Source organism: Camelus ferus, chromosome 6 (genome assembly GCF_009834535.1).
Source record: "Camelus ferus isolate YT-003-E chromosome 6, BCGSAC_Cfer_1.0, whole genome shotgun sequence".
Lineage (NCBI taxonomy): Eukaryota > Metazoa > Chordata > Mammalia > Artiodactyla > Camelidae > Camelus > Camelus ferus.
This window is the reverse complement of record NC_045701.1, coordinates 81,841,915-81,913,773: the sequence shown is the minus strand read 5'-3', so window position 1 is coordinate 81,913,773 and position 71,859 is coordinate 81,841,915. Positions and strand designations below refer to the sequence as shown.

Here is a 71,859-nt window from a genome sequence, read left to right as displayed (position 1 = left end):
GGTGTTGGTCCTATTAAGCGTTCGGACATCTGAACCCTCCCCCTGGTCCTGCACCCACAAAACTGCACCTCTGCTCAAAACTGTAGGGCACAGGCCAGGATGCCAGAGAGTTCAGGTGGGAGTACTGGTAGGGCCCCACAGCTTCCCTGGGTGTGAGAGTACTCATCCTCGCCCTTTACTGGTACAGGCTAGCGGATGCCAGGCCTAGAGCAGACACACAGTTTTCTCAAGATCACTCAGAGAGACTGTACAGAGTTCAAACCAGAGCCAAGACAGTTGGGGAGGGAGAGAGAGGAGGCAGGCAGGCAGGCAGGCAGAGAAGAGGCGGCGATGTGCCAGCATTGAATGCCACGTTGACCTGCCATGAGCCAGCTTGCTGTGATTTATGCGCCACCAACCCTGGGGTGGCAGAAGAGCTGCAATCCTTTCTGACATCTCAGGACTGAACTCAAATCCCAGCAACAGCTTTTCCCCATCAACACCTAGCCTCACTGACAACAGTTCTGCAGAATAGCCTGGCCCTGGCAAGCCAGTCCCGGGAAGGATCCTGCCAAGCACTGCCTGATAGGCAGGGGCTCTTAAACAGGCACAGCGGTGAGGGTTGGTCATTCGTTCCCATGGCTTTGGGATTAAGGGCTCTGGAGCCAGCCTGCCTGGGTGCGAAGCCTGGCTTTCCCACTCCCCAGCCCGATGACCTTGGGCAATCGGCTGTTCTCACTCAGTCTCAATCTCAGTGGGGAGTTAATGTTTATAATGTAAATAAAATAACATCTAAGGCTTAGATCAATGTCTGCCGTTTAGGGAAACACTCAGTTAATGCTAACCATTATTATACATGTCCTGGTCCTGCCAGGCTCTGGGGATGCAAAGGAGAGAGGACCAGACAAGATCTTGGTCCCCCTCAGGGCTCGTGGCCCTGCAGGGAGGATATTCAATTGGGTGGATGTGGTGTGGAGGAACTGGGGCAGAACGTGGTCCTGGGGAGTTGTGTAGAACAGTGTCAGTGGGGGAGGATGTTAGAGCAGGAAACCTCTACACCTGCACGTGAGTAATCTGGCGACGCTGAGGCTCACCCTTAATCAGTGGCAGAGCCTGGACCTCCAGCTCCGTCTGGCTCAGCGCTTTGCCCCACGCGGGCCTTCTTTGCAAGCCCCACACTAGACTTTTGGGAGCCTGGGACCCAGACAGGCCCAACCTCAAGGCCCTGAACGCGAGCCGGGGGTGGCCGTGTTCACAACCAATGGGAGCCCAGAGTGATGATGTAATGCTTCTCCTCCACCGTCATTGGCTGTCTTTCCTGCCACTCCAGAACCCGCGCCCCGGCTGCGCCTTTCGCGGCGGGGGTTTCCCCACCCCCCTGCAGAAGGAATCAAGGGTCTGGGGAGGGACTGGGGCGGGAACTAGGGGAAGCTGAGGGCTGAGCCAGAAGCCCCGGTCCTTTCCTCAGCAGCCCTGGGAACTGCCGGCTGCTGCCGGCTGCTGCCGGCTGCTGCCTTTACCCAACTCAAAGCTCCTGGGGGAACGCGGGGAGCGGGTTCTAAACACCCCCACTTCATCACCCCCTGGGGCAGCGCAAGCGTCTTCGCGTCTGCTGGCGGGCAAATCCTCGAAGAGTTAGGAGAGGAACAGGCACCAGCCCGGCCCGCCTGGGAGACAGCCAGGTGCCCAGAGGGAGGAGGCTGGGCTGAGAGTGCGGGGCCTGGGCTCAGCAGAAATAAAGCATGAGCTTCGGAGAGATGCCTACGACCTGCTCTAGACACGTGGTGAATTACAGATCTGAGTCCAAAATGTGGGACCGGCAGCCCGAGCTGCCCAAGACTTGGCTTTGCCTTGGAAATCACTGTGCTTTTTTTTTTTTTTAAGACTATTCAAATAGCCTGAAGGAGAGGGACGGGGGATGGGGGCCAAGCAGCTTTATCTTGGAGGAGGGGGTGAGATATCTGTGCTAGGAGTACCTGTGGGGAGACTCTCGTGGGCCCCTCTTTCTAACCCCTGCCCCAGGAATCCTAATCACATACACTGGCACACAGGAGCCCTGCCCCTACCCCAACTGTATGAGGTAATCACTGCCTGATCCCCATTTTACAGATGAGGAAACTGGGGTGTGGAGAGGTGAAGTGGCAGAAAGCCAGGACCTGACTCAGGGCTGCCTTACTCAAGGCTAATGCTATGTGGTTCACACAGGTCGCCAGTGGGACAGTGACCAGCTGGGGCAGGGGAAGTCCTGAGATAGAGGAACTGACTGGGTGGGGGGAAGGGTGGGGATACGCCTGCCTTGCAAAAACCCACATCCAGATGAAGCCAGAGTCAGGACACTGGGAGCAGTTCCTCATTCTCCCCAGAAACAGGGCAGAGGTCTAGGACTACCCACGCCCCCACCCTGTTGCACTTCCTGGTACAGAGGTAGTAAGTCCTCCCTTCCAGCCCCTCCCAGAACCCTCCCTGACCCTCCAGCTTCGCTCTGAACTAGCCAACTTCCTACCTGTGCTTTTGCCAGAGATGGGTATGCAGGTGAGCTGCCCCCCCTCCCCCACTCTGGCTATGTCTCACACAGCACCCCCATGGGGCCTGAGATGCAGATTGGCCTCTGATCAGCTGTGGAACTCAGGCGTGGTCTCTCTGGGCCTCCTTCAATACCCTCCTGGAGGCACAAAGAAACAAAGGACTCCTGGCCTGTGGTAAGCATCCTCCACAGGCAGCCTCCCTCCCTTCTCAGATGCAGATCTTCAGGGGGTAACACACCAAAACTGCAGGCTGGGGACCTAGGCGGGATCTCAGCTTTCCTAAACTCCCCACCACCCACTTGATAAATGAAAATTCTGAGCTACTGTGAGAAGGTCTCCAGACTTCCAGCTCAGGCTTGTTCCCTGCCCACAGGTCTTCGCCCATCACTGTAACCTCACTATGGACTAGCTGACCTGGGACTCCTTAACAGAAAGTCAGGAAAGGGGCAGGACAGGCTGGAAGAAGAGAAGGACAGAGGTGGAAAGTGAGGAGGGAGGAAGGAGGGACCCTATTCCTCCATAATGGCCCTTCTTTCTTCTCTGAGGGGCAGGCTGGGCCCCCACCCCTAGGCCTTCTGATCAGCCCCGAGACAGAAGTGGGGGTTTTGGGGGAGAGACCAGGTATAGGAGAAGGAGGAGGAGAGTGACTGATGAGTAGTTATGGGGGAAGGGCACTCGAGGTCCTGGGGTGACGTGAGAAGGAGCTCACTGTCCATCTGCCCGGCCAGGATGCCAGACCACCTTTTGTGTGGCTCCACTCCCCTCCCCTCAGAGAGGCGCAGAAGAAGGGGTGAAGGGGGAGCTTGGCTCTGGCAGTGAGGGGAGATTACAGGGAGGCACGACAATACTGGGTAGTGTGTGGGACCACTGGCCTGGGGTTCCAGTCTGAGCCCAGATGTGAACTTGCTATGTGACCAAGGACAAGCTGTTTGCCCTTTCTGTACCTCAGGCTCTCTGTTCCACAATAAGGGGTTAGACTGAAGGGTTTTAACGATGCATTTCAGCTCTAGCACCCAGCAGAGGAGGGGACATCTAAGACCCCTGACCTTACTTGTCCTGACTCCACCCTCCTATGTCATCAAAGTCTTCTGCAAGGCCCCCTCCCCTCTAACAGCTAGAACCGTGCACATGGCCAACTCCATACAGTCATCGATGCAATGGATGCCGAAGTGTCTTGGTTCACTCAAGCTGCTATAAGAGAATATCATACACCGGGTGGCTTATACAGACATTTACTTCTCACAGTTCTAGAGACTGGAAGTCTGAGATCAGGGTGCCAGCACGGTTGGTTCTGGTGAGGGTCCTTTTCTGGATTGCAGACAGCCATTTTCTCATTGTATCCCTAGACGGCAGAGAGAGCTGTGGGCCTCGTTTATGAGGGCTCCAATCCCATTCATGAGGGCTCCACCCTCAGGACTTAAGCACCTCCCAAAAGCCCCACCTCCTAACACCATCACATTAGGACTTAGCAGTCCAGCACATGGATTTGAGAGGGACACAAACATTTAGTTCATAAGGGAGGGCATGAGTGAAGTGCTAAAGTCACCAGTGGGTAGAGCTGACGTGCAGGTTTCAGGAGTTTCTGGAAGTTCTTGATCAACATCAGAGAAAACACTGTCCTCTGTCCTTCCACCAGGAATGTGGAAGCAGCCCTTTGGTAGGTGCTTCACAGGCCTGGCCACTGGTAAGTAGGGAAAAACGAGTTGAGAAAACATCCCATCGGGCCGGTTTGTTTGTCAGTGAACTTGGCAGGCATACGACAGGTCAGCTCATCAGATAGCGGTCAGGCTGGTGGCCAGTCAGCCAGGCAGTCAGACACTCACTTGATCCATCATTCAACAGCTGCAAGGTCAGCTTCCCTGGAGGCTTTAGGGTCCCTGGCTGGAGGGTACTTTGGGGATGCCTTCACTCCTCCCTTTGAACCAGAGGTTCTGGGCAGCTCCCCATCCCCAAGCACCCCCACGTTCCCACCTCCAAGTCTTGTCTTTCCATTCCCTTTCTTGAACACTGTATTAGTTCTCTATTTCACGACAATGCTGCGTAACAAACCACAAAACCACGCTGAAGAGTATGCATTCCTTTCGCCTCTGAGCCTGGGGGTCAGCAAGGCAGTTCTTTTGTCTTGGCTGTCTCACTGGTGTGTCACCCTGCAGAAGAGCTGAGGGCTGGGCTCTTTCACATGCCAGGGCCTTGGCTGGGGCAACTGGGTGGCTTGTCCCTGCTCCACGTGGTGTCTCATCCTCTGAGAGGCTAGCCCAGGCTGTTCCTTCAGAGGAGGCTGGAGTCCAGAGAGTGGGCGGTGGGCATGAAAGTCCTCTTACGGCTTGGGCTCGGGACTGGCCCACTTCTGCCATATTCTATCAGCCACGGCAAGTACCAAGGGCATCCCAGATTGGAAGTGGGAAGGAGCTGCAAAGTCTCATTGCAAAGAGTGTGGGTACAGGGGGCCGTTCACTGGGGCCGTCAATACCATCAGTGGCAAACACCGTCCGTCCCCCTCTTCCCTCTACCTGTCAGCCTATTTCCTGTTCCTCAAGACCCTTCTCAATCTAGTTCTTTGAAGCTTTGCCTGCATGTACAGTCTCTGCAGACTAAACAAAGTGCTGGCTTCCCTTTGCCTTCCTAATATTTTTTGGTGCCTGTGTTAAAGTGCCGAGTCTGTGCCCCAGGCTCTGGGTTGACTTTCCCAGCTGCCTCCACTGCTAGGCGGGAGCTCCAGATCCTGTGAGCTGCATCGGAGTCTCTTCTGCACCCCAGAGCCAGGAATGACAGCAGCTGGGGCCGAGAGCTGGGAGGCCAGCCTGGCGCAGAAGCTCCGTGAGCCCTGAGCAGCCCACCCTCCTCAGAGCAGGATACTGTATGAGACACCCAACCGTCCTAGCTCTGTGTCCTTGGGCAAATCAGCTAATTTCTCTGAGCCTCTGTATTCCCTGCTCCAGGGTAACTGGAAGAAGGTGTGGCTGACAGCAGAGGTTGGCCTCTGGGCACACAGCAGGCATGATACAGGGCAGCTTCTGGTCTTGTCGCAAACCCAGACTCCCTATTTTTCCCAGCATGATGCAGACCCATGTAACTATTTCCTGGGCAGGCAGAGCCCTCTCCGTGCTGTTTCCCACTGGGCTTCCCATGGGCTCGGTGCCCGCTGGCAAGCACTTGTCCACATTTGAACATACAGCCTAGCCAACGGGGAATCACTTATGCCCACTTCTCCCTCCAGTCTGCCGCACCACCCCTTGCCTTGGCCACACGTTCTGTCTCCTCTCTGCCCCCTCCCTGCCCCCTTACCTCACCCCAGCTGATGCTTCTGCAAAAATGCTCAGCCAAGCCATCAGGGCCTTCTCTGGGGAATGCTCCAGAGCCCAGAGGCAGCAGGAGGCTCCCAAAGGGCGGTCTCAGGCAGTGTCTCCACATGTGCCCGCGACTGTGCTCTTCTCCCAGAGCCTGGCCAGCATCGGGCGCTCGGCCAGGGCTTCCAGTGCCATCTTGACTCGGAAGGGAGGGTCTTAGGCTGGCCCAGATGGTGCTCTGCTGCCCACCCTCTCCCTGGGTTCCTATTTCTGCTATTTCTCCTATTTCTGAGGCAGCTCTGTGTCCTGATTCCTATCCCACCAATATATGTGGGGCCTCTCAAACTCTGCGCCTGTGAAATTCCTACAGAATTGATCATTGTGGGGCCTTGGGCATGGGGCTGAACAGTGTGAATGCTGGCTTTGGTGATCTTGATTCAAAGCCTACCTCTGTCACTTTCCAGCTGAGGGACCTCAGGCAATTAAAACAAAAAGCTTTTGTTAACTGGTTGAGTTGATATGAAGTGCTTAGAACCATGCCTGGGACATGGTGTTGCAACTCTTATTAGCGGGACTGATGCTCAGAGATGCAGTGGCAAAGAGAAGAGGAACTAATGGTTTTGGTTTCAGATCCACAGAGGGATCTGGACCTGTATGACTTTGGTTAGTCACTCAAACAGTCTGAGCCTCAGTTTCCTTATCTGTAAAATGGGGATGAAAACAGCCATCCTGTAAGTTGTTGGGAGCGTTTGATGAGACAATGTGTGGAAGTGCCTAGCACAGAGCCAGGCACAACCAGCAGGTCCTCAATGGATCCTTGTTAGATGGCAGGAGGATGGGTGGAAGTCCCTCACCCATCCCGTTCAAATCATGATTTGAACTCAGGCTTGTCTGATTCCAAAGTGGGTCCCTAGCCACTGTCTTTGACCTCTGGACAGTTTGCAGAGGGAGGGAGAGTGCCTCGTGAGTCTCAGTGATAGTGTCTGGGATTGGCTGCCACCCACCTATCTGCCAGGAGTTACAAAGGAACCTGAGTCCTGAGTGAGTAGTAGGGCTCTGGCTGGCCCTCCAAGATATGCTCCCAGAAGGCGTGAAAATGTGTCACTGGTTTCAAGTGTAATAATTGTGACCTCCACTTACACAGACAGCACTTGCCTGTGCCAGGTTCCATCTGAGTGATGTACATCGGTGACCCATCACTTGATCCTCCTAGAGGACAAGGGAATAGGTGTTATCATTACCATCATCTCCATTTTGCAGATGAGGAAACTGAAGCAAGACGAGCAGAAGGCTCTATGCGATGCAGTATCTTGGATTAGATCCTAGAACAGGAAAGGGACGTTGGTGGAATAACTGGAGGCATCTGAATGAAGTCTGGATTTCTGTTAAATGGTAATGCACCAGTGCTGGCTTCTCCCTTGGGATGAATGGACCTTGGTACTGTAAGATGTGAACATCAGGGGCAGCTGGGTGAAGGGTACGTGGGAACTCTCTTTGCAAGTCTTGTAAATCCAAAATTCTCTCAAAATCAAGTTTAAAAATAAAAGAGGTTAAGTGACTTGCTTGAAGTCACACGGCTACCAGATGGTGGGGGTGGTAGAGGGGAGGTTAGATCCCAGACCATCTGGCTTCAGAGACATTGCTTGTGGCCCCTATACTCCTCTAACTCAGGGTGCCACTGTCACCTGCCCTCCCCAGCACACTCTGACCCTGGGCTGCATGCCCACAGCCATTGTGTAGAGGGTGGACCAGCCCATGCTCAGGCCCTTGGCAGGGGGTTGCAGGGTAGCATCCTCTCCAGGACAGCATGGGGTAGTGGGAGATATACACACCTGGAACTCTGTTCAGTCTCAGCCCTGCCCCATCCTCGCCCCAGGACCTTGGGAGAGCAATTCCTTCCCTCAGATTTCTTCTTCCATCATTCCAATCCTGACCATCTTCTGACGCCCAATCCAAGCCCCATTTCTTCCTCTTGGGCATCTTCTTTATGTCTGGAACAAACAGGGTTCCAGACTGGATAACCCAGTCCACCCCCAAGCAGCCAGCTATTTCCCTTGATGTCCTTGACACTGTCTGTATGTCAAAAATAAGCTCCGCCCTTTAGAGGTACCAGCACCTGCCAGGCAGAAGCCAGAAGTCAGAGTCCCCGCTGCAGGCTTCCAATGCCTCTGCCTCTTCCCTCTTTTCCCCGATTTAGGGGTGATGGCAGCTTGTGACTTCTACCTCTGGGTGACCCTCATATTCCCCATTTGACCTCTTCAATTTTCCATCCCCTGTTAAAACAACTTCTTATATTAAATTCTGTTGGGAAAATAAAACCAACAAATGCTGTGTGACCCAAAGCACAGCCTGAAGAACACAGGCACTTCCTCTCAAGGCCTGAAACCAGCCCCACTTCCTGCAATGCCTGTGCCTGCCTACACGGCACAGCTTTTAGAGTTAGACTTGCTTGGGGTTGAATTTAAACTCTACTACTTACTAGCTGTGTGACCTCAGCCTGTTTTCTTAACCTCTCCGAGCCGCAGGGATTTTTTTCATCTATAAAATGGAAATAATCATACCCAACCCTCAGGGTTGTTGTAAGAATTCAGCAAGATAATACATATGTAGCCCTTCTCACAAGACCTGGAAACAAGAATTCAATAAGTGGTAGCTTTTGTTATTGTGACCGAGGTTAGTATTGGAGAAATTCTTACCAGGGAAGGAGTTCATTTGGTCTTCATATGTGGCTAGCAGCCTCCTGCGGAGAAAAACTCCACATTATCACTGTATCAGATAGCTACTGCTGCATAAAAAATCATTTAAAACTCTGCAGCTTAAAACAGCAATCATATCATTTTTCATGTCTCTGTGGATTGGCTGATTCAGGCTAAGTTGACTGGGTGGTTCTGTGGTTCTTGAAAGGACTCATATATAAGTCTGCAGCTTCCCAGCTTGGGGGTGACCCTGCTACACACGTCCTTCATCCTTCTCCATGGAGCATGAGGCTGTGCATTTCTTTCTGATGGTGATGTCAGAGGTGCAAGGGGGTGAGCCCTATCATGTGAGCACTTGTCAAGACTCTGCTTGTGTCAGCTCTGCTAGTATCCCATCGATCAAAGTGAGTCACATGGCTGAGCCCAGAGTCAAGGGGTGGGGAAGTGTCCCCTCCCCACAATAGGAGGGCACTGCCAATTTGGATGACAAAGGACATAGATACAGGGAGGGGTGGAGAACTGGGTCTATTAATGAAATCAACTGGGTCTATTAATGCAATCAATTTACATTCTATGCGCATGACCTCAGTTATTCAGATCCTTCCCCCAAATCACCTTCTCCCATCACAAGACTGAAAAACAACCAGTGGCATCAAACTCAGAGTCTACTTGCTCATGATCTACATCAGGACCCAAGACCTGTGGGCAAGATATCCACCTCCAATGCTTCCAACATGCAGTGGTGAACTAGGGACAGGACATCTGCAATAAATATTGCCATTCAAACAGGGGGATAGCAGTCACTGGTCCATAGCAATTTTGAAATCCTGCTGAGAAAAGGTTTCCAGCTACCACAACCTTGGGAGTAGATGACAGTCCTTGATTAGCCTCAAGATCTGCATTCTTAGAAAAGGTTCTCTCCCCATTTTTCTCCATGGCTCCCGCTCCAGCCTCTAGGATGGCCTTCCTTTTCTATCACCATTTGGCCACTTCTGAAGGCATTATAAAATACAGCCGTTCAGCAATCTTTTCAAAGTGTTTCCTACCCAGGGGCATTTTTACATTTCGAACAGTCTCCATCTCTTTTAATTCAGGCTTGGAGTCCTTTTGTCAATATAACTCTCTCTGAAAACTTTGTGGATTCCCTTTGTCTTTGATTCCATTCTATTCCATGTGCCAAAAGCCATAGCAACAGAACAGGTTCTAACTTCTCTATCATCCTTCTAATACTACTTGCAAACTGGACAGTCATTTTCTGAACTCATCTCCTTTTTTGTTCAAACATAGACATGAAAGCCAACTGATGCTTTCAGTACTCTGCTGAAAAGTTACTTTGCCCAAGTCCAAGAGTTCATTAGATACTCTTTGTGCTTCCCAAGTTACTACAGATAACAGTTTTCCCAATGATTCAGCATTGCATAATGTGGGTTGCCATTCTTCCAGCCTCAAGAGAAGTTTCCCTACTATTTTTTCAGCCCTCCCTAATAGTTTACTCATTCCCACCACCCAGTCCCCTAAACCAGTGCTACATATATTTTATGTTGTGTGTCCACTTCTGGGTACCGGTTGATGTATTGGTTAGTTTTTGCTACATAACAAAATATCCCAAACCTCAGTGGCTTAACATAACAATCATGAATGAATTTTTTTTCACGTCTGGCTCTACTAGTCTCAGCTGTGCTAATGGATGAGTCTGCAGTTGGTTGATGTAGTCTAGGCTCAGTTAGGGATGGCTCTGCTCCATGTGTCTCTCACCCTCCTCCTGAGACCAGTGGGCTCACCTGGGATGTCCACCTGAGGTGATGGTAGTAGCACAAGAAAGCAAAATCAACCCTGCAAATCCTTATCAAGTGTCTGCTTGAGTTATGTCTGCTGTCATCTCATTGGCCAAAGCACATGGTAGAGCCCAGGTAAAGACGTATCAGGAAGGGGTGAAGAACTGGACCGTTAACGCTACCTGCCTGTGTGCTCAAAGGCAAATGCTCACTCACTTCCAGTCTTTTGTACCTGATTTTTCCTCGTCCTGGAACATTGTCCTTATAATTGTACTACAAGGTAATATCCTCCTTTCTCAGATGGGATAGGTGAAGTTCAGATCAGAGAGGTGAAGTCCCTTCCTCAGGATCACACAGCTAATAAGTGGCAGAGCCCACATTTGAATCCAGGTCTGTTTGGGTGCCTACTAAACGTTTATGAAATGAAAAGGAAATTGTTTCTGTGATGGTTATATCCATATGGTTCTTGAACTGTAGAACCTAATTCTCACTAACAGGCAGAGGAAGAAGCCATTTGTTGGAAGGAAACTGGACAGCTTACAATGGTGAAAGAAAATCTGCAGAAACAAAGGCAGTTCCAGAGAATCCCATCAGAAACAGACTTTTGGGGGGATCACTGTGAGGACAGCTCAGGATGTCTTTGTCACTCAGCCCAAGAGTCATGTGCCCAGAGAATCTGATTGGCCCAGCCTGAGCATTGCATCTGCCCTGTGCGTGGGGCACAGTGACTGACAGCCTCCCCCTTCCGCCCCTCCCATGGCGTGGGGGAGAGGAGCTTCTCAACAGAAACACTGGGTGAAATTCCCCCAGAAAGGAGGAGGGAAGGGTAGCCTGGGTGCAGTGGCTGGGTGCAGGGACTTGGGAGCCAGGCTGTCTGGGTTTGCCACCCTGGCTTTCCCACTTACTAGTGGTACTTAGCTGGTACAGGCAGGGTGTTTAACCTTCCTATGCCTCAGTTGCCTCATGGGTAAAATGCTGTTGTGCAATAAAGTATCAGCATTGTTGGGCTGTTGTGAAGGGCAATGGACTCACTATGCGATGGGTGTTGGCTAGTGGTATCGCTGTGTCTGGGGGCTGGGAATGAGAGAGTGGGGAGCCCAGGATAAATCCACTCCCCAGAGAGACAGAGCAGGTGGCCAAGGTGGCCCTAGCAGCTGAGGCAGCTGAGGCCCGTGATGGGCTGTGTCCCTCCTGACCTGGAGAGACTGCGAGAGAGGCCAGTCATGCTACTGCTGGGCTCTCTGTTTCTGGATGGAGGAGCTCCAAGAACTCAGAGGATGCAGGTGCCGAGTCACCATCACTGGGGGTTCCCTTAGAGACGGGACAAACTCGCATTCATGTTTCTGAGTCTCTTGTTCGTTGGCATTGCTGTGGGGCCTTCCTAGTGCCAAGCCCACATTACCAGAACATATGGCTTCCTGAGTTGGTACCAGATGCGAAGGCAGAAAAGGTTAAGGGGACCAAGCCCGGGACTTGGCCTTGAGAGATCCCATTTGAATCTTAGTTCTCCCATCACTCACTGTGTGACCTCAGACAAGTGGCTCCAAGTCTAGGTTTCCTCATCTTTCCAGGGAAGGGGTAGGGAGGGGGCTCTGGCACCACTGCAGCTCCCTGGTTCTGCCACTCAGAGCTTCATCCTAGAGCTGGGACTGACTCTTCCCCTCCCTGACTCCCAGAACTAGTTTGTTTCCAGTGATGAGTTGGTGTTTTTCTTCTTAATGGAGGTACTGGGGATTGAACTCAGGACCTCATGCACACTAAGCACTCACTTCTTCCACTGAGCTACACCCTCGCGCCCGACCGGGTGACCCTTAAATGTCACCCACTGTGGCTTGTCTTTACTTCTCTGCTTAAGCAGGCACTCAAGTAACTCAGGCCAGTGAAAGTGTTGAGTTGGCCACTCCAGCTAGGTGGACCCCACTTTATGACAACCCAGTGGTACCCCACAGGGAGAGGATGAGAGAGGCCCGGCTTCAATTCCCTCCACTGGCATTTCTGGTTGTGGGTACAAGTTGGTACCATGCTGGGGTAGTGGGCGCCGTGGTCAAAGGAGGTGAGCCCCCCGCCCCCTCCAGCATTAGCTGGACGAGCGAGGCAGAGCAGCGCTGGTTCAGAGAGACACAAGATGCAGAGGAGCTTCAAGGGACCGCTGGCTCACGGCCGCTTTCCGCAAACCGCAGGCAGGATGTGCCCCCAGCCTGGCTGTTCTCTCATAATCTCATGATCTCGAGGAAGGAAATCGGGTTAGCCTGACAGGCTCATCTTTTACAAAGCTGCTTGTTTTTCATAAGGTTTGTTCTTTTGCCCTGTGTGACTCCAGACTTCACCATGAAGTCAGCAGACAAGACCATCAGCCATTATGGGTGGGGAAGGACTGTGGATGTCATCCAGCCCCATGCCCTCATTTTTTTAAGCTTTAAAAAACAATCAAGTCAGACACCAAGGTTCAAATCCTGGCTCCATCCCTGGGTGGCTTCAAGCACGTTATTTAACCTCACAGTGCCTCAGTTTTCCTGTCAAAATGAACAGTAATGTTCCCTTTTATGATAAAGTAATGATGTCAATAAAACATGTAGGTTCCTTGTAAGTCTCAGATGAGTTAACACAAGGCCATGCTGAGAGCAGTGCTAAGCACATCTTGAGGGCTCCCCGTCTCCCAGCCCAGTGCCTGCTCCTCTGCCCAAGGCTGGGGGCTCCTGGGGAGAGTTCTGTGCCTTCCTGGAAGGAGCCAATAAGATGAGTCACGAGCACCCTGCAGAACCTGCCCCAGGCCAGGAGCTGCACGAGGCCCCCGTCTTCACCTGCACCCCCCCCTAAGCACTGGACCCCTGCATTGTGATGTCTAAGTTGCCCCGTGGGCCCTGCCCCCATTTCCACGCCCCAATCTCCACAGCCCAGTTTCCTCAGACATTCATGTCTCCTCCCTCCCCAGCTCCCCTCTCCAGCCAAGAATCCCTCCTTCCCCGCAGTCTCATCTGGGATGCTAATATCTCCTAAAAACCCAGAGCCTCTCTGCACGCTAGGACATAACTGACTCGCCAGGAGCCCCGCTTAAGACGATATGAGGAGACATTTTGTGCCACTGCTGGAAGCCGTTGGAAGGCATTTTGCAAGACTTTAGACGTCTAAAGACGTTGAGGGGCCAAGCGAAGGCAGGGGTAACATGAAGGAACAATTGCCCAGGCAGGGGCTGGGAAAGGTGGTCTTTTGGGGGTCGAGCGGCTGTCAAATGCCTCAATTTTACGTTCTGTTTATGTCAGCCTTGAGGGGAAGAGCCTCTGAGGAGAAAATGCAAGGCTTTCCTGAAGAAGAAATTCAGAAAAATCAATGTTTCCATTAGCTTAGTTTGTTCACTGTTGCCCACTGGTACTTAGGGGTTTGTTTTGACACCTTGTCCTAACTTGTATGTTAAGAAGTGAAGCAGGAGAAATTAAAAAGGGTTGAGCTATATTTAGGAAAGGACGAGTGAGAAGACGAGTGAGGTTGTTGGCTGTCCAGCACCACCCCCTTCCTAACAGCACCCCCACTTCCCTTCGGGGCATTCTCTCTCCCTCACTGTTTATACTCTCAATGGGAGGATGACCCCAGGCACGGATTCCCACCATAGAAGCCCAGGGGACAAATGCTCCTCCTGTAGGGCCTGTGACCTTGGCTCAGGCCTAAGGGCCATCTCTTCTGTTCTTGGCTTACCTGCCGTGCCATATTGCTGAAAAGGAAGTCGGCAACCCCAGCTGATGGATCTGGGTAACAGAGTAACCAGGAGGTGTGGCTTCGTGTCCAGCTTTGCCGTGACTCGGTATGTGATCTTTGATGCCACCTCATCTCAGGGGCCCCATTTCTTCATCTGGAAAAATAGGCCAATGTTACAATCATGATTTTGAGGAAAAGAAGCTGACACAGATAACATGTCCTGCGTGAGCCGGTTTGTATACTGTTCAAAAGCGGGTTAGACTAAACTTTATTATTGAAGGATGCAACATGAAAACAAAAATGGAAATGATCTTCATAAAAGCAGAGCTGTGAGTGCCTGTAGGATTCAGGAGGGGATGTCAGCCGGGAGGGTCACTCACAGTTGCTGGCATCATTCTGTCATTCATTCTGTCTTGACCTGGGTTGTTCATTATATGAGTGTCCGCTTTAGGATTATTATAATTACAATTACTCATAACACTTTACATTTGTTTATGTCCTTTTCTGTCTGTCTGCTAGGATGAGCCTGGTGAAGAAGAACTAGACACTGTATTTAAAGAGGCTGGTAAACTGTAAAGTGCTGTGTACATATTAAGGCTCATGAATAACCTCCTCTTCCTGCCTGCTCCTTTTCTCTAGATTCATAATCCAGAAAGTTCAAGCTCCATCTTATTCTGGCCTCCCAGCTCCCATTTTACAGAGGGGCAAACTGAGGCCCACAAAGGCAAAGGCATTATCTCCCCTTCCTTCTCTCCCTTCACCCTCGCAGGGTTTCCTACCCTGAGACCTCTGCTCACCTAGAACCTGAGACTCTCTTTTTGCCTTGAGCTGCTGGAGTGTTGTGTGTGAATCCAGCCACCACAGAAGCAAGAGCGAACAGCACAGTTTCCTTTCCTTTGGAACCTGTTCCAACACCCTCCCTCCCAGGCTGAAAAAAACCACTTGCAATTTCCTCCCACCCACGATTCCCCCATCACATGCACTCAGCCTCGGGAGTAGTAGAGGATGCCATTATTTTTTAAAGAACCCATACACACCATCCTGAGCTCACATAAACCCTTCTGAGCATCCTTCTGCAAACCAATCCAAAAGAATACAAACTGGGCTGGGGAGAGCACCAGGCCCGCTGCAGATGCATCTAAGTTTCTGGCTCAGACATTATGAGCTTGCAGGAGGCTCCCTGTCTCCTCATCACCTCAGCAGACGTGGCCCTTATTTCCCTTTGAGTAAGTTGCCTTTAGCTTGGAGTAGCCGAGAACTTTACCAGCAGTCCTGCTCCCAAGGCTGGTAACTTGCTAGAAATGAGCAGCGACTAAGACACAGCAGGCTCCCTTCATTCTAGGCAGTGGGGGCCAGTCTGGCCTGCAGTTTTCACTTTCAGCATTGGTTGCAGAGCTGTGGACACAGCGGTCCAGCGGCCCCAGGCCTGGGGTGGGGGGCTTTCCTTTTCTGTGTCCTCCTGCCCTTGCCCGGGCTGGTGAGGGACATGCTGACAACCTTCCACGACATTTGTTCATCTTTGTTTCTCCCTATTTTCCTCTGATCTTCCAGAACAAGGAAGAAACAGAGTGGGCAGGCTGAAGGCCGTTTTTACTGCTTTGTCAAAAACTGGAAGTTTTTCCAAAGACTGGTGAGATCCTCCAAACGCCAGTCCTTTAAGAGCTGGAGGGAAAGGCCACTTGGATTTGTGGATTTGTAACCTGTCCACAGCCGGGCCCAGCACAAGAGGGCTGACCACAGCCACAGGGCCACCACCCCAGTGAAATGAACTCCATTCAGTAGAGGTTCGTGCTGGGGGCCCTGCTCTGCGCTTTACAGGCTGGGTAAATTTGGGCCTGTCATTTTGCCTCAGTTTGTGCATCTGTAGAATAGGTAGGACAATAGAGAACAGGTATATCCCATAGGGTTCTGTGAGGAGCAGTACCAGCCAAGTAATTTGCAGGACCCAGTGCAGAATGAAAATGCAAGTTTCCTTGTTCAAAATTATGAAATATTTCGAGATGGCAACAGCAGAGCATTAAACCAAGCATGGGGCTCTGTGCAAGTACCCAGGTGGCTGCCCATGAAGTTGGCCTTCTGAGGAAGTGTTTATTCATTCATTCAGCAAATAGTGGGGGTTTGGTACCAGGTACAAGTCATATGAGCTGACAAATGTCAAGGACTCAGAAGATCTGTTTCACAGTGGGTTCTCAATAAACAGCCTCATGATATGATACAGTGTGGATTATAATCTCCACTTCACATGTAAGAAAACTGAGACTGCAAGAAATTTATCCAAGGTCCAGAGCTGGTAAACAAGAGGTAATGCTGAACCCAGGTCTGATGCCAAGGCCCAGGTCTTTTCTAGTTCCACAGGCCACTCCAGCAGGCAGCCCAGCCCCTGCAGCAGGAGATCCTCCCAGAATCATGGGCCCTTCCTAACCTGGCAAAGAGCCAAATGCCCAGGGACCCTTTAAGTGACTCTGCCTGGAAGCCTGTGGGTCATCAGTATGAGAAGAGACATCAACAGGGCCTCAGAGAGGCTCTTGTGTACCAATTCGAATGTCCCAATTATCCTTAAAGGCACAAAGGCAAGCTACCTTGCAAGCCAGATTTGACTACAAAACTGCCTTTGAATTTTGAAAATGAACCATCTGCATTGAGAATATGTGTGGCTATTCCCCTAGAGATGATCATACTAAGGGAAGTAAGTTCAGACAGAGAAAGACAAATATTACATGTAATCATTTATATGTGGGCTCTAAAAAATAATACAGATGAACTCATTTACAAAACAGAGACAGACTCACAGACATTGAAAACAACCTTATGGTTACCAGAGAGGAAGAGGGGAAGGGATAAATTGGGAGTATGGGATTAACAGACACACACTACTATATGTAAAATAGATAAACAGGAAGGATTTAGTGTATAACACGGGGAACTATATTCAATATCTTGTAATAAACTATAATGGCAAAAATGTGGTCATTCCATCAGTAAAGCAAGTGAATTTCCTTCAGTTCAAAATGTAGTAGGGAGTACACTAGGAGATGGAGAGGTATGAATGAGAAAAATCACCTACTGTGGGCTTGGCACATAATAGCAGCTCAGTGTGTTTTAGCAATCTGAAATTGAGTTGGTCACTAAAGTGGACAAGACCAGCCTTTTGGTTCCCAGAGCCAGGATCTGCTAAGTGTTGGGCTATATTTGCCTTGAAATCAGGCGCCTCTCCTTCCCAGACCAGGCCACTCCATACAGGAGTGTAGGTTTTGCACTGCACAATGGGACGGGTGCTCCCCAAAGTTGTGAAGCACACATCCTACGTGGAGGCCAGATGAGGTGAACCTGCTTCCCTAAACCACTGGAAGATGCCCAGAATGGATAGCAACAGACTAGTGCCCCTGACCTCACCCCGTCAGGCACCCAGCCCACCAGCTTCAGCTCCTTCAAAAAAAATTTCATCCTGACCCTTCATAGCTGGCAGTGAAGGGAGAGTCTCCACGATCAGCTGGCCTCTGTAGTGTAAACCCTAACAGTTGTTTTTGGGTATTTTCTCTTTTGTAATGCGAGTGCCTGACTTCAGCTTTGATTGCCAAGGCAGCCAGTTCAAAGAGGCATCCCCTTCAGTGATGGCTATCTCAGATAAACACCTTGCCAGCCACACGCCTAGATAGGCCACCTCCTCCCACTGAGTCTCCTCTGTTCTAGCAATCTTGCTTGATTTTAGTAACTAACCATTTAGGCCACTTGTTTTTTCTCTTCCCATGCTGTAAATTCTCACTCTTCTGTTTTTGTTTTTTATTGAAGTATAGTCGGTTTACGATGTTGTGTTAATTTCCGGTGCACAGCATAGTGATTCGGTTATATATATACAAACATATATATACATATATATATATGTTTCTTTTCATATTCTTTTTCATTATGGATTATTAGAAGGGATTGAATACAGTTCCCTGTGCTGTACAGTAGGAACTTGTTGTTTATCTATCTCACAGGTATGTTTTAAATTCACCAATAAAGACTGAGCCTGTGAAACTCTAGGCCCCCACCCTCGACCCCAATAAAAGCAAAATCCTGAGCCCATGCTCTCACTCGCTCTCTCTCTCATTCCACAAGACCTCGCTGTGTGCCCCCAGGTGTGCTGTGTAATTTCCAGCCCTGTAAGTAATAAACCATTCTTTTTTTCAAAGTTTCCTGATGGTTATTGCTGAAGGGTGTCTTGCAATCATTATAAGAACCACAAGGGCCAGTCCAACCACAACATTGCTTATTGACAGGCTGAGCAGGGGCACCAAACAGCCTCCCCGACCCTCCCAGCTTGTTCTCACTGACCAGCAAGCTACCAGCAGACAGCTCTGGGGGTGCACTGCTGCCCCCACATAGCCATCCCTCCTCAGTTCCCCATAATTCCCCTTTGCCCACCCAAAATCAGACTGAAGCCCCAGGAGGACATGGGAAATACAGAGTTGCCCGTGGCTGGGCAGTCTGCCAGGCCTGCTGGCCTGAGCTCTCTCCAGAGCCCTCAGGCCTCATCCTGGCCCATGGGATTCTGAGACAGTGTGAGGAATCCGCCCACCACCTGCTCCCCTTCCTTCCTGCCTTGGGAACTTTCCCCACACAGGAGGGGGAGCCTCCAGGAGACAATCCAGCTTTTCTTCATGGGGGAAGTTCCTCATTTCAGCACCGAGACCCTGAGGAGGAAACAGACAGTCACGATGGTAAGCAGTCTGCATCCTGCCCCTCTCATTCCTTCTGCCAACACCGCCTGGAAGCTTCTGTCTCCACAGGCCTCACACCAGAGCATTGAGGTGTAGGGTCCAAGAGACCTGGATTTGAGTCTTGGCTCTGCTATGATCCACCTGTGTGACCTCTGGTGAGTCACTTCACTAATTGCTCTGGCCCTCAGTTTCCCCCTCCAGAAAACGGGGACAATATTAGCTTCCCTCCAAGAGCTGTGGGGAGGATCCTGTGAATGCTGCGGGGAAATGGTTTTGTGTCTTAGTGTTAATAACACCTGTCCAATGTGGGCACTTTGGTTCTCTCTAGAATTGGATGGTGTCCCAGAGCAGGCAGTCGAGGCTCAAAAAGCCACCACTGGTTGCCAGCACCTTATTAATGTTGCCCACGAAGAAACCAGCCATGAACAGCTCCCCTCCTGTCTCGGTGGAGAGAGGAGTGGAGACCATGGGAACTGCCCTTGCCCTGAAATCTACACGAGAAAGCCCTTTCCCGCATGGCCATAGGTCTATCCGTCTTGGTGGTGCAGTTAGCAAGGGGGTAGCAACTGTGCCTTCTGAGCAGCCAGCTCTGCTCCTCTTAGTGAAAAAAGGATAGAAGAACATCAGAGAGATGGAAAGACAGAGGAGGAGACAGTGACGCAGACAGAGACAGACAGAAAGAAGTCCGTAAAGAAAGACTGGGGCATCCCGGGAGACACACAGAGACAAAGAGAGACACAAAGATGGGAGGACAGAAGAGTTGTAGGGGCTGTGTCTAAAAAACTGAATAGAAATAAGAAAAACAAAAATCAAAATTTGCTTCATGGCTGACCTAATGCTTTCCACATCGGTGTCCCAGGCAAGATCACCTGGGAGGTATGACAAGTAACTTGCTTGGGGGCAAAGTTGCTAATTAATATCAATAAAACTTACACGAGGTTCATGGTGGTCTCTCTAAGAGGGTCAGCCCCACTCACTTGCCTTTCTTGAGGTTTCTGGAGCTGCACTGAGAGTGATGGGGTGTAGGAGGTGGGTCACCCCCAGCTCCAGCCTGGGAACGCCGGCCCTCCTCATCCAGCAGAAGCTAGCAGGGAGCTGCTTCCCGCAGGCAGTCCCCTTCCTCTGAGCACAACCCTCTCACTGCAGGGCCCTTTGCGGTCATCAGCCGGATAAAGTGCAGTGTTCCTTCTTCCTTGGTTTGACCTCTCCACCCAGCCCTGGGCTCCAGATGAACCGTCCTCACTCCTGGGCAGCAGGGAACATGGGTGACATGCAGGCTCGGGGGCCATGTGCCTTCCTGCCGGCACGCCCTCACTTCTCACTCAGTCTTCTCTCTCGAGAGCGATACTAACTAGTGTTATTGTTATTGCTAACACGGGTGGTGGGGATGAAATGACTTCTTGCCGGAAGCTCTCAGCGCAGTACTTGGCTCCCGGTGAGCACTGGGTAGCTGTTCACTAGTCCACCGTGTCAGGTGAAGACACGGGGCCAAGAATCCAAGACCTGTGTTCTCCTCTTGGCTCTGCCTTTTCCTCAGGCAGGTCACTTCCCTCTTCTGGGCTCTGCTTCCCCAAATGTGAAATGAAAGGATTGGAGTGAATGGCTTTGCAACGTTTTTGATGGCAAGTGGCGGTGAGAAATAGATTTTTACATCGCGGGCCAACAGACACACAGATGCTTATGTAACCTAAGCAAAACTGGCACAAACTAACTCACCCGGACTGCGTGTGATGCACTTGGAGATTGAGTTCATGCCGTTTGAAGAGTAACAGGCGAGCATCCTTAGAGGCACTTGCCCTCACTAGGGGAAGAGGGACCCCCATCAGGGAGGACTTCATCCCTTGAACGACCCCTCCCCAACTCCCCGCGTGAATTAGAACAACCCAGCTCTTCTGTGTTTTATTTACTGGGCTTCTCTGTAAGGTTTAGTTAGGAAAAAAGGGTTCTCTGGTTAGACTTGCGAAAAAACAAGACAAGATTAAAACTGGACTGGCAGACATTGGGTGATTTTGAGCTTTGATGTTCTGTGATTCTGTGGTCTGAGTTGAACTGAGCAAAGTGCGTAATTGTGAAAACAGAATAAAAATTTCTGGGAAAAGATGGACTTAGAATGATTGCATCTGGAGCAAAGGACTTAACTAATTTATTTCAAGTAAATACACGATTATTCTGCATTAAGTAAAAATGATCACCTTTATTAAGTGCCTTCTATGTCTCAGTAACATTTACATTACTCTGTGATCCTCACCACAAACTTGTGAGGAAGGGCTTCTCATGCCCATTTTATAGGTGAGGAAACTGAGGCTCAGAGACGTTCAGAACTCGCCCAAGATGACAGAGCCGTGAAGAGCATCTCTCTCAAGAGCAAGAGAAAGCAGCACGGAGGTGTGTAAGGGGCTCGGTTTTCTCCTTTGTAAAATGGAGGAATCCTAGCACTCACGTCTCAGGGCTATTGTGAGGACTGACTGAGATGATGCAAGTGCCTGGCTTGTAGTATTTGTTCAACAAATCCTAGCTACTGTTGGGGTTGCGATCCTTCCATTTGAAAAGCTAAACCCCACCCACAGAACACCCCCACCAAACACACACACACACACACACACACACACACCATATGCTGGTGCTAAAATCTAACTCTATAGCTCAGTTTCCAGGAGAAAGGGCCACGGTAAAAAAGTCTCTAATCAAACAAACATCACAGTGTGAAACTACTTGCACCGCTTTTAACACAATTTCTAAAAGAACACGTCCACTTCTCCCCTGCCCCTCAATCCTCCCCCTCCCTGCTAGTAGGTGACAAGAACAAAGAGAAAGAAAAGCATTTCCTTTCAAAGCAGGGATCCAAGGCTCCCCACATCTCTGAAAAGGAAGCCACGGTAGAGCTCACCCAACCACATCCTCCAGCCCATTTTACAGGTGAGGAGCCTGAGGCCCATAGAGGGCAAAGGTTGGACCCAAGGTCATACCACATACCTGTGGAAGAGCTGGGCCCAAGACACAGAAACTTACTTTCCAGCTTTTGTAACTCCAAAGGCAAGGCTTTCCTAAGCACCCATGGGTTTTGTGTTCACCTTCATGAGATTTGGAGTTGAGTTGTAGCCTCACCATCTACTAACGTCCTAACAGCCTTCAGCTCAATTCTGCCTGGAGAGAGGAGCAAGGCAGATTTTCCTGCCAAAACTGCCAGTCTGCCTTCTGCTGCCTCACCACAACTTTGGACAATAATAATTACCAGTCCAGTCACGAGGACAGGCATGCTCAAGTGTTTGCAAGCAAGCATCCTGCTTTGCCAGACTGTGAGCTTCCTGAGGGCAGGGGCTGGGTCTTTCCAGCTATATGATCTGGGGCAGTTTGCTCACACTCTTAAAGGCTTAATTTCCTCATTTTCTTCTTAGAAATGTGGGATAATTTCTATGGGAAGATAATATATGTAAAGAGATGAGTGCTCTACACTGGAATTTGACACAATATTGTAAAATGACTATAACTCAATAAAGAAATAGTTATATATTAAAAAAAGAGAGAGAGATGAGCATGGTACCTGGAACATAGTAAATGCTCAATAAATATTAATTATTATTATTTTATTGATTTTTGTTATTATCTGTATCCCCATTACCTAAAATATCACAGTGCCTGGCAAAAACAGAGATGTTCAGCAAATTTGTAGGAAATAAACCTTCCAGGGAGGGTGTCATTTATTAATCACCTACTATCTACAGAATTTCTACTAAGTACTTGTATCAGTCACCAATGGCCATGAAATGCTGTGTAAGAAACCACCTTAAAACTCAGAAAATTACAGCAGCTATCATTTATTCTCTTTCAAGGGTCTGTGGGTCAACAAGTGGGCAACTCTGCTCCCCTCGCTCTGATATGTTCACTTTGGGTCCCAGGATAGAAAGGCAGCAGCAATCAGGGGAAACTTTCCTCATGAAGATAGCAGAAATGCACAAGGACAAGTGGGAATACGTACAGTCTCTTACTGCCTGGGCTGAGAACTGGCACACTGCCACTTCTGTCCACCTGCCCTCGGTCAAAGCAAGTCACGTGGTCAGCTCCAAAGTTAGTGGGACAAGGAGATCTATGAGGCTATGGCTAGGAAGTAGGTGTGTTACACAAGCACAGAGGAGTGAAGAATTGCAACCAATAATCCCATCTGCCGTGGTGCTGACCTATCACATGAATCTTGAATTTGCAGGTGACTGAGGGCAGGTCACTCTACTGCTGTTTTCCTCCAATCTATCCCCAGAATCACTAGAAGGAGGCATCCCCACCAAGATCTTGGGGAGGAAAAAAAATCCCAGACAGAAAGTGAAATGTATTTTGAAGCATTTTGCAAGTAGAAAATGTAAAGCCTAAATAAACAGATAGTAATTCCTCTCATTTTGCCCTCCGCAGTTAGGGATGTTCGTACAAACCCTCCCTAACAGAGTGTTTAATTTCAAGAAGCCGAAAATCAAGATGACAATGTGTTATTTACAAGCAAGTTTCAGGGTCTGGAAGTAAGAAGAAAGCACAGTTCAAGCCCACGGATTATTTTTCCTGTCAGCATCAAGCCTCCAATTTAACCTAACACACCCCTTCTTTCAGAAATGCCTCCCCTTTGCTTCTCCAGGTCGTTGGGCTCAGTCTGATGGGAGTGAGGAAAGTACAGAGGGCAGAAGCCCAAGTACACAGACTGACTTGGAGACAGAAGCTTCTGGAGCTCCAGGTGTCCCTGCAGCTTGTCTCCGTGGGACACCCTCCATCTTCAGAGCTTGGTCCTTGGGCCTTCCTGGGGGACGCTGGATGGTGCTAGAAAGAAGGGCAGAGGAAGCAGGACTGTTGGGGCTGGGGACGTGGAAGGAAGTCTGTATTTGCTCCCTTGCAGCAGCAAAGGCTGTTTACCTCTAAGTCTATGTTTTTCAAGGAAGCGGAGACCAGCAGAGGAAAAACGCCCTTGCGAAAACATTTCCATGAATTTATTTTGTTCATCTGGAGGGTCACAACCCCTCGGCGATTCCTCTGAGATTTGACATGGTCAGGATGAGGCTGGCCAGTCTCTGGCTGCTCAGGATCCACAGCCACCTGGTAACTGGCCTGCTGGTTCCACAATGGAAGAACACTGGCCCAGCCATGAGGGTCCAGGTACCACCCTGGGCTCCGCAGGGCCAAGGAGAGATGCACACACACCCCACAGGGTCCTTCAGTAAAAGTCAATTCTGTCTCTCATCTGAGGACTGAACAATGGAATCAGAAGACCTGGGTTTGAGGTGCCAAGTTGGCTTGTGCAGGGACAGGTGACCCTGGACAAGTCATTGAACAGCTCTGAGCCTCAAGGTTCTGTTCTTAAAGTGGCTTAAAATCTCTCCCCTCACAGGGACAGTGTTGTAAGCAGCACCCTGGAGGGTGGGTTGCCTGCAGCATGTTTGGTAAAAGCCAACTGGATCAGTGCGCTGAGTGGAGGAATTGTGCAGAGCAGTTCTTGGGGGCACAGAAAGAAGGGGAGAGAAACAGATGGCAATGAGACTTGAATGCCAGACCCAGGGGTTGAGACTGTCCTAACCAAATTTTTTTCGGGAGCAGATGATGGGAAACCGACTCAACTAGCTTAACACAACAAGGAGTGTATCAACTCAAACTGATATGTTTGGGGGCTAGGAGATGGGCTTCAGGCAAAGCTTAATCCAGGATCATCTTAGCACTGCTTTCTCAGGATTGGCTCTGTTCTCCAGGCAGGTTTGCCTCTTCATGGGCTTGCGGTGGCCCCTAGCACACTTATGCTGCCAGGTTCCAGTCCAGAGGGGAAGATGGACATCTCTTTCACAGAACTCCAAGCCCAGCATCTAATCTGATGTCACTTGCCTGTCCTCTAACATGTCCCAGGCGGCCAGGCAGGCCTCTTCTGTGGTACTGGGGGTGGGGTTAGTGCTACACAAACCACATGCCTGAGACTCGAGGGTGGGCGGGTCCCATGGACACTCCTGGAACCGTTCTCAGAAGGAGAGGTCAGCAAACATGCCCCATAGACTCTTCCTGGCAGCTGTGGGGAACCACAAGGGACCCACAAGAGCAGTTCCCTGGGCAAGTGTGACACACTGGGAGGCGAGACCTTCCTCACAGGAGTGGACCTGGCATTTCGGCAGTGTCTCAATGGCCTCCACATAATAAGAAAGTTAGCTCAGTCCCCACTCATCCACACCAGCCCCACCCAATACTGGGGATGCTTTGTTCCAGCTCCTCACCTCTCAGGCCCTGCAGGTGCTGGGGCTGAAGTAATGGCCAAGCCCAAGAGATGGGGTCCTGGGGGGAGCAGTGGTCCCCAGCCCTCCCCAGACACCAGCACCCAGCTGGCTTCATCAACTGCCCCCGTCACACACACACCGTCATGTTTTCTCTTTTTAATCCAGCAAAAGGCTTTTACCTTTTTTCATCTGTGGTAGAGCTGGAGGATTTACATCTTTTGCATTTCAAATATTTATTTGTGCTTTAATTTTAACCCCTAGAACTAATTCTGGGGACCCCATCAACACGTGGCCCCCTGAGATCCTGAATCCTTTTCTCATCCTCACCCCCCCCCCCAGCCCCCGTCTCATCAGACTAATGCGCTACAATGGGATTTGTAGGGGAGTGTGTGTTTTTAAGAGAAAAAAAGAGGGTTTTTGAGATATTAAGCTGTTGTTTTAGTCTTTTAAATTTTGGATGGTTTCCATGGTAACTGGTAAGTTTGCTTCTTTGTTCTCTCCGGTTTTCTAGAGAAGCCAAGGCAGCTCTCGGTAGCTTCTCAAGTAGGTTTGGATCAAAGTCCCCGCATCCTGGTGTGGGAGTGGGGCGAGCTGCAGCCCCAGGGGGAAGGAGCTGCCCTTAGATTCCATCACTGATTAGTACGAAGGCCAGAGCCAGAGCAGGCCCCCATGTCCACCTGCTGCCCTTCCAACGTCTCCCCGAGGCTCAGGACTGTCCTATCAAGGTCCGAGTAGCCCAGCCGTGTGCTGGAAGCCCGGGTGAATTACCCTGGGCTGCAGGAGGCGTTAGGGTGGAGGATGTGCGTAGTGGGGGTGAGCCTACCTTGGCCTGCCCTGCTCCACTCCCTCCTAGGGAGCATGTCTGCAGGCTCAGACACCCCCTACTGCCTGGGCTTGAGGGCCATTTTGGGCTCTCCTCCCGGGAGCAGGCCAGAGTCACCCCGTGTCTGTGGCTCAGCTCGTTCTCTGCCCTCAGCCCCCAGAGCCTCCAGCTGAGTCTGGGCTGCCACCGTGCTCAGAAGTCTCGCTGCCCTGTGGAGGTGAGCCTCAGAGCCCCAGTTACCCTCATGTCAGCTTTAGGCTTTTCCCTGTCATCTTCTAGAACTGCCCCTGTCGACTGTTGGACCTGACCCGCAGGGTTGTAAACCCAGCCAGGTCCTGGCAGGAGACAGAATGCATCCTTAAGCTGGGGAACTGAGGCTGTTTACAGGGCGGAGGAAACCAGCATGGACTATTGAGGCTTCCCAGGGCTAGACACAGCACCAGCCCCTACTTCTGCAGGACGAGGGGCAGGAGCACTCCTTAGAGAGAGAGCTGGAGCTGCAGGGAGGGGCTGCCCCACAGGGCTGGGACCCTCTCTTACTCCCACTCACACACACAGCCACTGGGGCACAGCCACTCACCACTGATTCATGGCCCAGCAGCAATTCGCACTCCTCTGACCTTCAGTCTACCATGGGCCTCTCTTTGGCCAACCCCAACCAGAAGCCAGAGGGCAAGGGGCCCATTGATGCCGTGAAGATAGGCCAGCCCTGCTCCCGGGCACTGGGCAGAGAAGGGCGGAGATGAATCTGGGGGTAAATGGAAAACAACCAGCCGAACAGGCTCCCCGGCTCCCCACTGCCCACCCTCCTCCCTGCCCCACATCCTGGGCTCTCAGTCAGTCCTCAGATCCCTTCCTGAGCCCATCTGTTCAGCAGCAGGACCCTCAGGGAGTCCTTAACACCTTGCGGCATCTGTGACTGTGATCACGCCACTCAACCCATCTTGAGCGAGCACTCGCCAGTGCCCCGCGGCCCCTGCAGTCACAGGACTGGGTGCTGGGTGGGTGCCATCCAGGACGGCTAATGAAGGCAGGCCACATGATCCCAAACACTCCTGAGGGAGCCCATTCCCTGCCCATTCGCAGCCCACCCTGCAGGCCTCCATCCACCTGCTCTTCCCCTTCCAGGTCCCCTCCGTTCTAAGCTGATCCATTGTCTTCTCTTCTCAGTCTCCTCCAGTGAACATTCATCTGGCGCCTGCTCTGAGCCTGGCCCTGTGCTGGGCTCTGCAAAGAAGAGACCACGGGACCAGCCCTGGCCTCCAAGAAGCTCTCAGCTAGTGCATTGGGGTGGGCGTGGGGTAGGCGTGGGGAAGGGTAGAATGTAACTGGGTTAATTAAGGCCACACATGCCCAGGAGAGGGAATTCATTAGATTGCATCAGTTTGTCAGCTGGCCAGTCAGGTGGACCCATTTGACGCCCGAACCTAGGAGGCCAGGCCCCAGGATGGGTAAGTCCTGATGGGAGATGACCAAGGACAGGCCTTCAGAATCGCATGGGCAGAGCTTGAAGAGGAAACTGGGCCAGCTAGGATGTTTTTCTCATGGGTTCCTGCCTGGGAGGTAACCAGAATGCCAAGTCGGGGAATCATGACTTGCAAGCGTGGAAGGTGCCGGCAGGGGCATCAGAATGACTTTGGTTGGTTCTTCTCCAAAATCTGGGACCTAGTTCTTCACCGGGTAAGTGGAAAGCTTGACCAGTCATCTCAGAGGAGCTTCCCAGCCCCCAAAGCCAGGACATCCAGCCTCAGCCCAGCCTATGGGCCTCTTTCCAAGGAGGGCTCTGCAGAATCCCTGTGTGGGGTGGGTTTTTCTCCCAGTGAACGTGTTTGGCAGGAGGGGAGGGCAGGGTGGCACCGTGGCCACCTGCCTCAACACCCGGGCCAGGAGGCCCGCGCAGGGCAGGTGAGTGTTCAGGATGTGAGTGGGTTTTATCCTGAAGCTTCTCAGGCCAGCGCCAAGGGAAATATCAGCAAGCTGGCTGTGTGCCACCTGAGACAGCCCAGCCCTGGCCTCATTCTAGGAAAACTAACTGCAGGAGGTCAGGAAGTCTGGTGTCAGGCAGGGTGTGTGTGTGTGTGTGTGCCTGTGGATGAACACATACAAGTGTTCGCAGGTGGCAATGTTAACATTCATCTGACCTGTACCTGATAAATACCATCATGGCCTTAATAGTCAAACTATTCTAAAACATCCTTACCTGCTGGCAAAAAGCCACTGCCCCAAGCCCCTGAGTGCCCTCTTGTTGCCCCAGCCTCTCCCTGAACCCTGGCACAGATATGCCTCCAACTGAAGGGTTAATCCCTGACCCTGCTCCAGTGAAGGAAAGAGAGTGTTCTAGTTGGTGGAGGGAACAGGGTCCCCATCTGTTGTTCAGTATTTTGATGGCTGCCCTGCACGTGTGTACACAGCTGAATGAAGGTTTGTCTCACGTGGGCTGGTTTCACAAGGAGCCTGTCCCTCACCTGTCCACAGCAGTTTGATAAAAGGTGTTCCCTCTCATTATTTCAGGGGAAGGAATCTGAAGTTTAGAAGTAGAAGAACTGAGTTTCTAGCCCAGTCCAACTCAGCGGCCAGGTGGGGAAAATAGCTCAGAGAAGTTGACAACCTGCCTTAACCACTAGACAAGAAAATAGGGCACCAGGATTTGGACCCAGGCAGTCTGGGTCACACTCGGCCCAGAGACTTACTGCTCCACCTGGGTCTAGGGATCAGCAGCCTGGGCTCCACATCTGCCAAGCTTCTCAGCTCACAAAGGCTTCTTGCATCCACAGGAGCTTCCCAACACACCTGCAAGGGGGCAGCACGAGGGTGGCAGGCTCTGTACAGCAAGTAAGGTCCAGGGAGCCCACATGCCAGAGCCAGGACTCACACCTGGATATCCTGAGGCCAATAGCTGGACTCTTAGCACTGCCTCCAAAGACAGCGAGATGGGCATAGGGCCCCCAGGGCACACCTGTGTATTCTCACTTGTGATATCACAACTTTTGATATCACTGAGAGACCTGCTAAGATACATGCATCACCCACCAGAACAAGAGAGACCAAAAGATGGGAACCACCCAAATATCCATCAATGGATGCATGAATGAACAAATTATGGTCTATCCATACAGTGGAATATTACTCAGCCATAAAAGGAACAAAGCACTGCTACATGCTATGGTGAAATGAATCCTGAAAACATTCTACTGAGTAAAGAAGCCAGACACCAAGGTTCACAGAGTGTATGGCTCCATTTATAGAAAATATCCAGAGTCAATAAATTCATAGAGACAGAACTCAGATTGGTGATTACCAGGGGCTGGGAGGCAGAGGAATGGGGACTGACTGCTTAATGGGCAAAGGGTTTTCTTTTGGGTGATGAAAACGTTTTGAAACTTGATAGAGGCAGTGGTTGCACGACATAGGGAATGTACTAAATGCCACTGAATTGCATGCTTTAAAATGTTTAATATTGCGTGAATTTTACCACCATTTAAAAAGAAAAAAAACAAGGGAGAAGTTGGGCAGTTACAGTGTGATATTTTTTTTTAAAAAAAACCCAGCTATAATGTACTAAACCCTACTACATGCTGGGCCCTATATGAACACAGCCAGAACAGTGTTACATTAAAGCCATCTGGACCTGGGGTCCAAGTCCCCACCTTGGCACTTGACCAGGACCACAGTCCCCTCAGGCTGGACCATGCCATGGGCTTGCTGACCTCCCCATCTCCTCCCATCGCCCACTGTGACAGGAGCCCTATCACAGAGGGGCCACATTATTGAGAAGATCTTGTGCTGTTTGGCATCTCCTGTGTAACCTTCTACTGCTTCAGTGGCATATCTTTCACCCACTCAACAAATATTTATTGAGGACCTCTAATATCCAGGCCTGGAGTCGGAGGCTGGGGACACATTGGTGATCAAGACCAACCTGGTCCCTGCCCCATGGGCTTTGTCTTGCGTGGGAGACAAACAATAAACCAGGGAGGGACGCATATTATGCCGATGGGAAGGAAACAGACTGATGGACGCATGTCTTGTAAAGGGTGGTCAGAGAAGAATTCTTAAGAAGAAAACATCAAGGCTGAGACCAAAAGACTGAAAAGGATCCAACCAAGTCATCCCAGAGTGGAGGGACAAGCATTGTGGCCAGAGGGAACAGCCTGAGCCAAGAGGGATACCATGAAATATAACATATGCTCCTCATCTTCAATGGAGACAGAAACAAGTAAGAGAGGCCATTGGGGGAGCCACGCTGGAATGAAGAAGAGTGTCAAGTAGAATTCCAAATTCTGGACTCAACACTGACCTTTCCTTTGAGTTATTCACTGAATCTCTAAAATTCTCACAGTGCTACTTCATTTGCTGCCCTAAATTCTGTCTCCCTCTTGCTGTACATGGGCAGATGCATTCTGGAACCTAAGCATAAGATTGTTACACAAATGCCTGTTAAATTCCTGGGGGGACCATCATGCCAACCTAAACTTTCCTGATTCTGTCATACAGTGTGTTGTTATGGCTTCATCAGAGCCAAGCATAAGAACATAGACCAGGACAGAGCCCCGTGGCAATCCACTGCAGACCTCCTGCCACATGGGAGTTGATCCCTAACATTTTTGGAGTATGGTCATTCCTTGTTTTTTCATTTTTAGTTTTAGTACAGTCAGTTTACAATGTTGTATCAATTTCTGGTGTATAGCATAATGCTTCTGTCATACATACACATACATTCCTTTTCATATTCTTTTCCATTATAGGTTACTACAAGACACTGAATATAGTTCCCTGTGCTATGCACTAGAAACTTGTTGTTCATTTATTTTGTATATAGTAGTTAGAAGAATTTACAAATCTCAAACTCCTGATTTATCCTTTCCCACCCCTCCCCCTACTCCAGTAACCATGTTTGTTTTCTGTCTGTGAGTCTGTTTCTGTTTTGTAAATAAGTTCATTTGTGTCTTTTTTTTTTTTTTTTTTTTTTTTTTTTAGATTCCACATGTAAGTGATATCATATGGTATTCTTCTTTCTCTGCCTTATTTCACTCAGAGTGACAACTGGAGGATGGTCATTCCAACATGCTAGGCCCAGTGGATTCAGACTTTGCCCTCAAGAAACTCATCATTTAATAAGATGGGTGGTATGTGAGGGGACCCAAGAGCAAGTTGGTTTTGCTAGAGCATAAACTGGCAAGAAAGGCAGCTGGAGAGGCCTTGGAGAGTGTTTCCATGAGGCTGGACTTTCCCCTCGACAATAAGAAAGGAACCCTCGATGTCAGCGTTTTAAGCAGTCCAATTTGCATTTTATGCAGACGAGTGTGTCAAGCGTGTGACAGATGAATTTGAGGGGGCCAAGCCAGAGGCAGACAGTCCAGTTAAAAGGCAGTCAACCGAGAGATGAGAGGTGGAAGGTAACAGGACCAGGGAAGTGGGTCGGCATTGGGGTTTGGAGGGGTGATGTTTAAAATTTTAAATTGTCTGGACCACCTTCAATCACAGTTATCTCAAGGATTAAATAAGATGGTGTAGGAAAGAAATATGGCATTTAGTACACGCTCAACTGGCAATATAAGGAAAAGGATCAAGGCAGCACTGAAGGGTGTTTAAGAGCATGTCCTCTGGGGCCAGTCTTCCTGGGTTCAAATCTGGGCTCTCAGCTTCCCGGCTCCAGGACCCTGGGAAAGTGCTGGAGCTTTCCTATGTCGCAGGTGCCCTCCTGGAAAACAGAGCTGATGAAAGGAACTATTTCATGGGGCTGTTGTGACGATTATATGAGTGGCAGTGTGTCAAGGGCTTAAACCAATACTTGGCACAGACTAAGTGCTATTTAAGAGTTGGTTAAAATAATACAATTGATACTGCATGAGGGGCAAGGAAGGAATTATGAGTGACTCCCACATGTCTAGTTTGGGTGATGAGTGGACGGCAATGCCACTGATGTGGAAACCTTTCGTCTTCTCTGTATGATGTTCCCGTCCTTCTGAGAACTCCTCCATCTCTGCAGTTCCTGTAGAAGCCACCTTGACTTTAGAAAAACCCAACTTCCTAGTGGTGGACTGGTGGAGAGGTGAGCACCTGATCCCAGCTAAGCCCATCACCATCTATGGCAGACAGAGTAATAGTCCCCAAAGAGGTCCACATCCAATTCTCGGAACCTGTGAATATGTTCCCTTTCATGGAAAGAGACTTTGCAACTGTGATTAAGTTAAGGATCTTGAGGTGGAAGAGGCATCCTCTATTATCCAGATGGGCCCAATATAAACATAAGCATCTTTATAAGAGGGAGGCAGCAGGAGGGTCACAGTCAGAGGAGATGTGACAATAGAATCAGGGATCATAGAGAGAGAGATCTGAAGATGCAGGAAGGGGCCATGAGCCAAGGAATGCAGGCATCCTCTGGGAGCTGGAAAAGGCATGGAAACAGACTCTCTCCTAGGAACCAGTCCTGCTAACACCTTGATTTTAGCCCTGTTAATGTGGTTTCAGACTTCTTACCTCCAGGACAGTAAGATAATAAATATATATTGTTTACAGCCACTAAGTCTGTGATACTTGTTATGGCAGCAATAAAAAACGAATACCCAGTCCTTTCCCCAGACACTAACTCCTGGTACAGCTGAGTAGCCCAAGGGTAGCTGCCTTAGGCAGACAGTAGCAGAACTCGTCCTCAAAAATATTCCAACTGGGACTGAAACAGATTGTCTCTTCCTGGCTAAGTGTAGGGTGTAAAGCTCAGGAGTGGTGCGATTCCTCCAGTAGAGAAAGCCAGTCTGCAAGGAGAGGGAAGGAAGTCAATGCACGAGGCAAGAGGGACAGAGGCTTGACAGAGGAGGGGAGTCCCCTGTTCCAGAAGAGCCTGAGGCTCAGAGCATCTGCCCTTCCCTGGCTTGGGTGTTCAGCCTTTCCTTCCCTTCATTTGATTCTCTCTCTTTCCATGCAAAGTAATTATTGGATTATTGGGTTACAACCGACATGGTCATAGATGCATTTTATTTAATACACTGCTGGATTGAGTTTTGTATTTATACTTTTTTACATTTGTATCTAAGTATATAGACCAGCCTGTAATTTTCCTTACTTCTTGTATTCTTATCTGGTGTGGATAATCAATTTTATTTATTATTTTTTTCTTTTCTCCCCACCCCTCCCTGCCTAGATAATCAATTTTAACATAATCTCTCTCTCTCTCTTTTTTTTAATTTTCTGAAAGAATTTGTCAAGACTAGGTAAAGAGTTGCAGTGTAATCTTTGTGGGGTTTTTTTTGATTCCATGGAAGAATCTTTTTCTGTCTTTGGTGGTGCTTTGTGATCTGTTACTTCAAAACAAATGAACCTAAGTATTAGCTTAAATATTGGCTTAAAACAACTACCCTTTTATTTTATCTCCTGATTCTGTGGGTGAGGAATTCAGGCAAAGTTCAGATGGCTGATTCTTCTGCTCCACCCGAGGTCAACTGAGGTTACTCAGTGGCATTCAGCTGGCAAATGACCTGGCCTGGAGAATCTAAGGTGGCCTCACTTCTTGGTCGGTCACCTTGATGGGGACAGCTGACTGCCCACTGAAGCATCTACATGTGGCCTCTACAACATGGAGATCTCAGGGGTTCCAGAATGTTCCAAGGGCAGAAATGGAAAAAGCATGGGCCCAGAAACTAGCACATGCTTTTTACTGTATTCCATTGGTCAAAGCAGTCACAGTGCCCTCTTAGAGTCAGGGGCATGAGATGAAGACTTCATGACTCATTGAGAGGAAAGGGGCACAGTTTGCACTCATCCAGCACAGGTGTATTTTTATTTACTGATTAGGTTCTTTTAATGGTTATAGTTTGTTTTAACTTTTCTACTTCTTCTTAAGTCAGTTCTCTAGGAAATCATCCCCTTTCCCTAAGTTTTCATATTTATTGGCACAAAGTTTTTACAGTGCGCTTTACAAAAAAAAAAAAAAAAAAAAAAATCTCTGGTTTATTTGTGGTTATGTCTCCCTTTTTATTTCCTTTTTTCATCAGCACTACTAGAGACTTGTCTAAGTTTTTTTTTACATGAAACACCAGGAATTAACTTTCATTATAAAGCTATAATAATTAAACATTATCTTAATGGTAGAATATGAGGAAAAAGAATCAATGAATCAGAAAACGTCATCTGAAATATAAGCAACTGCCAGGATAATATTATCTTTCTGTAATGTTCTTTCCACTTCTTTGACTTAAAAAAAAATTGTGGTAAAATATGCATAACATAAAATTTATCATTTTAACTACTCAGTCATTAAAAAGAATAAAATAATGCCATTTGCAGCAACATGGATGGACCTGAAGATTGTCATTCTAAGTGAAGTAAGCCAAGAAGAGAAAGAAAAATATCATATGATATCACTTATATCTGGAATCTTGAAAAAAAAAAAGACACCAATGAACTTATTTACAAAACAGAAACAGATTGAGACATAGAAAACTAATTTATGGCTACCAGGGAGGAAAGCAGGTGGGACGGGACAACTTGGAAGTTCGGGATTTGCAGATATTACTGTATATAAAGTAAACAACAGGTTTCTATAGCACAGGGAATTACATTCAATACCTTGTATTAACCTATAAAAAGAACATGAAAAGGAACATATGTATGTATATGGTTGACTGAAGCATTATGTTGTACACCAGAAATTGACACAACATTGTAAATTGACTATACTTCAATCTAAAAAGATAACACATCTTTTAAAATTTACCATTTTAACCATTGTTAAGTGTACAGTTCAGTGGCATTAGTATATTCACATTGTTCACCACCACCATACCTCTCTAGAACTTTTTTATCTTGCAAAACTGAAAGTTTACCTATTAAACAATGATTCCCCCTCCTAGGGCATCCACCCATTCTACTTTCTGCCTCTGAATCTGGCTACTCTAGGGACCTCATGTGAGTGGAACTATCTAGTATTTGTGCTTTTGTGAGTGGCTTATTTCACTTAGCACAATGTCTTCAAGGTTCATCCATGTTGTAGCATATATCAGTATTTCCTTCTTTTTTAAGACAATAATATTTCATTGTGTATATATATATATGTATGTGTATATGTGTATATATCACTTCTTTTATCCATTCTTCCACTAATGGGCACTTGGGTTACTTCCACTTTTTAGTTATTGCAAATGATGCTGCTATGAACATGCATGTACAAATACCTCTTTTAGTTCCTGCTTTCAATTATTTTAGGTACATATCCTAAAGTGGAATTATTGTAGCATATGGTAATTAAATGTTTAATTTTTTGACAAACTACTATACTATTTCTAATAATCTTTTTCGAAGAGCCGACTTTTTGCCTTTGTTGATCTTTGTAAACCTTCGTTTTGTACATCATTAATTGCTGTGGATATCTTTGATAATTCCCTACTGCTTTCTTTGGGCTTATTCTATTCTTTTTCTAGCTCAAGTTGGGTGTTTACCTTGGTTATTTTTAGCCTTTCCCCTTTTCCATTATAAGCATTTCTATTCATTTCTAAGTTGTATCCTACAGTTTTGAAATGTAGAATTATTTCTTCATTCAATTCTGTTTGAATGAAATAAGAATGAAATGAATGAAATGAAATATCTTCTAGATTTTCATTATTTTAGACCTATGTGTTGTTAGAAATGGACTTCAATTTTCAAAACAAATAGGTATTTTAAAAGCTGTGTTTTAAAAACTATTTTCTATCTATTGCATTGTTATCAGGTAGCTTGGTCAATATGAAAGTTTTTTAATGTTTGTTGAGATTTTCTTTATGATCTAATACATAGTCAATCTTAATTCTTTAATCTTATTTATTAATTTCTTATGTTATTAATTTGTTATATATAATATATTTGTATTTATAATTATAGTATAATCATATAACTAATATAATATTGTTTATTAATGTATTGATATTATTGTTAATTAATACCTAATTAGTATCTGTAATATGAAATCTCTAACTGCTGGATGCAATGTTCTACATACATACATGAGATCAAACTTGTTCATTGTGTGGTTCAAATGTACTATTGTTCACTTGATTTCTTAATAACTGGGAGAAGCATGTCAAAATCTCTATGATGATGGATTTGTTATTCTTGTTGTCAGTTCTTGCTCTATACATTCTTGTTCTATGTCTACATCAGTTCTTAGATATTCAAGTTGGTATATGTTATTCATCAGCATGCTGCTTGGCAGTTGTATCTAATAATGTTTCTACAAAAAGCCTGTAAAAGCTCCTGAAAAGGTGGAGACTTGAGCCTTTCAGTATTTTGAAGTCCTCTGATTCAGAGCTCTGAACATTGTAGGCATTGAACCTGAGAACAAATTATCAGAATACAATGCTCTCACTTTTTCCCTTAATGAGCTGGCCCTCCCAGTAAGAAACAGCAAAAGTACGCTCTGAATTCCTTCCTGGTTCCAAGTGGCTGCCTGAATGGGAAGCCTAGGCAGGTATTTGCAAGGCTGAGTTAAAGGATTTGTCCTGTTGGAACAGCTGCGTACAGATCCTGCATTCCCCTCCAGAATCCTTCAAAAAGGATGAGCTCGCTAGGATTTAGCCAACCATTGGGTCATCGCCTACTTCTGAGGTTTGGGGAAGTGGTCTCTGTCTCTGAGTTGGAATCAGGTCTTGGGAGCCCAGGGGTGTTGTATGACATCTTCCAGTTGAAGATCAAGACTTTGGTGAAGAGAAGAGGTGAGATGTGGCCAGGTGGCTCTGCTTCTCATGGTGTTAGGAGTACAAGGAAAGAAAAGACTAATATAAATGTATATATATAACTTATGTAACAAAGAATATTATGCTTAATTTTTAAATAAAATATATGTAGATCTGAATTTTGTCAACTATATCTCTGCATCTATAAAGTGAGAAAAACTTCTGGAAGGAAATACAAAGTGTTAAACATCTTTTACAGGGTAGTGGGTTTATTTGATAATCACAAATTTTGTACAACAAACAGTATTTGTATTAGAATCAGAAAAATACTTTTGTAAAAATGGGACTGGCCTGCCTGTTGAGGTTAACAAGCTTCTTGCCATGGAGAAGTTTGAGAAGCATCAGATATGGATACTGGTACTGGGAGTGAATGTTTGGGCTAGTCCTTTTAACTAAGATATCACTTTATAATTACTTTTTCATTTAATTTTCTACTTTAAAAAAATAACCCATTATCTCAAATATTGAGTCTGGTTCCAATCTGTGTGGGGGAAAAATTATCTTTTACTACAAACATAGTAACTAAAACAGAAAATCAAAGCTTGAAGGGTATACAAAGACTCAGAAAGGGAAAGAAAAATAGTTTAAAAGCAAACTATTCATGCTTATAGTCAGCCCAGATGAAAAAGATTATTATACTGTAACAAAATGTTTAAGAAAATTATTTTACTAGAGTTGGAGACTCTGGATTTTCCCTTTCATCTTTGTGAGAGTGAAAATAAAACTTAAAAATGTGACATTTGAAATACTATCCGAAAGTGTAAATACACACTCACTCCAAAGGTTGCTGACACACAGGCAGAACATAAATAATTCTTATGAGGGACGCTGTCACCATTTTTTTTTTAATCCCAATTTCAGGAACCATCGATGGGGAGAGCTGGCCAGCAACTTGGGCTGCCGTCCGCTTTCCCGTGGGTTCTGGAGCAGAAGAACACTCCTCCCCTCTCCCTGGAAGAGGGTTGAGGGCAGTGGGAGAGAAGCAGCAGCAAGCTATTAAAAAAAAACTTTAGATTGTATTTCCTTCTAAGGCATCCTGAGTCACTGGATGCTCCAGCCCCTAGTGCCTGGGGAAGTTCAGCTCAAATCAGCAATGTGTGTATGTTTTTTTTTCCTGAACCCAAACTGCTGAAAAACCAGATGACACTGTCACTTGGACTAAATCTGCTGCAGGCAGTGAGTGGTATCTTCCTATTTCTGTCCTACCAGGAGGATGGAAGCCATCTACTGATCAGTTTCTTTGAACCCACTTTCCAATAGGACCTCACAGTCTTAACAGTGAGTTTACCCTCTACCCCACACCCAACATGGAGCAGCCGAGACTTTAAAAATCCCATTTGTCTTCTACAAGCATACCACGGATCTACACACCTACACTCTTTTGCCTCCCACCCTTTAGGCTGCAATTTCAACTTAAACACCAAGTGATGACAAGCTGAGTTGGTCAGAATCCTAGAGAGCCACAGGTAGAATCTACCCAGCCCAATCATCTTATTTTAGCTGAGGTTCGGAAAGGTAAAGAACCTATCCACGGCTACAGAGGGACAGAAGCAAAACTAGGAGCCAGGCCTAAAGTCTGAGCAGAGGGCTCTGTCCCCGCATCCTTGTAATGTAGACAAGGGGCTGGCTGTACCCAGGAGAAGCTAAGTGCTCCCTGGAGACATCTCTCAAGCCTTCTAGCCAAAGCAGGGCTTACCCTGTGATCATTCCCCTTCTTCTCAGCACTCTCGTTTCTGTGCAGAGCAGGAAACGAAATAGGCAAGGCAGCCTGGAGATCTTTCTGGAATCAGGGGTGGCAGCCAGGAGGTGGCTCTTCCTGCTAAACTTGTCTAGGAACCAGGGTCTGGGACGATGCTCATTAAGGGGAAGGTTTCAACTCCAAGGTTCTGAATGGAAGCTGCGTCCCCCTCAATCCCACCCCCACCCCCAGTTTTCCACAGCTGCTCTGTTCTTGACATGGGCAGAGGTATGTGCTTACACAATTTTAAATTCCCATCTAATTTTTAAAGTGTATTCCTTTACACAATCCCTAGACTTGGATTAACCTCGAGGTTAAAGGGGAATGAATCTTCTTATAGTGTGGATTTTTGCATAAAGCAAACATGGATACGTTAATATGCCAAGAGACTCTGTTAAAATGTCAGATAGTTAACACCTAAAACTGTAAAACCAGGGTAAAGCTGTAGTGGGACGTGTCTGTTGTGTTTCTGGCCCCTCACCTACCATACTACAGCCACGGTGGAATCCCACCCGAGGGCAGGTATAGCTTGTTCATTGAGCAAAAGGGATGGAAACATTGCAAGCTAAAAACCTACAGAGTTCGCAGTTAGAGATGAAAGGCTGCAGAAATGTTTATTGAATACAGTGCCAGGTTTATAAATAAAACTTATTTACAATTTCCATAGAGTTGGTCCCCCATCAGAGAGGTGGTTAAATCTCCGAACAGTTTATCTTGAGATTTACAGAAACGTTCAAGTACATGTCCTTTTCCGATCGCCACGGTGAAGGGTGACTTCGGGAACAAAGGAACTACCGCCATCTTTGCTACAGACGTGTCTAGTGAACATTATCACAGATCTGGAGAAAGAACACACACTGCACCCATACCGCTACCTTCTTACTTCAAGGGATACAGACAGCAGAGAATTTCTGTCTCCTACAGGACAACTTCAAGGGATCAAAAGAGAAAATAGTAACTGCCAGCTGAAGGGATAGATTAGTAAGACACATTCGTGGAATCTAGTTACTGTCAAAAGGGTAAATGTATTTTGGATATACAATAATTAATCGAAATGTTTAAAATAATTGAATGGACGAAGAGCAGACTTGACCAAATTTACATTCGTTTAGGAAGAAGTTCCCAGTACGCTGAGGGGCTGCTAATATGCTGCTACTCCGATGGGTCACAGCAGCGCGAGGCCTGGTGGCCGGCCCCGCCTTACAATATGGGTACAAGTACAGTCAGACATGCATTTATAAAGAGAATATAAAAATATGTACAGTAGCTAATTTTCAATGTGTTTTAAGTTGCCGAAAGACACCAATTAAAGTGTGCAAAAATTCATTTGTCAAAAAATCAGAAAAAGCCTTCCTTGGCAACAGTGCATCAAAAGCCCATCTGAAATATCAAGATACATTGCCTCGCTCAACACCTACCCCAAACAGATGGAGAACAAAACTATGAAAGTGTGTGCCAAGTACACAGCAGTTTTTTTTATGGCAAGTCTCAGGCTCAAGCGGGATGCCAGTTAAACTAGTCACTTTATATATATAAATATATGTATATATTTATAGAGCAGTTAGAAGTAGGGGCAAGAGTTGACAGGAAGGTGCTAACCAGCTTTGAAGAGGACTGCCGTAACAGCCAGCTACTTCCTCTCACAAACTCCTGCAGGCTGCCAGCACCCAACCGCTGGCCGTCCCTTCACAGGCCAGAGATGGACTCGGCTTCCGCCAAGCTGGAACTCAGCATTCCCTGGGGGAACGGTTTCTGGTTCCCATACAGGATCCTGGCCATTTAAGAATCTGGTTTCAAAAGTAGTCTTCTAAGACTGTAGGACCGCTAAAATTAAGTCCACCCAGCTTCTAGCAAAAGACTGGGTGGAAGGGTAAGAAACAAGTCAAACCACCCCAAACCCTTTTTAAAATTACCAAGAGGTCATCAGCCACAGGCCTGAGACTGGGTCAACAGTGAGGCTGCTTGACCTCCCTACAAGAAACATCCAGGTTATTAACTTACTTGAACCAGAAACCCCAGTCCAATCTCAGAAACCCCCCCCACCCCGAGGTATTCTGAGATGTTCCTTTCAGATTCAGGGAGTTATGAAAGCAAAGTCTAGCTCATGCTGTCAACATCCCATCTACCCAACCATCCAGTCTAAAGACAAGCAGCAAAGGCTGGCGGGTTCCTCTCCACCGCTCTGACCCACCCCTCTGGCGGGAAAACTAACGCGCTGCAAAATGCCAGAGAGACAAGGAGCAGGAGAGGGAGAAGCTGAGGGTCTCTATAAATCAACCCTGAATGCACCCATTTGGCTGCCAAGAGCTTCTCACTGCCTCGCTAGCAGCCTGCCGCTGTTCCCTGGCAAATTAAAACCTCCCACACAAACGTTCAAAACCCAAATCTCCTTGCTAATAAGATACAACCAGTTAACACCCTGAAAAACGCACATCCAGCCTTCATTTCAAAGAGAGCTCTGCACTAAATGCAAATATTCCTTTTTTGGGGGGGGCTTTTAAGCAAACCAAACCCACTGCAAAGACCAGTACCAGCATCTCGTCATTTTGGTTACAGGTTTATAAAGAAACAAAAAATTCCCTCTGGGCTGGAGTTTTACCTTCAAGCTGGGAGGCCAGTTTAGTTCTACTTGGGGGAAAAAAAGCAAAGTCAGGTCAACTTAAAAAAAAAAAAGTTTAAAAGACTCTAAGGTTAAGTAGTCATAAATTAAAAATCGTGAATCAAAAGGTGACTGACTGGTAGTGTCTTTTAGGCATGAAGAGACTGGCTAAGAAGTGACTACTGCTTCTACCACACACAGCGAGGATCGAATTACAGACACACTAAATCATGTCTCTTGCACAGATGGTCTCAAGTAGTTACATAAAACAGGTAATCAGCAGCACAATTGATAAGAACCCCTAAATACATGCTTGAGAGAAAGTGGGTTTTTTCCTTCATTAAGAGCTCTACTGCCTGAATAATCATTAAGTTACCATGATTCACTCCCCCCCACCCCAGTGAAATTACAAGTAGACCTACACGTCCATAAATAAGATGAAGCAATCAGTATCTGCTTGGTTTTAGGCAAGGTCTCAGGCTCAGAGGCTGGGGCTGGGACGTCAGAGAGAGGGAGGGAAACCCAATGCTGGGCTGTGGGCATTTAAAGGTACACTGGCCATCCCTTCAACTGCCTTGTCCCCATTTAGATCTCAGCTTTACAAAGCATTTAACACCACTTTAAGTTAATGGTCTTTTTATTGGAAAAAAAAAAAAAAGACTAGCATTTACAACTTGGAATGGACGTAAATTGTAATTTCTTGAACAGCAATGTTGATGGTTGTGCTGAAGTCCACAGCCACAGCCTACTCTGCTGGCTCCAAGTCATGGTTCAGAAGGTTTTAAAAACAGAGAGTCCAAAGATGCTCCCTTGATAAACGTTTCTTTTTAAAAATTTGTGTGAACGGTGATAGCCTGACACCCATTTTGCTCTAGCACAATGCAGACAATGCTAAACCAACACACACTGGCATGCCACCAGGATGTGTCATGGTCATCATGGGTCGGGGCACAGGGAAGTTACAAGAGGGCCATCCTGCTAGTGGGGCCGTGCCTAGACAGTGTATCCTCCACCCACTCTGCAGCACGGCATCCTGAGGCAAACCAATTTTAAATGGTTGTTTTCAGGAAACCAGCTATGACAATTTATACTAACAAACCAAACTAGAACCCATTTGAGTAGGTTTTGAATCTGTTTTTTCATTTTTCGTTTTTAATACAAACGCCTGACTGTGCTCAATTGTCAAGCGGCATGCATGAAAAACTGGCCAGCCCAAACAGTGTATTAATCATGAGCAAATGGACCTGCAAGGAGTCCACTAAGTGCTTCCTTATCATTAAGGTAGGACAAGTATTTATATCGGAAAACTGATGTGTAGCTTGATCTTTAGGGGACAGGACCACCAACCAATACATGCAGATTTCTTGTGTGTGTGGACAGAAGGTACTTTTGACATTCAATTTTGCTATATAGAAACAGAATGAGTAAATGAACTTTTTTTTTTCTTTTTTTTTTTTGCAAGAGGTAAGTAAAAGATTCAATTTGATTCTTCTAGAGGGGGGAAAAAGGAGTTGAAAGTAGCTCTTCACTTTGCAGTCATCATCTGTACGAATTCTGAAAAGACAAATAATCATAACCTTTGGTTATCTTCAAAAGCAGCTTTAATGAATACAGTATCTCTACTCTGCATAAGAAAAAAACTATCAGTGAAAGTCTAGTGAAGCAATTAACTTGTTTATGGATCCTAAAGGGGAGGCTATTAAAAACTAAGCTAGAGAAACGTAGTCTTTTACCTTCGTAGTTGACTTGTCCATCTCCATCAATATCTGCTTCTCTGATCATTTCATCTACTTCCTCATCTGTTAGTTTTTCTCCTAAGTTTGTCATGACGTGACGTAGCTCTGCAGCACTGATGTAACCATTGCCATCCTGTGAACATTCAGCACTCGTTACTGACAGGACCTCATAGTGGTTCAGTGTGGGCAAGCAGGTCTCTCACTTCATCTCAACTGCCCCTCATGTAACTGCCAACTCTGTGTTCACTGACAATTCTCCAACCTCCAGTGTATATATACTGCATGTATATAGTAGGTATATATACATGCAGTTAGCCAATGCAAAAAATGCAGGGGCTTTTCAAAAGCTAACAGAAACTGAAAGTAACCACCAAGAAACTTGGTTCAAAATTTCTCTACTATTTATTATGCTTACTCTCATCTGATAAAGTTACCGCAATAAGTCAGGATATTTGAAAGTGAGATTACAAGGCTCAGGCAGTTAGGTAAGTGATCTAACTAGAACAGAATGTTAAAGCTTTTAGAAATGACAGCCAAAAAGCCATATTTAAGTACAGTCTGCAATGCAGACGCAGGATTACCTTGTCAAAGACTCGGAATGCCTCACGGATTTCTTCTTCACTGTCTGTATCTTTCATTTTTCTAGCCATCATAGTCAAAAATTCTGGGAAGTCAATGGTGCCATTACCTCAAATTAAAAAACAAAAGCTCATGTGAAATAAGTGCTCCAGTAATGCTACTCTGTGGTGGCAATTTTAGAACCACTTTATAGAACAGTAAGCACCTGTTAGGACAAACTGGTAAATTATTTTAGCAGGTTGAACCATCTTAGGTCTGAACTATTCAAATACTTCACAGGGCAACTTCACATGATTCACATAATTCAAACCAGTAATTAGGATAGCGTTTAATGATACAAAGGAAAATGCACGTACAGATTCCCGGCCACTGAAGGGTTTGTACAGTTCAAGAGGATAAAGCACACAGCAACACAGGCTGAATCTTTCCACTCCCAAGGGAAGCACTTGAGTTTGCCTTCCCCCAAATTGGGGAGATCACTCAGATCTAACTATGCCTGGGCGAGTGATGCTAGTAATGGTCTATAACTGGACTGCCACGAGTACACAATGTTTTTAGGAAAGAAAAGGATTATGAGATGGGGAAAGTTGACTTTGTTATGCCAGGGATCATAAAGTGTTAAGAAAGTCTTCTCCAGGAGCCATGTCTCAGCCACTTTATAATAAGTCACCAAATCATTTTCTCCCCAACTCAGTATCTTTATTTCCCATTAAGAGCAAGGCTCAGAAGTGTTTTCTCAGCTCAGACCATTAACATTTAGGAAACTGTCAGAAGAATCTGTTCTATGGCCAGTATTCCAAACAATTCCTCCTTTAAAACCAACAGTTAGATAAATACCCCAAAGACAAGCCACTGGAGCAACAGTGTAACCTGAATTACACATAAATAAAAATTAAATTAGAAGAAAAAAGTCTTAAGTCACTCATTTTCACTAGTACCTTTAAATTAAAATAGTAACTCAGAGATCCCTTCAAATCTATTTGGCCTCTAAAATTTTAAAGCATCATTGATATTCATGGATGACAAAATCAATTACTTGAAAAGCTTTCTCTTACAGCTAGGTAGCAATGCCCCAGGCATCAATGTTTATTCACTGCAAAAACTAGACTCTATAACTTGAGACAACTCTCCCCACCTTGTTCCATACAATCTGAGGGCCTAACAGACTGCCAGTCCCCAAGCACAGTTTCCCAGGGCTTACACAAAAGCCACCCATGTTCTCAAATGGCTGATCACCTTAGCAGTCAATCTAGACAGAACAATGAACAGCCTCTTTTTTGAAAAGATTAAGGATGAAAACAGTCTATAGAAGTAGCTCAAATGGGCTAAAACTGTTGTTAAGGAGATGACCCCAAACCCCTGCCTTCTAAGGTGTGTGACACAGACAAGTGTGATTCTACTTCATCACCTCATGGTACCAGTTTTTTAAATGTCTACCATCAAGCCGACCATCTAGAAAGTAGTCTAGATCCAAATTGTTTATTCCTACCTCATCTTTTAAAAACTCAGTAATGTTCTACAATGTTACATCTGTCGATTTGATTAATTTACTTATTAAATAAGTTAATTTATTAATTTAATTAATATGATACGCAAAAAACATAGATTTTCTTTTTTGAGGGGTGGAGGAGATGGTCAAAATTATTTACTGATGGAAGTGAGCAATAAGAAGTCTATTGCCCACTGTTCTGGAGTCCAGAGGAATGAACAACCAAAAGGTGACCAACTGCTACAGGGGTTACGGCCTGATTCTCTTGGCTCCGCGTCTTACACATCTTCCCCTTCTATTAGGTTCTGTAAACCTACTTCCTGCAGTCATCATACACCCCCACCTCCAAGCATCACGTGAGCCTCAAAATTCTCAATAAACACATCGACCGACAGCTTGCGCTGTGTTCGCTTCTACATTACAATCTAAGAGTGCTCTTCCCCCACTTAATGTAGGGTTTTTCTCCTTAAGAGACAATTAGCTTTTTAAAAAGCTATGGCTATTTATTTTTCCTTCCCCCAAAAGGACTCAGCACAGACTCATGGGCCAGTTGATAAAATACTGAGCTGTAGGTCATGGCAAATAAAAAAGAACAATACAGTGATCCGATCCAGGAAACGTTCTAGACAATGAGCAGGGCGAAAGGCAGGCCTGTAATCTTCTATTTTAATTGTCAATGGCTGTAAGGCAACCACAGAAAGGATCTTTGCACATTTAGTTTGCTCTGGGGACCTGAAAGACAATCTCATAACATGCCTGAACTTGAATTACACAACACTGGCACTCATTCATAGTTTTAAAGCCCTTACCGTCAGCATCCACTTCATTGATCATATCCTGCAATTCGGCTTCTGTTGGGTTCTGACCCAGTGACCTCATGACAGTTCCAAGTTCCTTTGTTGTGATGGTGCCATCACCATCTTTGTCAAATAGGGAGAAAGCTTCCTTGAATTCTGAAAACAAAAGTTTACTTTTTAGAAATGCCTTCACCCAACCCAGCCACAGCACACCCTTCCCCTGAACTTGCCAAAGCAAGCCGTTCAAGTTGTGCAAGTAACAGAAACTGCCTCGTCTTTATCAACTGAAACAAAGACCACAGCAGTTCTATTGGACTGCCCCTCATGTAGCAGTCCATAAAGCAAAACGTTGCTCCTGGCAACCAGTTCCATAAAACCACAGTACACTCAAATTCTTAAAGAAGCCTAAACTTGAACATGCTGAAATTAGTCCTAAATCCAATCTGACAAGTGAAGATTGGTCCACGTGTTCCCCCTTAAGGTCCTTTCCTGTTAAATTTCTACAGTCATTAGAACTCCCTGTTTCATAGCAACATGAAGAGGTGGTTACCAGAAATGTACATTCCCACATAACCACTGTGTTCTCTCTACGTGGCATTCAGGGTATTTCAAGGGCATTCCTGGTTTCCTAAAGAGAAACCATCTCAAAAAAGCCCTCCAGGAAATAGTAAAAGCTAAAATTCTAAACTAACATTAACTCCCTTCCTAATTATCATAGTGGTTCTCACATTCATTTTCACCCATTCCCATTTAGAATAGCAAGTACAAGCTTTCATGGTGAATTACTGACAGACCCGTAGCGTTAAGAATTCTAAACTACATTTGTGAGTAGCAGGCTCAATGAGATCTCATTACACACAAAGCCTGGCATATCGTGAAGCACAGTCAAGTACTCCAGAGTGTCACAAGTGGGTATTCTTAGTTCCACTTCCTTTCACATTATCTCCGAAATACTGACAAGGAGTTAAGACTTGACCTAAATATCTCTGCTTATTGTTTTCATTTAAATAAATTCTTAGAAAACTGCTCAGACCATAGGGAGCACCCAAACTTAGTTTGCCTAGTTCTGGCCTACTGAAACTCCCTGAAGTCATTAACTTACCAGCAATCTGCTCTTCGGTCAGTTGATCAGCCTACACAGAAAAAGAAAAGGTTATAATTCAGTCCACGAGAGTTTGATTGAGAACAACATAGTTTTTCCAATTATGCTTTTAATAGAGATCCTTCAATTTCAAAAAAAATTGCTTGAAAACTTTAGCACTGTCATTTAATAAAAACAATTAGAATAAAGGGAACCCTTTATGCTATTTTAAAAACTAAGGATGATAAGGAAGTGACAATATCTCATTTCAGGTCTTCTCTGGGCCTACGGCTGTGTGCTCTGAGATCTAGCTAGGAAGGGTCAGTTCATAATTTGAAAAATGGCACCTCTAGTGGCAAAAGACCCACTGCATGGGCTGCAGGGGCAGGCTCTGAGAAAGAAGAGCGCCACCTACTGCGCCAGAGACGCCGCAGTCCCTACTTCTACCCAAGAAGGGACCCAGCCTGGTAACTGCTGTCACCGCAGCCAGGATCGGGTCCAGGGGCAGGCTTTTAGTGCACCTTGCGCATTGCTGCGGGAGCTCAAAACCTCCAAACTGGCATTACATAATGGCATTGGGTTGGATTAACAGGCTTTTATGTCTATTTTATGAGATACAATTAAGCAGAAAAAATAAATATACAGCAGTGGGTTACCTCACCAACTTCATCTCCATGTAATAAATACTTTCCAATCATTTAAGTTAGGCAGTTATTTGTTAAAAGCCTACCATTTAGAATAGCTAATGCCCTTGGTCAAATTATATTAAGATTCAGAAGCCAGGAAAAAAATGGAACCATTCTACAACCGAGCTGTTACAAAACTGCAAAAATTAAGTACAGAGAAAAGTACATAATAATTATGAGATTATATCCTCTTTTTTCTAGAGAGGAACATTAACTTTGCTAGAGGATATTTACCTATCCACTTTAAGGATGACATATCAGCCGCTCATAATAAACACACTTTACTAGAGGTCGTAATGGCCACGAAGGTAATTCTCACTTGCATTATTTATTCTCTGCAACACAGAACCCGTGCCTCCAGCCAGGGGAATTCGAGATCTCAAGGAGAACTAATAGTATTTTTATTTTAATGAAGGATGCCTAATGAAGCCAGTTCCAAAATAAGTCCTAATAGAAGGCTGACAACATTAAGTTTATTCTCTTACATGAAAACTTGCACAACAGGAATGGGGCTCCGATATATTGATTAGGGGAAAAACTTATTTTTTCAAATTAGAACGAGGTCTTCCTTTCTACCCCCGTCACAGCAAGTTGGTTTTCTTTATACCGAATGAAGGAGACATGATGATTTATGTAACGCCAGGGCAACGTCTGTCTTGTACAACAGGAAGCGCTGCCACACCTCGTACAAAGAAGCTGTCACCTCACCGGGGAAACAGTCTCACCTCGCCGCAAAACTCTATTAGAGTGGTTATGGAGAGCATCAGCCTTCCTCGACAAAGAAGCACACCCCACCACGAAATCCGCGTTGGCCTCGGGGGCAAAGGTGCGCTGACCCTGCTGGGAGTCATCTCTCCTCCACCCTCCCCTCACCCCCGGCTAAGCCAGAAAAATGCTGCGAGTGATGTCAGCTCTGCCCGCCAAGGGAGGAAGGGGGCTGTGGAAAACACACCCAGCGAGGCGCACAGGCGTATCTGGCAATCTAGAGGCTGCAGAGAAAGCAGAAACGTGGAGGGCATCTCCCTTCGGACTGGGAAGTGGCGCGGAGCAGGGGAAACGCCGGCTGAGGGGAGGCCCCGAGTGCAGGCGAGTGCAGGGGGAGAGGCGGCCCCTGGGCAAGGTCGAGGCATCGCCCCTCCCAGGTTAGGGAGATAGCCCTCCCCACTCCCACTCCCGGGCCGCCCGGCAGGCGGAGGCCAAGTCCGCCCCGAGCCTCCCACCCGCTTCTGCTCTCCCAGGCGGCGAGCCCGCCGCGCCGCCGCCTCCTCCCGGTGCAGAAACTTTGCGTCTCTAATGGAAACCGAGCCGCGCGCCAGCTCCCTCCTCCCCCGCCCCCCACCGCCCCAATTAGCGCAAGCCGAGCGCCTCCCGCGGGAAGGGACCTCCTGGTGTACAGAGGCTCACGCACGCCTTTACTGCTGCACTAGGTGGGGGGCTGCAGGAGTGCGGGACGGGGAGACACCGGCCCCGGCCACACCGCAGGGCCGCGCCCGGTCGCAGGGCGGCCGGCCTGCCGCTTCCGCCCTCTCCGCCCCCCACCCCGCGCCTTCCTGCCCCCACCCCACCCTTCCCCGGCTCCTTCCTTCCCAACCCACGCCCGCGCCGCGCCCCCCAGGAGGGAGGAGGAAAGAGCGACCGGGAGAACGCGACCAGCGGGGACAGCCAGGGGGTGGGGGGAGGCTGAAAGCGCCCCCCAAGACCCGGCCGGAACAACGTGCGCCACCGGCTCGCTCCGGCCCATTCATTCTCCGCGGCCCGCCTGATCCACTGCCTCCTTGCTGGAGAGGCGGGGAAGCGGGGTGGGGTGGGGGGGTCCAGTGCCCGGCTCCGCCCGGGTCCCCTGCCCTCCCCGGGGCCCCGGCCGAGGCGCAGCGTTGCGGGCAGACCGGATGCGGCGCGCTGGATGCAGTGTTGCGGGGCTGGGGGAGGGGTTGGATGCAGAGGACTCTGGTGCAGCTGGACTTGGAGCCCCTACCCAGGGACAGCCCACCGCCAAGAGGGATCAAAATTTAAACGAGGATCCTGGCCAAGAAAACCGAGATGCAAATCCGGAATGCATCCTAAACGGCAGCTGCTGCGTAACACCCGGAAAAGAGGGAGAAAAAAACCCACCAAAGAAAAGAAAAAGAGAGAAGAAAACAACAGACTAAACTAAAAATTTGGTAAGAAATTATGGTCCGGCAGCTGCTAAGCTGGCTTTTGCCACTCCCAACCTACCATAGTGCGAGTGAAGGGAGGAAGAGCAGAGAGAGCGACGGTGGCTGCACCAGCGCAGGGGCTGTGACCGCAGAGGTGCCTCCGCTGCTGCTGCTGCTGCTGCTGCTGCTGCTGCTGCTGCTGCTGCTGCTGCTGCTGTTGCTGCTGCTGTTAAAGCGCGGTGTGCACTGAGCGATATGCCGCCGCCACCTGCGCCGCCGCCCAACTGCGAGTAACGGCGCCGCGCCCTCGAGGCTCCCAGCACCACTGCCGAAGTGCCAGACTGCGCTCGGCAATATATATATGGCGCTCCGTATCCCTCCGCCGCGGCCGTGGCCGCCTCGCTCGGGGGTGGGGCCTTGCCCGCTAGCCCCGCCCCCCGGCGCGCCCGGCTTCCCACCGCCCGCTGCGTTCCGCCACCGCGGGCCCGGTCCGGGACCCGGACGCAGAGGGTTTGGGGTCGGGGAGGCACTGGGCCGTGGGGCAGGTATCGGGAGGAGTCTTCAGGGATGCCCGCCCGTGGCCGAGGCGAGGACAGAATATCTGCATAGCCCCGACTTGGGGCGGCCCTGGGCTTCAGAAGCCGACAGCCCCTCACCCTACCCCTACCTGTGGGGCTCTCCTTCACCTCACATCCCCTACCCTTCCGCTGGGGTAGTGGGGTTCCCCTGGCCCCTCGCCACTGCGTCCCGAGCTGGCCGCCTCGGTCCGCGGAGCTGCGAGCGGTCCTAGGGCAGGGGGCGGCCGCGAGGAGCCGGGGGCAGAGGAATTGACCGCACACCTTCAGTTGCCGAGGAATGGGGTCTAGAAGGGGCAAGGCAGTTTTCCTCGTGCAAGAAATTGGTCAGACGTTTTGCTTTTCAAAATTTGAAATGATATCTGAAACAAATTACATGTGTTCAATTTGCTGAATCTATGTCATGCTCATATGCTTATTTTAATGTTTTTATGTTTCCACTGAGTAATTTTTTGTATGCCTGAATAATCTCTCTTCCCTACTGTTTTGTTCTCTTTTTTCCTATGGAAAATACTATTCATCCTGACCCCAGTCTTATTTACATTAATGTACCTGTGCATCTTCAATAGACTTTAATACCCATACTTTGAATTTTTTTGGTTACTTTTCTTGGTCCTGAGAGGATCAGATTTTTATTCATAGATCCATAGAAACAAAGAAGGAAAAAAAATAGGTACTTAGAACCCCCCAGATTACAGCTGGGAACACACAGCTAATTGACTCTACTATGAAGCTAGACCATATTTTAACACGCAATCTTAATTATATTCCTTTTCTGGTAGTATTTTAATCTTCACATTTACTGATGTTTTCAATTTTCTGTAAACTAGAAAAAGGACAATACAGTTATAAATTTGAAGCCCAGAACTTTGTAAAAAATCTTGACAAAATGCTGCAGTTTCTTTTCTTGCCAAGGCAGAGCACAGAATTTGATCTTTTGTTTACAGGGCCTGGGCGACAGTTGCAAGTTATCATTTGCTTACTCTTTCAGAGAATGTGGCAACGTCTATGACTGACAAGCTCTGCTAGAAAAGGTTTAGCTTGCTTATGTTTGTTTCTGGCTTTGACAAAGTCTGCAGGAAGATGCTTTAAAATAATGGAAAATGTTCAGGCACATTGTAGATGCTACAGGGCTTCTGGGATAACCTCAGACAAGCATCTGTGGAACTGTTCTCAGATGTTCCTTCTGGAATGCTGCAGAAAGAGTGAACCTGTTTTACTATTTAAAGAGAGGCTGCAGCAGCAAGCCAGGGAATGGTGCTGCCTTCCCTCTGCAGGTTAGAAAGACATCATTCACTTAACACATCTACCAGCCACCATCATCATCACTTTGTGCTCATGGTGGTAAACCTGAGTGGGAATAAATGCATATATTAATGGGAGAGTTGGAAATAGGGAAACAGGTGAAAGGGACTAATACAAGGTCAACTTAAAGAATATTCAATAATACAGTGAGTTACAGTCTAAATGGCCAAACACACTAAAGGAATTTGTATTCCTTTGCCAGGCTTTTCATATAGTAGTTAGTTAAATATATTTTAAAACATAGTATACATTGTGTAAGTAGAGGGAAATAATGACCTAGAAATGAAATGTGTTTAATTATTAAGGATTTATTAGCTTCTAATAGTCTTCCACTCTTTCTAATTAAGTTGTAACAATCTTGGTTTTGAAAACCAGGCATTCTCTAAAATAATATTTCTTCCTCTATCATTTAACCTATTTCACCAAATAAAACACTTTGAAACTTTTTCATGACTTTACCTGCTAAACACTGTATTTCAAAATCATTTTACTTATTATAGTAAAGTTCACTATTGTGATTCTTCATGTTTTACCAGTTAGCGTTTGCTTTTGGTAATTCTTTAATGTATCAAAGCACATCTTAGCTTTCAAGTCTATTGGATTTGTAATGAGGTCATGCTTTACTCAGTTTTATGGCTAGTTTGACACACTGAAACATAAGAAGGTCAAGTGATTTGCCCAAGATCTTGCTGTGAGTCAGTGATGGAGCATAAAATAGAGTGTGAGCCCTTGCTCAGAAGTTCTAATGAAATTAATATATGAAATTTTTTAATGTACCATGTGAAGGAGTTGCCTAATTCACAAGGCAGGTTCTTCTGACTACCTAGGTGATCACTGGGTTGTCATAAAGATTTCTTTAAGTGAATAAACTTCCTAATTTATGAGGAGATCAGCAACCAGGAAAATAAGCACATTATTGTGAAGTCATAATGCACTGAGAATCAAAAGCCTGTGCAATATTTCATGATATTGAGAGAAAACGGTTATTATCATTACTAAAATAAAATAATGTTGAACTGAAGAAAAGTAGAGAGAATGCAGCCCAAAGCCAGGAATCACAGTTTGAATATCATTTCTGTCCCTAACCTGATCACCCATCTGAGTCTAAGTACATACTCAGGGGTAAAACAAGAGGTTTAGATTTGATCTAAAAATTCTTCCCAGCTATAAAACCTTGTGCCTGAGATTGTAATATATATGATTATAAATTGTACATGTATAACACGTATTATACATCTATGTCACATATGTGTGTACACATGCAAATATACATATATTGAAGATGAAGAAGACAAATGGAGAAATGGGGATAGTTTAAAAATTAACATTTGCTGAGCATTGGCTATGGCCAATCCCTGTGTTAAATGTATTATTTCATCCTCTTGCCCATCCTGTGAGGCTGGTATCATTATTATCCTTAAGCAGAAACTGAAGGACTGAGAGATTCAGTGATTGGCCTAATTTAAGTGGGGGAACCCAAAAATCTATTTCAGAGGACCAAGCAAGTAAGCATTACACTCTAAATCTTGTAGTTTAATAGAGTATATTTTTAATTTTTTTGGAAGAAGCACAAAGAATAAGATTAAAATTTGGTTTTTATAGAGATACTTCTTACCCAAGGATTTAAAATTAAAATAAGATCATAGAAATGTAGTAATAGCTGTATCTCTCACACAAAGAGTAGAGTGTAGAAGAAAAAGTAAAACATTTGCTTTGCAATTCTTCCAATAGCTGGAGGACACTTCTTATTTTCCATTTTGCGTTTTTCTAAAGCGATGAGGAGACTTGCTCACTGTCAAACACTGAATTGATAACTCCATGCTTTCACTGAAAGAGATGATCCAAGGATCCCTAACTTCAGTCTTGTTCTGTGCTGTTTCTCTGGGAGTTGGTATTTTAAATCAGATAGGTAAGGTGGATCCATCTCCTAGCCTTCATGGAGCTTACACTCTTTTGAGAAAATGACTCTGTGTGTGTGTGTGTGTGTGTGTGTGTGTGTGTGTGTGAGAGAGAGAGAGAGAGAGAGAGAGAGAGAGAGAGAGACAGAGACAGAGACAGAAGGACAGAGACAGAGACAGAGACAGAGTTAGAGACAGAGGGACAGAGAGGTGAATGGTTGGTTTGATGGTTTTTACCAAGTCACCAGTCTAAATTCATTCACTAACTATAACTATAGTATGTTGTGTCTTCATGGATGGATTATCTAGTTAGAGGATTTTCCTCAAGAAATTTGTAATTCCAAAGTGGAGACCCTCACCTGAGCTATCTTCCAGAAAGATGATAGAAAGTAGAAAGTAGAAAGAAATCATGTCTTCTACCTCTCCATCATCCCCAGCTTCCTCCTTCTCTGCCTCATAGCCCAGTATACTTTGATGATTATCCACCATTTGGGATTCTCTACCTCACTAATCATTGCCAATAGCCGGAACAGTCCTGCTGTTTGTGTGTAGATTTACATTTCATTGAATATTATACATGATTATTACACAAGCTTTACTATCTCTGTCAACATCAAAATACCTAATTATTTTTCCATTTAAAATTTTGCTATCTTTTTTTTTTTGCTGTTATCTTTTATAATGACTCTTAGGTAAAGAATATAGGGAAAATTCTAATGTTACATTTAAATTTGAAATGTTACCATCATAACATATTAAGTGTTAGACCATGACTTGGTACCATGAGAAAAATATTATCAATTTTAGCACATGTCTACTTAGTGTCCCATAATTTTAAGTGAATCATAACCAGACTATTACATGTCCTACTGTGTGTTCCAGCTTGTAATGTTTATCAATATATTTAGTTAATGGTCCAAAATGCCGTATTTCCAAACAGCACCATTCATTTTGCATGTATGCCCCATTCTTGTTTGTCTGTTTGCTTTTTAAACACTTTCCTTTGTGTAGGAGAGGACACATCTTGCCCTCCATTCATGGGGCTTGTGCTTGTTTTGCTAGTAGCTGTGGTGATGGATTTGCACTGTTCTCTCTCTGACCTGGTCCACCCTTGTAACCAAGGTCATGAATATGCAACACAGCAAGCTGGGGTCAGGAATAGAGAACAGAGCAAAATAACTGACCATTAATGACACTAGACTCATGACTTGGGCCTCATTAGCTCTATGCTTTAACGGACTGAGCTCTTAAGTCACAGGCAGCCAACAGTTATAACAGACTTAGGGACCAAGTATGTGAATTCAGATTCTAAAATGCCCAATGGGATAAGATCATAGTTTTTGTGCTTTAGTTGTTTAAACCAAATTCAAGATGGTTTTTCTTTTTTTCTTTTTTTAATGCAGTTTATCTACTGAGCAATGTATTCTCTAAGCCACATTTTTTGGAAATTCTTGAGTCACCATTTTCCCCATTAATCCAAAAGTCAAGTGCAAAAGTAACTTTAATCAATAACCAGCAGCTTCTCATTGCTAGTTATGTGCTACATGTGCTGGGGTGGGGGACAGAGCAGAGAGCAGGTCTAAGACATCCATACAACAAGAGGCATTTAGCAGATTGCAGATGATTTAACTAGTCAGTTGAGGGATCTGTGGTCACAACGATAAGCTGCAATGGCAGGTTGGGGAGTGACTTAGTTTGCCTGAAGGGCAGAGTCAGTGAACGGCACAAATCTGTACCTTCACTGAGGTTCTTGATATGCAGAAAACTGGATCATAATGATAATTCAGAGAAATTGATGCTAATTATGGTTTATACCAAAGAATGGACCTCACCAGTTCGAACAGAATTAAGATCTACTTTGGTGACTGTGTGGTTTGGTTTTGAACCATAGTGAATAGCCTTTGTCCTGTCCACTGGAGCTGTGCCATCCAATACAGTAGCCACTACCCATGTTTGGCTATTTAAATCAAAATGAATTAAAATAAAAATTCAGTTCCTTTGTGTCACTAGCCACATTCAAGTCATCAATAGGCCTGATGGCTAGTGGCTACCATATTGGACAGTGTAGAACATTTCCATCAAAACGTTACAAAAAGTTTTATTGGATGGCACTATGAGAAATTTTAAAAAAAGAAAAGAATATTCATGTTTGTCTGGATCAAGAATCTTGAGGGTCCTCAAATTTTTTGTAATACCTCCATTATTCTTTGTTCATCCCAATGAGTTTGTCCCCTTCTGATCCATCCAGCATAGTCACCAAATTAGTTTCCTTATGTTACTTCTCTGCTCAAAAACCTTCAGAAACTCCCCAATGCCTGCAGGAGATAAAATGCAAAGCCTTTGTGCCTAGTATTCAAAGCCCTTCAACAATTTGTTGATCTACTTTTTCAGCATTACTTTTGTTATTCTACAAACATGAATTCTCTGCTTCAGACAAATTGCTTTACTCCCTGAACACACATTGTGCCTTCCCAACTCATTGCCTTTTCCATGCCATTCCCAGTGTCCAGCTGCCTGTCCATACCCTTACCACCCATCTAAATCCTACCAGTCCTTTATGCCCTGTCTAAATCACACATCTTTCAAACTTCTCTGATTATCCTAGTTCTAAATGATACTTCCTCTCTCCTGAATTCCTACATCTCTTACCCATTTCTATCTGATATTAACTTTTTGTGTATCTTACCTCCTCAACCAGAGAGTAGCAGGAGCTACCATCTTATACTCTTTGAACTTAGTATAGTACTTGACAATAAATGCCAGTAAATTATTTAATTGATTAGTGGTAAGCTCAATTCCTTACTGGTCTAGAGACGATATTAGAAGTGAATTTTCCCAAGAAGAGAGAAAAGGAAACGTAAGTCCGTTGCTTTAATACTGACCTACCACTGGAAACCAGTCTCCCTAGATTCGGTGGCAGGTCAATCTTCCTCTGGAACATACTGGACTGTTTCTACTTTGATCCAACCTGTACCCTTCTGCAGCCCTGAGTAAGTATATACCTGGGTTGGTCCTTCCTTCTTCAGCCGTGCTCTCCCCATTTTCACATGACTGGATCCATTCCCTGCTTCCTGTATGGAGAAAATATGGCCAAGGCAAGTTGTAGTTGAAGAGGAAAACTGGGACTACTCCTGTCTAAGTCCAGTGAAGATGCTTCTTGAGTTTTATTCATTCTAAATAGAGACTCCGAGTCACTGGCTAATAAACCAACTTTAGGCATTACAATAGGATAACTGGATCATTTAGTCATGGGAAAGTTTTGCTTTGGGGAGAGTTTTCAAGCTGTACACCTGAGTATTGATGTACCCATTTCTTTTCACATTCTCCTCCGTAAACCAAAAGGACAGACAGAAATTTTGCCTTATTTCAGTGAAAGGCTTTGTTATGTTTATTATTTTGACAAAGAAAACAGTTATTTCCCAAGAAAAGGACAATATTGTGGAATATTATTTGCCAGTTTACATGGCTATTTCTTTGGTGACTTAACCACACAGACTTATCTGTAAAATGGGTATAATAACAGCATACCTCAAGGGCTGCGTGAGGGTTACATGAGAGAAGAAAAAAATTAATTCACTGGTAAATAATAAAGACCTAGACAAATATAAGTTGTAGTCCTGTATAATATTTAAAATACCAATCAGCTAAATATGGCAAAGTCAGATGGAAGTCAGTTCAGAACCAGTCAGGGAATCCAGTGGGAAGACCCAGGAAGTTTTCCCATCTGTAAGTGCCCCCAACAGGCCAGTGCCCCGGGACAGTAAGCCCTCACAGCCTCAATCCCGCCACCACACCAAAGGAATGCTGCCGAGTCATCACCGTCTTCTAGAGCAGCCGAAGGGATCTGTGACTCAGAGAACTGATTTGTAGTTTCATGTTTCACTGCTCTAGCTCTCCTCTGCTACACAAAGTTTCATAGCTGCACCTGTTTCACACAAAGTTTGAAACCTAGGAAATGACCTCAAAACTGAATGGCAGCAAAATATAGAAGTCGTGCTTTATTTATTTTATTTTTTGTTTTTATTTTTTGTAAAAATACCAGTTTATTTCTCAAAGTATTGCTTTAACAATTTTTGTTTAATATTTTTATACAATTTTTAAAGGTTACTTTCCATTTACAGTTATAACAAAATACTGGCTGTATTCCCTGTGTTGTACAGTATGTCCTCAAGCCTATCTTACACCCAGTAATTTGTACCTCCTGCTCACCAACCTCTAAATGGCTCCTCTTTCCCACCCGCCTCCACTGGTAACCACTAGTTTGTAGAAGCCATGTTTTAAATGGCCTATTGATATCGTGATTCTAATAGAGGTTTTCAAGTCCTAAAGAAAAGTTGAGAACTTGTCAAAGCTACTCAGGACTTTGTACCTGTGGGAACTTTGTATTTTTGGGGTACCTTGAGGTTTGAGCATGCATTTCAATCTGCGTTTTGTAACCTACCCAAACTCATGTTGCTTGTAAACATTTGCTAGATGGCCAGCTAAGTTAGGGGGTGAGTTGTTGCTGAAGCCATGGGACAAGTTTTTCTTTCTTTGAAAGAGCACCGTGCTCTAAACAAGCCCAGCAGAAGAAGAGAACCAAATTTTTAGGAACCAGCCTGAAAGTTGCATAGTAAGAATGAAGATATAACCATGATTATTCTTTATTAGCATTTTGTAATGCCCTAAAAATTCTTCAGAATATTATGAAACAATTATAATTGTATAACTACATTTCCTTTCCTTTGTTTGTTACTCATCTCAAAAAATTCGCTTCTCTGATCTCTTCTGGGAGCAAGACAGGGAACCACTACTAGCCAGAAGAAGACATAAGTAAAGAAACTATGATACGGCTTAACGACAGAAAAGTGTCAGCAATTTAAATGAAGGTCAAAGATTCCAAACAAGCTGTATAGATAAGGCCTAGCACAGAGAACAACTCAGGAAAACCAATCCCTAAATGGAATTGCAAAGTCCAGAGCAAAGTCATCTCAAAGATTTTCCACAGTCCCTTGGAAGCCTTGTGGATGAAAACATTCCTCTGCTCCCCTTAATATGATCAATCTTTGATTAAAATGTTTTCAAAGGTCAAAGGAAAGATCAGTCTAGTAAGATCCTAAAGTCTGCTCTGTCCTGAAATTGTACTTCTTGAAATTTAATTTCCTTATCTGAAAAATGGAAAAGGGGACCCAGATGGATTTTCTCTGGGTCTTCCCAGATTTTGAATTTTATGATTCTAAATATTTCGCTTGTGAATTTTGTGAGCATTCTTGTGCAGAATTTCCTAGTAACTAGGAGACCCTTGGAGATGTGGATATAAATAGAGCTAAGGTCATAGGGGACTTGACTCAAGAGTTCCATCTTTTTATAAATGGCAAAAATGAAAATCATGATAGAGTTCCTACTCTGTTGAATGATACTCAATTAAAATATTTAGAACAGACTAGGCCATGCCTACTCAAACTGATCAATTTTGACATTTATTTCCAAAAATTGCCAAAAACGATCAAAAGCTGGGTAGGGGACATTATTTCTTTACAAAGACCAGGAAAGTAACAATAGACGGGGAAAGTGAGCAATTTTGTTTGAGTGAGTCAGATTTTTTTTTTAAATCATTTTCTTCTAAATCTTTGTATTCTTCAAAGAATGGAATAGAATACATACAAAGGAAAGCTTGGAGATAGGCCCCGCTATTTCGAAAGATGTTATTAATGTCCCATAATGATGATATTTCCTTAATTTAAAAATAAAAAGTGGGGACAATTCAAATGGAGAAAAGAAATTGTGATGTTGAAAGAAGAAACTGTACCTTCCACATTGTAGACTCTCAAAAAGTATTATTTGATTGATTTTCTTGGAACTCAAAAGACCCTTTCACATTTGGGTTCTTCTTTCTACCTCTGTCCTAACTGTTGTTCATTTATTCCTTCCATAAACCTTTACTGAACTCACGGCATGTAAAATGAAATTTACTAAGCACTGAGACTATAAGGATAAATTCGCTAGGCCCTGTCTTTAAGGAGCTCACAAGGTAATGAGCTAATTTGCTGACCACCAAAAAGGAGCAGATATATTCTGAAGACCAAGTGTGAAAATAATTGTAAAAGTAACTTTAAAAGCTTAAAGCACTATACGTAGAAACAGGTAAGCCTAAATATAATGACGCAGCTAAGTTATGGTCTAATTTCTTTGCTGCAGAATCAAATATTAGAGCTGGAAGGAAATCTGGAGATCATCTAATCCAATCCTCTCATTGGACAGAATAGAAAACTGAGGTCCTGAGAACAGAGAGACCTATCCAACAATTCCCAATTTGTTAGTGATATAGTCAGACCTCTTATCCTACATTATCTGACTTGATACAAAGGAGTCATGGCACTTATTTCCTATGCCGCACACAGTGCAAAAGAAATATGATGTATTGTCTCTTTGGGCAGGCGTTTTTATGGTGAGTTGCTCATTTGGAAGTTCAGATATTTGCTCATTTGGCAAACATCTTTGAGGATGACTACTAGCCGCCTACAGAAAGAAAACCACAGCTTTTCTCCTTTTTGAACAAGGCTTTGAGGAAAAGTTAAAGCAGCAGCAATAAACAGCAACTGGCAACTACAGCCTTAAATCAAAGAAAAACCTTTACATGGATACAGTGTGGACACCACCACAGGTTGTAAAACCTCAGGAAAGACCATTAATAGCACAATCTTAGAAACAAGATGTGAATATAGACTAGTTCAATCACAAAAATCATTAGCTCATCCAAGCCCTATCGTGCCAAGTTACAGAGAGAGGATAAAACCACATTTAAATGAAACGGCAATTCTAAGAAATCCACGGGATTTCATTTTCTTAACTATATTCTTACAGTAGTGAAAGAACGAAGTAACATTTCCTCTCCGCCACTTTCTTTGCAGGACACATTGAAAACTATGTTCAGAGAAAACTTAGTTCCCTTAGTTCCTACACATTCCTTCAGTTATATAACAAAGTTCCCCCAAATGCTTGAGCCATCTCACAACTAACAGCATCAGGTCCGGAGATGGGGTGTTGCTATATAACAGGAAACACTGACTTGAGAGACAGACAACCTAGATTTTGTTCTGTGCCCTGCTCTTCAATCGCTATGTGACCGCAGGCGTGTCGACAGACCTTCCTGGGTCTCACGTTGCTCACGGTCCTATGAGGGATTAGAGGTACCTAAACAGACTATGCACTGGACCGACTACCGTACCGGATCTGCCCGGTCTGACAGATGACTTCACTAAGCCTTGTCCTCTATCTAGCAGGGCCTTTTCTCAGAGATAACAGGGGCTTCCCATAGCGGAGGACAAGGAAGCTCCTCCTCGGGGTACCGAGGAGCTAACCAGCGGTTCTCGGGCATGTCATCTACCCTCATCCGTCCCGGGGCCCCAGGCCGGCTCCTGGCGCGTCCTTCTGGCCCCTTCTGCTCGGACCGGGCGGAAACCGAGCCCGCGGGACGAGATAAGGAAACCACAGGAGGGAAATGGAAACGAGCCCTTCTGAAACAAAAGTGCCCACAAGGGTGCTTCTTGGGCGGCTGGGCCTCCGCTCATAAACAGGAAGGGTCGCGTCGGAGGCAGAGCGAGTTAGGGTTTGGAGATCAAGGGAAGTTTTCTTATTTTCTCCAGTGGCAACTGGTTTCACCACAACGTGCAGGACGAACGGCAACGAGGGCGACCTCAACGAGCCAGGAGGCAGGTCGAGGGTTGTATGAGATCGCCCCTGGGAGGGCCACGAGCCACGGCCAAGGAATTTAGTATTGTTTTCAGGGAAACTCCTTGAACGCGTCGCTCCTAGAGAGGAAGAGAATCCGAGAACCTCGCGCCTAAACCTTTCAAGAGAGCGCGGGCGGGCGAGCGGGGCGGGGCGCGGGCCAAGGCACTATATCTCCCGGCGGAGGAGCACACGGCAAAGACCTTCCCACTCTTCCCAAACCGCGCTGCTCTGGAGCCGGTTGCCTAGTTGGCGCTGCCGAGGCTGCTTTCCTCGTTCAGTTTGACAAGGACGCTCTGATTGGCCAGCGCGACCCTGCAGTGTTTGCCCGGAAAGAGTCGAGACGCCTGATTGGCCGCGCTGCACCTGCAATGCGTCAAGCCGCGGTGGGCGTGGAGGGCTCCGCATGAACGGCGGCGGCTGGAGGGGCCGCCGGCGGCCTTCTGGAAGGAGTGGCTCCGCCTATGGCCGCCATCTTTACTAGTGGCAGCGCGGCCGCCCCGGACGCAGAGGGGTTTTTCAAGGCGTTCTTGGGCCAGTAGAAAAAAGCTCTGCAAGGGAAGTTTTGGTGGGGGTTTCTTTTCCCTTTTTCCGTCGCGGTGGGTTGTTTTGTTTTTGCTTAGGTCCCAGGGAGGTGATGGGGGCAGAATTCGAGGGCTCGCGGCTCAGGGTAGAGTGACCACCCAGGAAGGAGGGGCGCTGACTGGAATTTTTGCTGCTGCTTCCCTAAAACCGCTGGGTCCTTAGTCTCTCGGGGAGCGCTGGATTGATTTGATTCCTCTCACTTTCTAGAAGCAAAAGGGAGATTTGCTTTCCGGGCATCTTGCTGGGGTTGGAAAGCAGTTCTGGAAAGCTCTCCCGCATACGTCATGGTTCTTGCTCACGCTGTGCGCGGTCCCGCCCGCACGGAATGCGGTTTTTGTCAGAGCTGTAAATCCAGCAGCCGTCTTGGAAACTATTCGGCTCCAGAGACAGTGGCCTGCAGGGCAAAACTGAGCTTGCCTGACAGACAAGCGATGAGACGTTGGTTGAAAAAAAAATTTGATCATATCAGTTTAGTTGCCTTTTTAGGCAACTGTTGTGTTTGTGTGTGCATCCGGTTTTCATTCCTTTCTGTTGTCCACCCCTTCGAAAAAGAAAAAAAAGCACCTCTTTTTTTTTTTTTTTAACTGTATCAAAAGTGGTCGTTTTCAGGACTCCCTTCAGTGGATATGGGTGAAAGGAAAGAATATGTTCTTGGGTTAATTAGCGTTTGAGAAATGGGGAAAGAGCTGTGGTTGTCTTGGTTTAGCAGTGATGTCTTATTGGTTGGTTTGTTTTATTTGAGCAGCGTAGGTGCAAATTCGGTGGACTGTGGCTACCCAAAGGTGAATTCTGGAGCTACCTTGGTGTGGATGTTGTCATGGCTACAGGGAGAGGTAGTTGGTGAACTATGGGGTCAATAAACTCAGCAAGGGCAGGCCTTCCCCATGTATGAAGCCTTAGTAGTAACAACTACCGGGGTACGTGTACCGGAGTACGTGTACTCTTACCATTCCCGTCCGTGTCCAAGACTCCTGGATTGATTACTGCAGGCACACACGGGTCTGTATTGATTCCTCTATTGACAAATACAGGTGCAGTCACTGCCTGGTGTGGGTTTTTTTGATGAGATGCTGCGTAGGGTACCATTTGCCGCACAATTTGATTGTAAGTTTCTTCTACTCTTACCTAATTCTACCGATTTTGAACATTTCATCATTGGCTTATTTATGACTTTTTCCTGTAGGCAAACCATCACTTTAACTTAGGGCGCCTGCTGCCTGAAACTAACACTCCATTTTACCGTGTATCAATATAAAGCGAGAGCACTGAGCTCAGGGACGTTGCAAAAGAAAGACAATTGCTGCTTTGCATAATCTCCGTATAGCAACAAGCCTTCGTGCCTCTGTGGAACACACAGTAATTCAGTTTTCTTTGGCAGCTGCAGTGCTGGGAGTCGGCCACTTTGCTTGCTGTGTGAGGTAGAGCAAAGGACTAAATCTTCCAGAGCCTTGGTTTCTTCTGTAGTATGAAGAGCGTCAAGTCTATTTCACAGAGTCCTTGTGAGGATTGCATGAGATGGAGGTGTTCCAGCACTGTGTGAATTGTAGAACTATTGACATAACGATATTCAGTTACTAAAGCTTTTATTAATTGCCCATAACTGTCAGACCTTGTGAGAGGAAGCTTTTCTTTCAGAATTTCCTGCTTTGGTGCATGCTTAGCAGGTACAAGGTCCTGGGTTCAATCCCCAGTACCTCTGTTAAATAAAATAATAATAATAATAAATAAATAAACCTAATTACCCCCACAACAAAAACAAAATTTAAAAAAAAACAAGCAAAAAAAGATTTCCTACTTTGTGGGAAGAACAGATGGATTAAACTCAAATCCAAAATAAACCTTAACTGGCATAGTTTTTTTGTTAATGGAAGGCATAGCATTAATATAGCCTCATCAGCATGTACTGCTAAATTTGAGGGCCCTTAGGGTAACTGGCCCATCACAGTTTGCCTTGGTCTTTCCCGGTTTTAGCATTAAAGGCCCATGTCCTAGAAAGCCCCTCTGTCCCAGGCAAACCAGGATATTTGGTCACCCCTGGATTGTTTTCAGTGCCGCAGGATGGGGAGTGAACAGAATGGGAAATGAAGATTCCTACTGTATAGAGGCGATCAGGTTTCCCTGCTGCTGGAGGCTACTGGGCACAAGAAAACAGATGTCCTTGTGTAAGATAATTGTGGGCTGACACCTGAAACTTAGCATGTCCAGAGTCGAACATAATTTTATGTGTCTTTATTGTTCTTCCTTCTCTTAGTGTCCACACAGGGTTTTCTTTTTTTTCTTTGGAGGGGAGAGGGGAAACTAATTAGGTTTGTTTGTTTGTGTATTTAATGTAAGTGCTGGGAATTGAACCCAGGGCCTCATGCATGCTAAGCATGCACTCTACCACTGAATTATGCCCTTCCCTCAGGGTTTCTCTTTCTTTCTTTCTTTTTTTTTTTAAATATTTAAAAAGTTTCTTATTCTAATCTTTATTTCTCGTGAAGGCTCTACTAAACTTTTGGTCACTCCAGAGTGCAGAAGTTCTTTTTAATGCTGTGGACCTCTTTACCAGTCTGAGGAAGCCTAATACTGCTGTGGTTCATTGCCATATTCATAATTGAAGACTTGATACATTTCACTTAGAGACTGGTGAAAACAGATGTTCTACTCTTCCATCCCAGTTCATGGCCCCCTGCACTGTCTCCACGTAGGCCAGGTTCAGCACCGCACTCCTTCTCCATTGGCCTGTTGCAGTTGTCTTTCCACCCTGTCCCCATTTATATTCTTTCCCCTTTATGTTCCCACTGCCAACGCCCTAGTTCAAGACACTGCAGCTGTTTTCTTAACTACTGCAAAAGTCTTTATTGGTTTCCCACCCCTAGTTCTGTCCTGTGCCCAGCTGATGTGAAGTTCTTCTAAAGCACATATATGACTATAATTTCCCTCCCCAAACCTCCCATGTCCTCTAGGATTAAGTCTAGATTCCTTAGGAATTCCCTCAGGGCCTCCATAACCTGGCCTTTCATCCGGATAACATACTCCTTTGAATCTCCTAGATTTCAGCTATATGAATTGTTCTGTCTTTGTGCTTCTCCCCCTTCATTTTATTCACATTGCTCTCAGGGCCTAGGTTTCTGATTTCCATCATCTCTGCATAACAAAGTTTTAACATCCGTAAAGGCTTACTTCAAGTACAAGACCTAAAATAACCTCTTGCTCCACTGAACTCCCTTAGGACTTTATTTCACCCTCTTCTGTTACCACATTCTACTTTTATTACGAGTATTTGATTACTCGTTCCATAGATGTTTGTCAAGTACCTGTTGTGAGTGCAGCCCTGTACCAGGGGCCGTGGGGATATAAAATAAAACTGATTAGCACCTGGGTTTTTAAAGGACTTATATTTTGGGTTGGGAGAGAATGTGAACCTATGTAACTTTTTTTTCAAGGTGGAAGAACACAAGTGTTTTAGGAGTCCAGAGGGAGAACTCACTCTGCTAGAGGGATCAGAGAAAGCTTTGTGGAGGATGTGGCATCCAAGCTAGCTTGGAGGATCAGTGACTTACATGGATGTACACAGGGAAGGCATTCCACACAGAGGAAATACTGGGAACAAAGCAACCAGGCTGAAAAGACAGTGTATGTTGGGGCGGGGGAAGAAGTTTAGTCTATTAAGGGGCCTCATGGGAGACAGGCTGGTAGTGGTTGGTTAAGGCTAGATAGAGAATGGCCACATATTCCAGGCCAGAAGATAAGACTATCTGGTATGCATGGAATCCAGTGAAGAGTTTTGACAGGAGACTGACAAAATCAAAGGTGAGTTAGGAATAACTATGTGGCAGCAAAGAGGGAAGTGAATTTTGCAGGGAGGGAGAGAGGACTATAGACAAGGAGACTAATGAAAGCAGTAGCAATAAGAATCTCAGCAAATGTTTATTGAGCATGTCCAACGTTCCATGTGGCATCTTAGCTTGCAATCTCTGATTTATAGCTTGTGAAAACTCTTATTTTTCACTCCTTACAAATAAGGAAACTTAAGGTTAGAGAGGAGAAATAACTTGTGCAGCTTCATCCATGGTGACAGAGCTGGAAGTGGAACCCATTTATTTGCCTGCAGTAGTTGGTCCACGAATTAGCCTTAATCTGAATGTGCTGGCAGTGGAATTAGAGAAGATAGAAGAAATGATACTCTTCGTAAGTTACAGTATTTTGAGGTGAAAAATAAAAAAGCAACAAATACCACCATGGTTGGACTGAATTCCTGGACTGTCTTCTGCAGTAATTGGTCTCATCATGTATCTCCTACATATTTTTCTATAGTAAAGAAATAAGATACCAGTAAGCAAAATATGTTGCTACAGTTTTCTCATACTTTACAAAAACTCGTAATACTGAAAGGGGAAGGGGTATAGATACTATCTGGGCTTGACCTTCTGCTTAGATTCCTCAGAAACCTCACAGAAGAAAAGTGCCAACAACAGTGGCCTTGAGGTGTACCAAGTTATGCTTCCAAATATTTCTGTTTCCAGGAGGAGGGTATAGCTCAGTGGTAGAGTGCATGCTTAGCATGCATGAGATCCTGGGTTCAATCCCCAGTACCACCATTAAACTAAATAAGTAAATAAACCTAATTACACCCCCCCCCCAAAAAAAAACAAAAACAAACAAGAAAAACCAAATATTTCTGTATATCTAAATATCCTTATTAGGCATGTTTGCTGACTGTGAACTAGAATTTTTCAAGGCATTCACCTTCAGATGAAAGATCTTGCTTAAAGATACTGAATGGTTTCAGGGCACTGGAAGAGTGATTTTCCGATGCTCCAGTCAAGTCAGCAATCTCCGCCCCTACCTCAGCCCACCCCAGAAAAAAGTAGCAATAAGGAGGAAGCGCTTAGTGAGCATGCCCTTCAAGAGCACTGGATTGCTTTGCGTTCCCCTTGGTACTCTATTCACAATCACCGAAGACTGTTAAAAAGAAGGGCAGGGAGGGCGAAGTTTCCTTTATTCTAATCCCTTCTATTCCACCCCTCCCTACCCTCTATACTGTGGTCTTTCCCCAGTTATAGATGGAAAAATTAAACCCTGTATATGTCAGAATCCTTCAAACCAAGGAAAGGCTTTTCATCTTCAAAAGTTCTCATATACATTTTATAATATACTGGCTACCTTTTCCCCTTTGCTAATGTTCTTCCATCATTTTGTGTGTTTTATCATTCTGATTAAATCTTAAGTTCCTTAAAAACAGAAATTACCTTTGAAAAAAAGCTTCCCACCACCTGCACCATTGTCCTTCATAGTCACTCAGTCTTGATTTGTCATTTTTCTCCCTCTTTGTTTTGATTTATCTTTTCTAGTCAACAGTTATCTCTGATGACAGCATTGAAAACTTTGGTGATACTCCAGAAAAAAGTTATTCATTCAAGATTCATTTAACAATGTTTATTCACTCTGTATGTCAGATACCTTTGAATGTGAGTGCTGATTAGTCTCTCCTGGGGTCATGGTTATTAGTGGTTTTTTGGGTCATCAACACCTTTGAGAGTCTAACAGAAGCCATAGAAACGTCCCAGAAGAACATATGTGAAATAATTATGTAACTCCTATCATAGAGTCCAGACTTTCAGACTCAATCAAAACCAAAACAAGAGACATTAAAAAAAATCTGAAAATCTTGTTCAGTGTGATGTCTTTAGACTTTACCAGTATGTGATCTGTCTATTTAGATGATAACTGTATATATAGGCATTCATATGTAGTTGGTCAACCATATACATAGTACTAAGGGAACTATATAAAAGTTCAACACTTGAACTTTTTGTTGTTTTTAATCATATAGCTTTAAAGCAAAAAAAAAAAAAGGCCATCTTTTTCCTAGTAGAATTTGGAGGGCAAAATACATCATAGCATTGTTTTTTCATTAAGGTAAGAGTTCTAATTCTTCACTGATACAAACATTTTTCAAGTTATAATAAGTAATATTGGTAAACCTAGTCTTTGAAAATTTTAAGTTCTGGTCTCTCTGGTTTAAGTTTTGTGCCACCTGAAATATGTAAAGTCAACTAAGAACTGGTGTAAATGAGATTTTTCACAGAACATTTTCTTGTGAGATTTAGTACAACTGATGTTTTGATCAACATTGTTTTAGTATCTTGAAAAAACATTTATTTTCATTGAACAGAATGAGTAGTAATTGCATGAGTTGAGTTATTGTCAGAACAGTTTACCACTGGGTGTTTTCGTATTCCTCCCTTTGTGCTACTCTTACTAATTAATGTCAGCATTTGCTAAATTTTATTGCAGAAAGACTGATATAGAGGAACCCTGCCATCTGGAACCTGAGATTTATGAATTTGTGTAAAACTTGATGTTTAAAAGGTGCAGAAAGGGAACAAAAGCTGTCATTAGAGAATTTCCTCTCTATGTGAATAATTAATGATAATGTAACTGGATACCAAACTGAATTGACAAACGTCTACAACTTTTTACTTCTACCTGGAAACTTGTTGCAATGATTATTATTTCAGTAAGATAAGGCTGTTGATTCCCCAAAAGGATGTGATTTTAAATGGGTTTTAGGAATCCAGTATAGCTGATTTCTTTGTTGTTAGATAAAGTCTACTTTAAATGGTAAAATGGTCTGATTACAACATAAAGACTCTTCTACCCATAAAGAAGACTATGTAGGTGGTATGAGCATCATCAGTATCATCAGTGAGCATTACTGAGGTTCTCACCTGCCTGGGCAAGGCACTCTGGGAGTACCGTGCTCGTGCTTGCGTGGAATTACACGTAGCTCTACCCTCTAGGTTCTCCCAGCTAAACTGTAACCCACATGCAGGCAGGGACCATGTTTTTATTTATGTTTTTTTGTTGTTATATTTGCTTACATCTTCAATACTTACAACCAAGTCTGGCACATAATAGTTGCTAAATAAATATATGTTGAACATCTGAATTAACAACTATTACAATAGTTGGAGAGAAAGAAAGTTAAATGAAAGAAGGAAAGCTTCTATTTTATAATGTAGCTTTTAAAATGGAAAATATTACATGTTATTCTCAAAACACCTTTATTGTGTGCTATTTGATACAAATAAAATTACGTATGGTAAATGTAAATTATTAAACATAATATGGAGCCCCAGTGAACTCACTACCTATTCAAATAACTAGAAAATTACTAGTACTGTGGAAAATAACTCGTATACTCCCCAATGTCGTCCTCCTGCCTTCCCCTCCACCCAAACTGCATTCTCAATTCAGGAGTATTCTAACTTTGAGACATGTAAATCAGAAGGAAGGATTTACAGAAGACAAATGTATGTAATTCTTTATTAAGTGATTGAAAAATACATTTGTTAACAGTCATATGGAAGGTCACTTATTACAGGCTCTGAATGCCATCAAAAAATAGTAAACAGGGTTACTTCTAAGTGCCAAATCCTGGTGACATTCAGAACAGTCTACCTATGCCCTCAGAGAAGGCACATATTAGAGTTCATTTTTTTGTTTTGTTTTACCTTTCCATCCTTCTATAATGTAAAGTGATTTTTAAAATGTCTTTTCTTTTGGAAATTTAAATTGCTTTTCTATTTGTCATATATGTTTTCTATTTCACAGCCTCAAAACTGTCTTTAATCATTTAAGGTATATTTTCACATAGATTCTTAGTGAAACTCTTCCTGTGAGTTGTCTGTGAAGAGATTTTAACTTGTAACACTGGCTACAGTTAAAGATTTACTAAAGCAGAAAATAAAAATAAGCCATGAACAGAAAGGCATTATAGCAACATTTATCTTATCAAATAAGAATATTCTTACACCAGTGTTTACTAGGAGTATCTTTTTATTCAATACACAATAATAGTGTATTATGTCTAGAATCATAAACTCAAATTCCAGAGAAATGTAGTGTTGTAAATGAACAGGGTCTCTCCCCAGGAAATTCTGGCCTTCCCATTAATCTTTCTACACGTGGTTTCTGTTGTAGTTCTGTATGCAGCCATCAAACAAGTTCTCTTCCTGATTTCTTTCTTTAACTTTTATTTTGACATAATTTCACACTTACAGAAAAATTCCAAGAATAATACAAAGAATCCCCACATACCCTTCATTTTCCAAATGTTAACATTTACCACACGGGTGCATTCACACATTTTCTCTTATGCTCTCTCTCTCGTGGCAAACATGATTCCCCTTTGTCCCTAAACCTTTCAGTGTACAATTCTGGACGTAAGGTCATTCTGTTACATAACTGTAGTACAGTTATCAGAATCAGGAAAAGGACATAATGTCATTGTTCAATATTGTCCAATCTATAGTCTTTATTCAAAACTTGCAAATTGTCCCAATACTGCTCTTTACAGCAAAGTAGAATCCCAGATCATGCATTGCATTCAGGCATCATGTCTCTAGTCTCATGTAATATGGAATCCTTCCTCAGTCTGTCTGTTTTTCACAACATTGACTAATTTACTGATTTCTAACCAATATGCTGAGATTTTTTAAGGAAGTAAGTATATTTCAAGTAACTGAATTAATCACTGTCAGAATATATAGAAAAAAGGTTTAGGTGGTAATTATATTACATTCATTAAAAAATCTTGCCAAAGGGGATGGTAGAGCAAAGGGTGAGAAAAAGTCATTTAGAATTCTAGACTTTCTCCCCCATTTCAACCAAATGCACTCTTTTTTACATATGAGAAAGTAGAAAGCAGACCAAGACAGATTAGATAATTGGTCAAAAGTCCTCCAGCTCTCCTTCCTGGACCTCTGTACTTTTCTCTGTAGCATATAATGCTTAATGGAATAAAGTCAGTATAAAACTCTCAAAGTACTACTTTTTTTTTTTATTAATTCCATCAACTATTTTGTTTGCCCATAAGGATTCTGCCAACCAGTTGTCTCTATCTGTTACATATTTATCCTATATGATGGTTGTATAATAGTTGATATTTGATTTATATTATAATGTTTATAATGTAATACTTGTCATATATAGAAGTTAAATTTATCTTAGAACCATCTACGCTGTATTTAGGCAGTAGTGGGACAATCTGTTAAGGACACAAGTGTAACATGACATTGTGTACTTCACAGAAGACAGGGTGGACTCTGGGCTGTGTTCTGAAAGAGAGGGGTCTTTTAACCAGATACAGTCACCCTTAGAATGTGAGGGGGTTTGGTTCCAGGGTCACTGTGGATACCAAAATCTGCAGATGCTCAAGTCTGTTATGTAAAATGGCATATAACCTATGCACACCCTCTCATATACTTTAAATCATCTCCAGATTACTTATAGTACCTAATATAATATAAATGCTATGTAACTAGTTGCTAGTGCACAGCAAATTCAAGTTTTGCTTTTTGGAACTTTCTGGATTTTGTGTGTGTGTGTGTGTGTGTATGTATATTTCCATTCTGTGGTTGGGAGAGTCCACTGATGCAGAACTCGAGGATACTGAGGGCGGACTGTGCTCCTCTAAGCTTTTCACCAGTGTATCCCTGACAAGATAAGGGATAGAAGAGATTTACTGCTGCAGGCCTGAGAGTGTAGCCTGAGCTAGTCTACTCAAAACCACACATTTCTTTGAAACTTCATGTATTTCATGTTTAAAACAAATACATTTTATGTTCCTTTTAATTAAAAGGATGTTGCCCTTCCAAAAACTGTCTAAGAGACAGGACTTGTTTTTCCTGTAGCTTCAAATACCACTCCATATCACCACACCCCAGTTTGAGAAGCACATGAACAAATTTATGAAGAGAGCTGTGGAATTCCATGCCTGGGGTCCAGACAGAACAATGTGGTAACTCACGAGAGACACTTTGACAAGTAAAAGGCAGCCTGTGGAAAAGTACAAAAGAGGAACTTGAGAACAGTGAGGTAGGGCAGAGCAGTCATTGGACTTCGATGCCACCATGAGGAGTTGGAGAAATATAATGAACGATAGGGCCAATACAGATTGGGAGGAAGGAAAGCAGGATTCCGCTGCTCCCTTTGCCATGTGACCTTGGGCAAAGCCCTGGGCTCTGGTTTCCTTATACGGAGAAAAGCAAGACTAATAAAGGTGATTGTAAGTTTCCTTCTAGCTGTAATATTTTGTGATTCATTATAAACTAATCTAATACATTAGCTTGTTATTAGTTCCCATGTTTCATAATTAACAAATTTATTTGGATAGATGCTGTTAATAAAACTACTAGCCACACACTGCTGATGTTATGGAATGTATATTTCAAGGCAACCAGTATACGTACACTTATAAGGCTATCACTGAAATCTAGGCCTGCCATCTTATGGATCCTAAATGGTACTACCAATACAGGGTAGTATATCTGTTAGTGTCAGGAGATGATTTTTTTAACAGATAAGAGAATATGTGCTTATGTATATGTAGCTTCTAAAGGAGTTTATACAGTATTTTGAAATTTATTTTCCTTGATAATTCTTAATTTAACTCTCTAGGAAAGAATCCAAGCAAATCCAAGACCCCCCCCCCATTTCCAATTTTAATTGTTTATTGATCTCAATAATTATTTTCTAGGCAGAAT

The 71,859-nt window shown here is 45.1% G+C and overlaps 1 protein-coding gene and 1 long non-coding RNA gene across 2 annotated transcripts; both read right to left on the bottom strand.

Annotated features, from left to right (window-relative positions):
* Positions 1 to 41,364: 41,364 nt before the first annotated feature.
* CALM1 (calmodulin 1) lies at positions 41,365 to 49,596 on the bottom strand. The gene is made up of 6 exons (XM_032482501.1): positions 49,331 to 49,596; positions 46,449 to 46,479; positions 45,359 to 45,502; positions 43,063 to 43,169; positions 42,479 to 42,614; positions 41,365 to 42,299 (listed from the first exon to the last, which is right to left on the bottom strand). Exons 1-6 carry the CDS (start codon positions 49,331 to 49,333, stop codon positions 42,271 to 42,273), a joined length of 450 nt encoding a protein of 149 aa, XP_032338392.1. The 5' UTR covers positions 49,334 to 49,596; the 3' UTR covers positions 41,365 to 42,270.
* A 5,487-nt stretch (positions 49,597 to 55,083) lies between these two features.
* On the bottom strand, positions 55,084 to 61,025 carry LOC116664491. The gene is made up of 3 exons (XR_004321021.1): positions 60,943 to 61,025; positions 56,032 to 56,096; positions 55,084 to 55,344 (listed from the first exon to the last, which is right to left on the bottom strand). It is a non-coding gene; the product is annotated as an uncharacterized LOC116664491 (long non-coding RNA).
* Positions 61,026 to 71,859: the final 10,834 nt, after the last annotated feature.

What these genes read in the sequence shown, in the direction of transcription:
- CALM1 (XM_032482501.1), bottom strand. An exon ending in GACCGAAGAGCAGATTGCTG is followed by an intron (nt 45,503 to 46,448) that starts GTAAGTTAATGA and finishes TTTTGTTTTCAG; the next exon opens with AATTCAAGGAAGCTTTCTCC. An exon ending in TGGACAAGTCAACTACGAAG is followed by an intron (nt 42,300 to 42,478) that starts GTAAAAGACTAC and finishes TTGTCTTTTCAG; the next exon opens with AATTCGTACAGATGATGACT.